The sequence below is a fragment of the Vigna umbellata genome, chromosome 5, assembly GCF_029865625.1.
Source record: "Vigna umbellata cultivar VRB3 chromosome 5, Vumbellata_1.0, whole genome shotgun sequence".
Classification (NCBI taxonomy): domain Eukaryota; kingdom Viridiplantae; phylum Streptophyta; class Magnoliopsida; order Fabales; family Fabaceae; genus Vigna; species Vigna umbellata.
The window spans coordinates 8,097,686-8,169,774 of record NC_142169.1 but is presented as its reverse complement, the minus strand read 5'-3'; the positions used below and the strand labels follow the sequence as shown (position 1 = coordinate 8,169,774).

At 34.7% G+C, this 72,089-nt stretch overlaps 4 protein-coding genes and 1 pseudogene across 4 annotated transcripts; 4 read left to right on the top strand and 1 right to left on the bottom strand.

The window, feature by feature from the left end:
• Positions 1-19,750: 19,750 nt before the first annotated feature.
• LOC124827812 (uncharacterized) lies at positions 19,751-21,125 on the top strand. Its single transcript, XM_047300960.2, has one exon. The coding sequence runs from the start codon at positions 19,968-19,970 to the stop codon at positions 20,613-20,615; it is 648 nt and encodes a 215-aa protein (XP_047156916.1). The 5' UTR covers positions 19,751-19,967; the 3' UTR covers positions 20,616-21,125.
• Positions 21,126-29,071: 7,946 nt separating this feature from the next.
• On the bottom strand, positions 29,072-31,981 carry LOC148197627 (uncharacterized). Its single transcript, XM_088115589.1, has one exon. It carries the CDS (start codon positions 31,979-31,981, stop codon positions 29,072-29,074), a length of 2,910 nt encoding a protein of 969 aa, XP_087971715.1.
• Positions 31,982-37,958: 5,977 nt separating this feature from the next.
• Positions 37,959-41,798, top strand: LOC124840526 (uncharacterized). Its single transcript, XM_047316589.2, has 7 exons — positions 37,959-39,658; positions 39,754-39,844; positions 39,955-40,112; positions 40,219-40,270; positions 40,391-40,470; positions 40,559-40,652; positions 40,733-41,798. Exons 1-7 carry the CDS (start codon positions 38,090-38,092, stop codon positions 41,521-41,523), a joined length of 2,835 nt encoding a protein of 944 aa, XP_047172545.2. The 5' UTR covers positions 37,959-38,089; the 3' UTR covers positions 41,524-41,798.
• A 2,311-nt stretch (positions 41,799-44,109) lies between these two features.
• LOC124840525 (protein kinase PVPK-1 pseudogene) lies at positions 44,110-45,102 on the top strand (annotated as a pseudogene).
• A 7,987-nt stretch (positions 45,103-53,089) lies between these two features.
• On the top strand, positions 53,090-56,609 carry LOC124840524 (peptide transporter family protein). Its single transcript, XM_047316588.2, has 5 exons — positions 53,090-53,771; positions 55,349-55,406; positions 55,483-55,600; positions 55,702-55,819; positions 56,444-56,609. The coding sequence occupies exons 1-5, from the start codon at positions 53,256-53,258 to the stop codon at positions 56,495-56,497; spliced, it is 864 nt and encodes a 287-aa protein (XP_047172544.1). The 5' UTR covers positions 53,090-53,255; the 3' UTR covers positions 56,498-56,609.
• The last annotated feature ends 15,480 nt before the right edge of the window (positions 56,610-72,089 follow it).

Here is a 72,089-nt window from a genome sequence, read left to right as displayed (position 1 = left end):
TATTTTTGTAATAAAATCTTTGTGTGATTTAACATGAACTTATTTGGAACTTCTCCATCTTGGAAGGGATAGTCATTTTTAGAATAACTTATCACTATTAGATGTATAAAGATATCAAATTTGCTCTAATTTTAATTTGTTGGCAATAAGTATTGAATTAAGTCCAAGAACAATTAAATAAATGTTTAAGGATGTGAATCACACAATTAAAATGAAGAGCTAACAATAAACACAAAGATAAAAAAAAATAACTTGTATATTATACGAGATAAGTGTTGCATCTCTTATATGTCTCTCATTTCTTCATATAATTCACATTTATAAAGAAGGCACAAAATAATTACAAGTTAGTTAAAACTAAAAAAAACCCTAACTAATAAACAATGTTTATACAAAGATTATTAGTTCATCAAATGATCTACCATTTTGTTCATTCCATTGTTTATTATTTGAAACCATTAAATAGCCTACTTTATAAATCTTGTTAGATAATCTAATCATTAAACATCATTAGATTGTCTTCAAAACCTCCACGACCAAACCATATGTCCTAAAATTGCACTAAGATCCACAAGTTCCACTATAAACAAAAAATGATAATCAAGTATATAATGTCACTCTTGACAAACATAAATGCATCAAATCACTCCAAGTTATCTTATTTTAATTTTTCTTTAAGATTAAAAAATCCAAGTATTCTTTGTTTCTACATCTATCTACACACAAGAAAGGTAGAAAGTGAAACACATGTAAAAACACAAGAAAAAAGGATTGAATTGTGTTTTAAAATCTTTTGAAACTTTTTCTGTAAAGCTTCATCTAGTAAGAGTTGGTTGATAAATTTTGTATTTGATGAATGATCAGTCAAGTAGTTTTCTTAAAGATATCATCTAACAAGTGTGACAAATATAGTGCGATCAACATTTTTCAAAAAACCTCTTTTTAGCAAGACTTACCTTTTTAAGTCAAATAAACATTAATTTACCCAAAGTATTTTTACACTAGTTGCTTTATAAATAATAGACAATATCTAGTTCTTAATCTTTGATCAAATTTCACTAAGCATATTAATATTATGAAGATACGAACAAGTATTATTTGAGCATACAACAACTCTAATCTAAAACCTCAAGTATTGTTTGGACCTTTGTTAGTCCTAATTAACCAATTGATTATTGTTTTTGGAATGCAGTTAGTCCTAGCAAAAACATTAAGTATTTAGTTCATTAGAAGTATTGTGGAAAACAATCATTCTTGGATAAAGGCTTGATAAAAGATGGGAGTGATATAAAAAGTCACAATGTTTTGCTTACTAGAGAGAGATAACATCTTACTACAAATACAATGTTTAATCACTCTATTAGTTGTTATTTGAACACAAATAATGTTTTCATAAAGATCTAGGCACTTAGAGCTTTTAACAACAAAATTGATAATGTTTTTGCAATCTTGATTACTTGTTCTCCCTTTCTTTAACTTGAAAGACTTATTTTAATACTAAGTTGAGAAAAGAGACATTGTAAGTTATTTTCTGGTTTTTGAGAGTCTTAACTTCAAATCTTCATCTTCACAACTTTGTATGTTCACACATGAACACAAAGATGTATGCTTCATGCAATGTTACGTTAAATGCTTATTTGTTCTTTAAACAATAACATGATACAACCAAATTAAAAAAAAAAAGTGTATGACCGTACGAGGTAGATAGTCCATCCAAAGTTGACATAAACACACCAAAATGTACCTTATGTGAAACAACTTGAGCACATCCTTCAAGATCTTTGACATTGACTTGGACTTTGTGAGAACTTTTGTTGCAACACATTAAGGTCATAAAACTTTTGTTAGACATAATGTTAACTTAAAACAATTATGTACTTGTCTTATAAGACATTTTCTCATCAATAAAGAAAATAGAGCATATGTGTTGTATGAATTGTCAAGTAAACACAACATTTTACTTATATGTTATATGAAATGTGCATATATTCATGCTTATATTTTGTTGTTTAATATTACTTAATCAAAATAAAAAATGCCTCATAGATTTTACTCTAACATATAACATAAGGAATTTGTCTCAGGATAGGATATGTATATAAAGACTAGGCAACTTCATAAAACCAAGGTTTCTCTAAAAAAATATAGACAAAAAAAACAATAAAGAATATAAGCTTTAAGATTAGAAAATAATGAAGTATTGTTAGTTCTTCACATGTCTTTGTTTTTATTTTATAGATGCTCAAAATGATCATTATAGAATGATCATCTTAATTTTTGTTGTTGTAATTCTGATATGGTATCTTTTCAATATTAATATGCAAAATTATTAAAATTAAGTGTGCAAGAGTGCTTCTATCTTCTTATAAAAAGTACTTATTTCATATACACTTGTCAATGTAAAAAGCGTATGAAAAATATAATAACATGTAATATATATTTTCCCTATAAATTACACATATTATATAAACAATCTATCCAATTAAGATATATTATTTCCACGTATATGTTAATAAAGTCATTACTAATGTTCATTCAAATATAAACAAATCACGAGTAAAAGGTTTACGCTTTAAAATGTTGTATATAAATAGAAAATTAATTAACTATATTATTACTATTATTTTAAAGGAATGATTTTAAGAGTAAAAATCGAATTGATCATATTACATTATTTCCCTTTTTAACTATGTCATAAGCGTTAGCCTGTTTGGTCATCTGTTATAATCATCTTCCATCTAATTAGGAATAATTAGATTAATATTTAGTTGAATTGATTATGATCAAAACTTTATATGTCAAGCTTGTCTAATGGTTCTAAATTGCTTAAAGACTTCTTTGATAACGTTATTATTTACCAATAATAATACCAAATTATTAAGCTTTTCGGTATTCCTTTCTTATGGTAGACTAGTTAACAACATACACTTCCTTAATCTCACTTTTTTTTTATGCATAAAGAGAGTAATTTACCCATGCATTACAAATTGAAATTATTTTTGTCAGTAAATTTCTAACGCCAAATTTAGTAAATAGCTCTTTATATAAAATTTTGAAAATCTTACTTATCAACAAAAAAAAAAACTTACAAAATATTTGACATAAAGATTAAGTACAGAAGAAAAATAAGAACAAGATCATAAAGAGGTTTTTATTTTACAATTATTTTCTCTTTTAAAACCTTATTATTCAGAAAATTGAATTCTCTGGCATTTTATATGAGCAAATTATTTAACCTTTTATATTACAATCCAAGTTAAACAATGATTAGCATTAAATAGTTCTTAAGCTATAACTTATTGCAATGGTTTGCATTAGGCTTAATTTTTTTCTCAGATATATATATATATATATATATATATATATATATATATATATATATATATATATATATATATATATATATATATATATATATATATATATATATATATAATATTTTGCTCTAATAAATTTATTTTTAAATTTGGGTTTTTGTAATTTTTTATTTTTATTTTTTGACATTTCTTATTTTAGATTAGTCCCTCGAAAATATTTATTTTTTATTTTTCCATTATAATATATAGATTTATTCATTCTAGTTTCTGTAAAATATTTTATTAGCCATTACAATAAACTTTCATTTTAATATAAGTATTTTATGACATACCTTTATACGGAAAGTAAACTAAAACTAAAATAAAATAAAAAGCGTAAAGAAACAAACAAATCACTATATTTTATAGACTTAAAATATATTTAAAAAAAATTGTGTGAAATGAAATCATTCATTCCTAATAATTATCTATTTACTATTAATAAAAATGGTTATTCGATTATATATAAAAAGAAAAAAAAAGATGCATCCAAGATCAATTTTTTATCCAGTTTAGGCCTATAGTTTAAACACGGATCTACAAATTGAAAGTCTATTTAAATGTTAATATATGTAAACGTAGGAGTGACAGCAGAGTAGTGTCTATCCCTAATGGTCTTGTAATAAAAAAAATTCATTTTGTTGTTTATCTTGTTACTATTAGTTGGGTATTTGTTTAAGAAACTAAATATTTAAAACAATATTTTATAGGTTTTTAAAATGAATTTCAAATAAGATTATAATGAAAAGATATATAAATTCAAGCTACAACCAAATAAAAGTAAAATATAAGTCTAAATTAATGGTACTTAAAACATATTTTCAAATAGAAGTAGTTTAAAAATAATTCTTATAAAATCACATTTTAATATTTATGTTACAATTTGACCATTTAATTTCGGATATAAATAAATTCATTAATAATCAATATAGTGATGTTATTAATAAAATTAGAATGAAATATTAAAAAAAATATTAATGTCATCGTCCATTATTTCTTCTACTATTATTTTAAGCTTCCTTCACGGTAAGAAACTTTTTCGTTACTGATGAAATTTTTTTCTTGAAAAAGAATTTATTTGTAAAATAGCAATTATTCACAATAAATAAAATAAAATTTATCGACTTTTAGAATTTTAATTATTAATATATATTTCTATTGTTAATAGATTCGTCAGTAAAGTTAGTTTAAAATTTTTATTACCAATCGATATTTTGGTCATAAATTATGTTAATGAAATGACATCAATATCACCATGTCGTACTAAAATTCGTTGATAATTTTTAAAATATTTTGACAAATTTTTTAGTACTTGTATGTCTTAAAACTCATTGATACTTTTGTTTGTAAATTCGTTAATTAAATGAACATCAATTTTCCTACCAAATCTAACCAAATGTGTTGCAAATTAAATGGAGATGGGTGATAAAAAATGAGAAAAAAGAGAATAAGAAGTAGGAAAAAGAGAAGGTGTTGATAACGACGACAACAACGACGGTGATAATTATAGTGGTAGTGATAAAGGAGAAAGAAGAGGAGTCAAAGCTAGTAGACATAGAGACGACAATGACAAGAGAGGGAAAAAGAAGAAAAAGGAAATAATAAGAAAACAAGAAAGATTAAGAATAGAAGGAAGAAGAAGAAAACCAAATTGCGATATTTACTAATAGAAAAAAGTAATTACCGACAGATATTTTTCGAAGGATTTTCTTTTGTTGGTAATTATCGACGAGCATTTTATCGATGAATTTTTTACTATCGATAAGTTTTTGGTAATTTTGTTTTAACGATGAAATTTTGTGCTTATTAAAAAAATTTGTTTATTAATAAATCCATTTTTTTATGGTGATCTTGTCCACTTTTAATTTTGAAGAATCTAAAAAGAAAAACTAATTTATTCATTGTAGCAACTAATTTGAATGAATATAAATAGATAAGCTTATACCCAAATCAATATTTCTTAGTGCAAAATTTCCCACCAAAAGTTTGTTTCCCATATGGCCTTCAACATCAACACTTCTCACACGTCTTCAAGATTGCTTGGTCCACAAACAACGGCTACTTGGAAGGCATAATACAAAAATTGAAAGGGAATTTCTTACTTTATTAGAAGACTACAAAGCCTTAAGGGCTCAAACACCTAAATACCAATCAAGTATTGTAAAAACTAGTCAAAACCAAAGAAGGGTTGAAATGACATATTTGTTGAATTAGAAAAGGAAAATCATAAGCTGAAATCGAAAGTTAGAAGCAACATTATAAGATAATGGAAAAAATGCATGAAATTAGAGTTATAAATAATTCAAAGAAGAAATGATGCATACTAATTTTGTGAAATAATTTGGTGAAAGAAGAGAGGATGCGAAGGGAGTAATAAAAATTGACTAAGTGTAGAAAGAAGCACTCATACACATAACCTAATTGGTTTTGGCTAAAATTGTAATTTGAAGTTTTAACTGGAGATATCCACGAGTACGAGTAGTATGATATTTTCCTTTGAAACTCTTAATAAACGAGTATTAAATTACTTGTTACCTACATGTACTTTTTTAATGTATAAACTTATTATCTATTGCAAATTTTATCTACAGATATTCATGGATATAGATAATTTTATCATCCATATAAATCAGTCTAAACAAACTTTTGTAACCAAACTTTCTTTCATACTTACACAAGATTATTGTAAAAAGTAAAATAAATAAACTTTAGTGAATGTTAGTGATACACTACATGAAAAACGCATTTTACTGACAGATATTAATTACTGACTGAATTGCCAATGAATACATGTGTTGCATTTACCAACAAAAATATCCATCGGTAAGTTGTATTTACTAACGGATTTACCAATGGATGTATTTGTTCCATTTACCAATGGATATGACGTCAAAAAGGTATTATTGATTTAATTTACTAATGGATGTTCTTCGATGAAATCAAGTCAAATTTTGGGATTTTTCTACCCCAAAATAACTCATTGTACGAAGTCTACTCTGATCGTCCATTTCTTTTTCACTCCAACCAACATCCATTGCTCTCTCATTCTTCTTTCACTTGTTCTGACACTCGTCGTCGAGATGTGAGGCTACTTGCTATGTTAACCATGGTGTTGCGTTTAAGGGATCTTGGTTGAGGGTTGGTGCTCTATTTGAGGGATCTTGGTTGAGTGATCTTAGTTGATGGTCCCTACTGTGTTTCTTGTCACTACCATGGTTTAGGGAGGCTGTTGTTGTCGAAGGAAGCTATCAATAGGCCTTGCCGTTGAGAGAAGGTTTGTGTTTGTAGAATGAACTATAAAAATTAAGCCTCTATTCTTCGTTATAGGGTATTAAAATTTTCAAATGATAGGCCTTAGCATTTGCTTGTAAAATTTGATTTCATAGGGTGTTAAAATTGAGGCCAACATTTTTGTCTTTTGTTAGTGGCAAAATTATTGAGAGCTTCCATCAAATTGTTCATATGTTGTGCACTATTAATTTCGTCTATTTTTGTGTATGTTCTTTCTTCTGAAGTTGTTTCCATTTTCTGAAGTTCTTGGCTAAGAATATGGACTTTGTGTTTAATGTTGTCAATGTCATGATAACATCTTCAATAATTATGGCTTTGTTCATCTAAATCCAAAATTAGAGTTTATAATCAGGTTACTTTGCATCCCTAAAATTGAATGAAGAATCAGATAAAGAAGAAAGATCATATAACAAAGTGAACCCTAAAATTGAATGAAGAATCAAATAAAGAAGAAAGATCATATAGCAAAGTGAAGAGTTTAGGTTGTTGCATTTCTAATGATAGGCACTATAGCATAACGCACCAAGAGTCTGCTACTGAGCTTCTCCCTCCTCCTTCTTTCCGTTTGTAGGTTGTTTAATTTGAACTCTTTGATGTGATCATAATAGTTCCTCTTCTAGCACATCCCTTGCTTGGTAGAACCATTTTCATTAGCAAGAGAAAACTCATCCATAAATAAGGCATAATAGCTAGCTAAAGATAAAGGCTAGAGAAAGTGAAGTTTCAGGAACATATAATTATAGAAATAGATAGGGGTGTTTCAAACTCTTAGCTTGAACTTGGCCCCGAGAACAAACAATGTTATACGAGAGGTTAAGTGCATACGAAATCATTCATGTGTAATATACATCTATAAGACATGCACACATGACACATGGGCCTATTACCGAAGCAACACATTACTAACATCATGAATATTATTTAATTTTATCTAACAAAAAATCAAAATTTACTTAATGAGTATTCTAAAGCATATTAATCTTAAAATACTATGAACTTATGAAATAAAACTACATGATGGGAATGAGAAGAGAGAAAACTATTAACTAACCTTCTCTAAGACGAAGAAGAAAATAGGGGAGGTTTTGGTCAATGGGGTCTCACATTGAACCTGATTTAATTTAAGCAAACAAGGCATAACAGTTAGTTATGGATACTCTTTTAATTAACTTCTTACTCTATAAAAATAGAATTTAACTAACTAAACCTAATTTACTAACTAAACTAAACTAAAATGATGTAACTTTGGTTAGTGACACAGGTGGCAGCAATTAAATGCACTTCACTAGTTACTTTTCCCTTCAACACTTCTCATGATATGTCTCTTAAGGTTTCCACATTCTAGAACTTGCATTCGAGGTTCAAAAGAAAAAGTCAACTATACATTCAAACTTGAACTCTTTAATTATTCTTCTTTGTAGTAGTTTGATACACTAATGTAAATTCCCCTTAATTATCCTTCAATCAACCATGTACAAGTGTATTTAATTGTCTTTAAAGGTTTACAACAAACTTGTGCATGGTTTTGAACCTCCAATGTGAAAGTCAACCCTAAGGTCAACTATGGAGATTTTTAGAAACTCCAAATTGTCTTCATTGCATTTATTACACCAAGTAGTTAATTTTAGGAGTAATCCTGCTTGCATACAATCATGAGTACCTTAGTTCAATTTTGTTTCATAAAATAGAAGTTTCCAAATTGGTTTAATTTGTAGGTCATGATTAGTTCATATTAGTTGGATTTAGATATAGTTTTTGGAATCGTGTGTCTCAATTAGTTTCAAGGTATAAATTTTGTTAAACCACATCATTTATAACTTGCTTGACTTGTTTTTTTGTTGTTTTGACTTATTGAATGTGGTTTATTGAGTTCTAGCCATATGTATGCAAATTGACAAATTTCTTCTTTTGTTGGAATTTGTGATTATTCCATCTTTAATCAGCCTTAGATTGAAATCATTGATTAGTACCATTGTCATAACATTGTCATAATATTCAACTTAGCACTGAATTGAGATTATCAATTCATTACATTTATTACACCAAGTAATTAATTTTAGGAGTAATCTTGCTTACATACAATCACGAGTACCTTAGTTCAATTTTGTTGCATAAAATAGAATTTCACATATTAGGTTTAATTTGTAGGTTATGATTAGTTTATAATAGCTGGTTTTAGATATAGTTTTTGGAATTGTGCATCTCAATTAGTTTCAAGGTATAAATTTTGTTAAATTGCATCATTTATAACTTGTTTGTTGTTTTGACTCATTAAACATGGTTCATTGAGTTCTAGCCAGTTGTCTTCTTTCTCTATTATCTGCACACCCCAACATCATCTTATATGGTTCCAATCACAACACTGCATTATGCATATGATCATTGTACCATTTGAAATCTATTTTCCATCCTAGTGTAGTGTTATCATGTATTTATCTTTTAGCATTTATCTACTTATACATTTTATAATCATATTATGCATAACATTAGCATTTATCAATTTGGGTTAGGTAAAAATAATTCATTTGAGTTTTGAATTCTGATTTTAAACTCTGCACTTAAACCCCATTTTTTAATAGCTGTTATTTTCTCTAGCTTAGGTTTTCATGCATGACTTTTATTTGTCGCATCTTTCTTTGCACTCTAAGTTCATAACTCATATTAATAGGCCATAGACTTGTTACTTATTGTGTGTGTCTATATATATATATATATATATATATATATATATATATATATATATATATATATATATAACTCCATATTCTCTTAAGGCACAAGAGTTGAGATGAGTTGTGCACGTTGATAAAGTATTTCAACAAATTCATCTTCGAAATGCATCTAGCCAGTTTGTTAATGAAGGTCTTAGAGGATACATATAAGCAAACACTTTTACTATTATTTGCTTTAAACTTTAAACTTTTTTTCTTATTTCTTTTACTCACATTCTGCAAAATGTTTAATAAGAAGAATTTTCAAGTAGACTCTCACAGGTTAGATCGGAGCAAGGGTCATGTCTTGATGCATCAGAAGACCATAATGATGATGATGACATCATTAGAACATAATGTTGGGTCGACGTCGTTAATGAAAGGAAAAAGGACGGATCTGTGAGACAGGACAACTTGCTTCAAATTACACTGCTAGAAGAGGCACCCTGAAGCACCAACCATATAGTTCTGACATGGCAAGGAATACAACGATTTGAGACAAGAGTTTGTGAGTTTCAAAGAACTAGTCATGTGATTGTTCCCTTCGCATTCACGAACTTTTATTCAACAACCTCAGTTCAACATCCCTTCGGTCCAACAACAACCCTCTCTAGTACAACCCACTCCAAACCACCCCTCACTAGTCCAGCCACCTTCACAATAACAAATACAAAACGATAAATAAGAACAAAATAATTGTAATGACTATGTAGATTATTAGATTTTTTTATCTTTATATACATATACTTTAAAACAAATGATGTTTGTGTGAATTACATTCATTAATATGTTTCTCGGGATATTAAGGTGATGTTCACTAGTACAAAATAGGCTTTTTAAGTCTGTGAATTTAAGTCTGTTCAGGAGAAAACAGACTTAAAAAATGCAGACTTAAAAAATGTGCGGTGGCAGTTTTGTAAATAAAAGTGATATTTTTATATCTGTTACTTTTCTAACAGACTTAAATTAGTAATTTTAATCTGTTACTTTTCTAACAGACTTAAATTAGTAATTTTAATCTGTTACTTTTTTAACAGACTTAAATTAGGATTTTTACATCTGTTACTTTTCTAACAGACTTAAAAATGTGTTATTTTTAAGTCTTTTACTTTTTTAACAGACTTAAAAATGTCTTTTCACCTACCTAAGTGTATTCACATTCTCACTTTCACTTGCTCATCCCGTAAAAAATATTCATTCTTTAACCTTTTCACTACTCCATCTAGCCTTAACCACCACCAGAAAGAACAACATTTTTCCAGCGACAACAATATTCTTCCAGCGACAACAATATTCTTCCAGCGACAACAATATTCTTCCGGCGACAACAGGATCCTTTCGGCAGCGGCAACAACAACAGGTACAATAAATCAGTTTCTTTACGAGTGATTATGTTGTTTTAAATGATATGTTTTCTTAGGAAAGAATGGTGGGTGTAGAAGTTGAGTAGATATAAAATGCTTAGAGTTGCAAGTTTGTATGCTTCTTTACTCACACAAAGAAAATATTGTGGTCGCCGGTAGAAGTTCCTTCGGCGTTAAACTCACCCAGATATTTCCCCGTCGCCATTGTACCACTGTTATTAAGAACCATTTCATCGTAGTGCTCTGAGTGTTTAAACTTGTTACGGTTACCTGCATATTGGCCACTTTTGATGGTTGCACCGCCGAAATCCTGGGGCCCGCTGGCATGGTTGTTGAATGAGTTTGAAGAACAACTGTTGTAGCCTTTGGTTGCTTGTCAACCTTAATCATTTCCATGATTCTTTGCATGAAGTCTACCATTCTTTTCTTTTAACTTGCTTGCAAGCAAGTAATCTAATTCTTTTCTCCTTTCTAGTTCCTCTTGATTCGTCTTCCTAATGTGCCAACACCTTCACGCCCCGATGTGTAGATATGGTTTCTTCTTTTCTCAGCTTAGCAAGAAAGTAGAAAGTAGAAACCAAAAAAAAAACTAAAACACTTTCCACCCCTGAAACGAGTTTCCAACTAAGACATATGAGAAGAGAAATATCTCTCTCCTAAAAAAGATTTAAATGGCCAAAACATAGCACTGGACCCACACTTTCTCTTTCACACAAAGAAAATCAATGCAAAAACACAAAATTCCTTCACTATGCCACTACATAACAACATTTTTTGTTTTAGGTGTTCAATGATCCATCACCAATATTGAAAGAGACCATTGTCGAAATAACACATGAATGGGCAAGTTGTCTTCTACAACGTGGAGATTAGATTTTGATTAGGTGTTGTTTAAGTTTTGATTTGGGTTATTTTTGTACTTAAAAAGTTTAGACATCTTGTTGTTTATTTTGATTTTGGAACTCTTTATTATGTATTAGACATGAATAATTGGAAATATATATTCTGTTCTAGAAAATTTGTTGTATTTCAGGTTTTGGTTTAATGATTAAACAAATAAAATAAAATAAAAATATAGCAAATTTAAGTCTCTTATGGTCACAACAGACTTAAATTCGTTGTCAATTTTTTTACAATTGTTCGAAGATCTAAGTCTGTTGGTCAACAACAAACTTAACATTTAAGTTTGTTGGTCAACAACAGACTTAAAATTTACGTCTGCCGAATCTAAGTCTGTTGTAAAACAGACTTAAAAAACCCAAAATAACAGACATAAAAAGCTTTTTTTGTACTAGTGATTGGATTTCATTATCTATGTGATTGACTGGTTAAACTTGTGTCTTGGTTTCAGTGTGTGGTAAAACAAGTATAGTCCACTACACTTAAATTTGTCACGTCATTTATCAATGAACTTTATCGAAAATAAATATGTCGGTAATATATGTTTGGGTTATGCAACTTGCAGATGGATACATTCCTCAATCATTATCGACGACAAATATTCGTTAGTAATCCTTGACCATTAGTAATCCTTGACCGTCAGTAATTCTTATGAAAACAATCATTACTAATAGATTTTTTCATTTTTTCATGAAGAAATATAGTTGGTAAATCTAGTTTTTTTATAGTGATAATATTTTTCTTTTTATTTTTCTATCCTTAAAAATATATAGAATCAAAACTCATTTGGTCACTTAAGGAAAACTTTAGACCTCTATTAATTATTTAAATGATTTTCTAATTTTATTTGTTGTCAAATTAAACGAGCTATGTGTAAAATTAGTATGATGCTAGCTAGGATTCCTAAATGGCATGAAATTGAATGCATTCTAGTTATCACTATTTGTTTAGTAGGTGCGTAGAGAAACCAAGTTTCAAGCATTATAGCTTTAAAAAAATGTGCTAACGTGTGTTAGAGCTTGGCCAAACTTTATATAAATTTGCAGCATAAATTTGAGTCAAAGTGGAGGGAGGGTTGGTGAAAAAAATTAACCTACAAATGAGATAATGGAGGCAAAATCATAAGCCATAACATGATTTGCAATGATGCTTAAAACCATGCGGTCGTGCCGGTGCTCTCCTTTTAATTAATGCAAGTTTCTACCATTACTAACAACTAATCACTCTACCACGATTAATTAGCCACCAAATCTGAAAACTTCAAATAACCAAATCATTATGTCAATTATTCTCCTTCTTTAGTTTATTAGATGAATTATGTTTTGTAGGTTAAAACACAATTAAAATTGTATAATTGTTGAAATTAGCTTATCTAAATTATATAATAACTTGAACGAACCAAATTGTTAAACTATATAGACATGTTATTTTAAACCATATATGTTGTAGAATATATAGTTTTAATTTTCAATTCAGTTTAATCTTTTTTTTTTCTCCGGTCAAGTTCAAATTTATATAAATAGTAAGAAATTGAAATAATTACATTGGTTAAACATGTTCTACATTTTTAGGCTTAATTAAGTTTGTGAGTATTTTTAATTATTACTTTTTATATTTTTTAATTGAATTATGATATTTAACTTTTTCATTAATTGTGTTCGTCTAAATATTATTTTATTATATTATTTTTTTTATTTGTTATTACTTATTAAAAAATGAGAAATTTTGTGATTAATATAAAATGATATTGTGGTGAATATATAACAACAATTGATTTTTATTGTTTTCATTAAAAACATGTTGAATATTAATGGTGGTCACGTGGTTTTTTTATTCACGGTAGATAATAATGTGAAAGTTATAAAAAAAATAAGTAAACCTCATCATCTATATCAATCATGGATACAATGACGATTCTTTGATTGTTGTAGATAATGACATGAAAGTCATCAAACATGTCGACCTCATTATCCAATACATTTTCAATAAAAGCATTATACAATAACTGTAAAATTTCACAATTCTTAACACCTAGAGGCAATTAAAAAAAACGATCAAAGAGAATTATAGTCACTATAGTGAAAGAATTAAGTGAGCGGAAGTGTCTTAAAAAATATAAAAAAAAGTTAGTTAATAAAAAAAAAGCATTTAATGAAATCGTAATTGGAAATGATTAAATCTATAAAGAACTTGATACTTAATTAATTGTACTTGCTTTTTACTCACCTAATGCAAAGAAAACACAAGAAGTGGTTAAATTGTGTAAGACGATGAAAACCATGCACTTTATTNGACTTAAAAAATGGCCGGTGGCAGTTTTGTAAATAAAAGTGATATTTTTATATCTGTTACTTTTCTAACAGACTTAAATTAGTAATTTTAATCTGTTACTTTTCTAACAGACTTAAATTAGTAATTTTAATCTGTTACTTTTTTAACAGACTTAAATTAGGATTTTTACATCTGTTACTTTTCTAACAGACTTAAAAATGTGTTATTTTTAAGTCTTTTACTTTTTTAACAGACTTAAAAATGTCTTTTCACCTACCTAAGTGTATTCACATTCTCACTTTCACTTGCTCATCCCGTAAAAAATATTCATTCTTTAACCTTTTCACTACTCCATCTAGCCTTAACCACCACCAGAAAGAACAACATTTTTCCAGCGACAACAATATTCTTCCAGCGACAACAATATTCTTCCAGCGACAACAATATTCTTCCGGCGACAACAGGATCCTTTCGGCAGCGGCAACAACAACAGGTACAATAAATCAGTTTCTTTACGAGTGATTATGTTGTTTTAAATGATATGTTTTCTTAGGAAAGAATGGTGGGTGTAGAAGTTGAGTAGATATAAAATGCTTAGAGTTGCAAGTTTGTATGCTTCTTTACTCACACAAAGAAAATATTGTGGTCGCCGGTAGAAGTTCCTTCGGCGTTAAACTCACCCAGATATTTCCCCGTCGCCATTGTACCACTGTTATTAAGAACCATTTCATCGTAGTGCTCTGAGTGTTTAAACTTGTTACGGTTACCTGCATATTGGCCACTTTTGATGGTTGCACCGCCGAAATCCTGGGGCCCGCTGGCATGGTTGTTGAATGAGTTTGAAGAACAACTGTTGTAGCCTTTGGTTGCTTGTCAACCTTAATCATTTCCATGATTCTTTGCATGAAGTCTACCATTCTTTTCTTTTAACTTGCTTGCAAGCAAGTAATCTAATTCTTTTCTCCTTTCTAGTTCCTCTTGATTCGTCTTCCTAATGTGCCAACACCTTCACGCCCCGATGTGTAGATATGGTTTCTTCTTTTCTCAGCTTAGCAAGAAAGTAGAAAGTAGAAACCAAAAAAAAAACTAAAACACTTTCCACCCCTGAAACGAGTTTCCAACTAAGACATATGAGAAGAGAAATATCTCTCTCCTAAAAAAGATTTAAATGGCCAAAACATAGCACTGGACCCACACTTTCTCTTTCACACAAAGAAAATCAATGCAAAAACACAAAATTCCTTCACTATGCCACTACATAACAACATTTTTTGTTTTAGGTGTTCAATGATCCATCACCAATATTGAAAGAGACCATTGTCGAAATAACACATGAATGGGCAAGTTGTCTTCTACAACGTGGAGATTAGATTTTGATTAGGTGTTGTTTAAGTTTTGATTTGGGTTATTTTTGTACTTAAAAAGTTTAGACATCTTGTTGTTTATTTTGATTTTGGAACTCTTTATTATGTATTAGACATGAATAATTGGAAATATATATTCTGTTCTAGAAAATTTGTTGTATTTCAGGTTTTGGTTTAATGATTAAACAAATAAAATAAAATAAAAATATAGCAAATTTAAGTCTCTTATGGTCACAACAGACTTAAATTCGTTGTCAATTTTTTTACAATTGTTCGAAGATCTAAGTCTGTTGGTCAACAACAAACTTAACATTTAAGTTTGTTGGTCAACAACAGACTTAAAATTTACGTCTGCCGAATCTAAGTCTGTTGTAAAACAGACTTAAAAAACCCAAAATAACAGACATAAAAAGCTTTTTTTGTACTAGTGATTGGATTTCATTATCTATGTGATTGACTGGTTAAACTTGTGTCTTGGTTTCAGTGTGTGGTAAAACAAGTATAGTCCACTACACTTAAATTTGTCACGTCATTTATCAATGAACTTTATCGAAAATAAATATGTCGGTAATATATGTTTGGGTTATGCAACTTGCAGATGGATACATTCCTCAATCATTATCGACGACAAATATTCGTTAGTAATCCTTGACCATTAGTAATCCTTGACCGTCAGTAATTCTTATGAAAACAATCATTACTAATAGATTTTTTCATTTTTTCATGAAGAAATATAGTTGGTAAATCTAGTTTTTTTATAGTGATAATATTTTTCTTTTTATTTTTCTATCCTTAAAAATATATAGAATCAAAACTCATTTGGTCACTTAAGGAAAACTTTAGACCTCTATTAATTATTTAAATGATTTTCTAATTTTATTTGTTGTCAAATTAAACGAGCTATGTGTAAAATTAGTATGATGCTAGCTAGGATTCCTAAATGGCATGAAATTGAATGCATTCTAGTTATCACTATTTGTTTAGTAGGTGCGTAGAGAAACCAAGTTTCAAGCATTATAGCTTTAAAAAAATGTGCTAACGTGTGTTAGAGCTTGGCCAAACTTTATATAAATTTGCAGCATAAATTTGAGTCAAAGTGGAGGGAGGGTTGGTGAAAAAAATTAACCTACAAATGAGATAATGGAGGCAAAATCATAAGCCATAACATGATTTGCAATGATGCTTAAAACCATGCGGTCGTGCCGGTGCTCTCCTTTTAATTAATGCAAGTTTCTACCATTACTAACAACTAATCACTCTACCACGATTAATTAGCCACCAAATCTGAAAACTTCAAATAACCAAATCATTATGTCAATTATTCTCCTTCTTTAGTTTATTAGATGAATTATGTTTTGTAGGTTAAAACACAATTAAAATTGTATAATTGTTGAAATTAGCTTATCTAAATTATATAATAACTTGAACGAACCAAATTGTTAAACTATATAGACATGTTATTTTAAACCATATATGTTGTAGAATATATAGTTTTAATTTTCAATTCAGTTTAATCTTTTTTTTTTCTCCGGTCAAGTTCAAATTTATATAAATAGTAAGAAATTGAAATAATTACATTGGTTAAACATGTTCTACATTTTTAGGCTTAATTAAGTTTGTGAGTATTTTTAATTATTACTTTTTATATTTTTTAATTGAATTATGATATTTAACTTTTTCATTAATTGTGTTCGTCTAAATATTATTTTATTATATTATTTTTTTTATTTGTTATTACTTATTAAAAAATGAGAAATTTTGTGATTAATATAAAATGATATTGTGGTGAATATATAACAACAATTGATTTTTATTGTTTTCATTAAAAACATGTTGAATATTAATGGTGGTCACGTGGTTTTTTTATTCACGGTAGATAATAATGTGAAAGTTATAAAAAAAATAAGTAAACCTCATCATCTATATCAATCATGGATACAATGACGATTCTTTGATTGTTGTAGATAATGACATGAAAGTCATCAAACATGTCGACCTCATTATCCAATACATTTTCAATAAAAGCATTATACAATAACTGTAAAATTTCACAATTCTTAACACCTAGAGGCAATTAAAAAAAACGATCAAAGAGAATTATAGTCACTATAGTGAAAGAATTAAGTGAGCGGAAGTGTCTTAAAAAATATAAAAAAAAGTTAGTTAATAAAAAAAAAGCATTTAATGAAATCGTAATTGGAAATGATTAAATCTATAAAGAACTTGATACTTAATTAATTGTACTTGCTTTTTACTCACCTAATGCAAAGAAAACACAAGAAGTGGTTAAATTGTGTAAGACGATGAAAACCATGCACTTTATTAGATGCATTTACGTTGGTTTTGGAGAGATTAAAAGAAATAAAATTAAGTATTTTAAATTTATGAGGTTGCGAAGGTAGCTACTGTTTATACGATGGTAGTTATATAGTATGTTAGGGGACAGCTATTCTAGCTTTGGAAGTTCACCAAATCTGAAATTGCTTCTATTTTGAGTGAAGGAATCCAAAGTCACCAATCCATGGATTAAGTAGAAGAATGGGGCACTATCGCTTTAAAACAAAGTAGAAAGCGACCACTATAATCACATTCACAACACTAACTACCTTCCAACTAAAACCATACAAAATGAAAAATCTTTCAGGTGAAAAACCACACGTAAGCCAAATTCTTCACTTGGGTAATCACTAAGATTTCTAATTAAGCTCCCTAATTACATTTTAATCACGGTATTTAATCTACAACACACGAACCTACGAGGGTGTCGTTGTTTTGTACCAGAAAAGAAAAAAAAAACGAATATGTTTATTAGGGATAGGAGAGGTCATTGACTTATAAAAAAATCCATTAATTTGGTTAGGTGATGTCATAGAGAGATGTTGAATTTTTAGTCACATGATGTGATCCATCCTTGGATACTTTAATGATTGTTAAATAATAAATAATCAACCACCTTCTTCCATCAATTTCCCTCGGCTTTTGTCAGTTTTGTGTTTGTTTTTATTTTCTTTATTCATACAAGTAAAGAACATGGCAGATAAAAATTATTAAAAACAAATTTAAAACTCGTTAAAAAACATAAACTCATGAAAAAGTAAAACGATCGAATCTAAGTATCCTTGGAAATTGAGCTGGGGTTCTGGAATGGTTATAGTTTTGCTTTTATGATTTTGCCATAAAATACAACACTTTGAAAAAGCCTATAAATGAATATAATGATGTAGACCTTCTATTAAAGTCAAATTTTGGGTGCCTTTATCTCTTCAACTATATTGCTTGCAAGTGAAACAAAGTATATCGTAGTTGTGATGATATATGAATCAAATATAGCAATAGATCTAAAGGGCATTCGTAACAGTTGCAGGGTTGTGACTGAATGGTCCCCAAAAAAGAGAATCACGTGCATAGATGCATTAAAGTTACTATATATCAGAAAAGCAAACCAAAGTTTCACATTATAGTGTTATATCTAATTCAAACCCAAGAGGACCGTAGAAACCTTAAGTGTGACTAGTTTTCTAACTCTTAGTTTCAAAAGAAAAATTAAAAAGATATTTGTGAGAAAGAGAAAACAAAGTGTTGCTAATTAATTCAAACAAGTTACGTATCAACAAAATCAAATTGCATTGAAAAAATATCATTGAAGTTGTCTTCAACCAAATAAGTCTTTTGTTAAATTGGAATGTGTTTGGCGAGGCTATTTAAATTCTTTCTATTCATTTAATCGAGTAATAAAAGTTTATTTAACTAAATTAGACTCTCTCTTTTTGCTGTTTTAGCAACGGTTGTTGAAATTCCCCATCAATATGGCGTTTAAAAATTGTTGTTTGCTCAATTTTCATTATCTTATCATCATGATCATGACCCTTCTTTTATACACTTTTATCCCATAGTTTAACAATTAGCTTTGCCAAATGTTTTAATTTGGTTCATCAGTTTTAAGCTTTCAACTTTGACCCAACTAACTTTTTAATTTTTAACTAACTTATTCCCTACTTTTGTCAAATACACCCTCAATTAGCAAAATCAATTTGTTTGACTCAAAAGAGCTATGGACCAAACTGAAATATGTATCATTGTAAGCTCTTTTGTGCGATTTTTTTAACGTCTAATTTTTTAAGCAAATTCTCAAATGATAAGTTACGTTACCCAAAAAAAATAGACACTATTATTAGAAAAGAAAAAGTCTTTTTATCATTGAATTATAATTCTGCTGACAAAGCTTTTATGTAACTAAAATCAAATCAGTCTATATCTATGATACTACAACACAAATTACATCAAATTTTACAGCAATACAGCATACTAATTAGTAGATACTGAATAGGTTATACAAGTAAATTGAAGGGCAATTTTAGCTATATACTATGATTTGTTTTTCTTTGTAGTCAACCCTTGTTTTATAATGAAGAGAGAGACATTTAGTACTTAATATTGAAAAATATAGTGAGAGAAAAAAGATGGTTACATAAATAATTTATTAAGTAGTGAGATGCTGACACGGTGATGAGTTGAAGAAGAGTAATGAGTTTGTACAAGTATCTTTATCCTTGAAGAATTGGTATAAGATCCGATGCATGTATTATAAAACTCTCAACGTTCACTCTTTGTGGGACACAAACCCAGATGGTAAGAGAAACACATCCCCAAAAGTGCATCCAAAGAAGCTAAAGAGAAATCATTAAATGAAAAGGAAGAGATTGTGATTTCATGATTATATTCCCACCATTGGATCTCTCTATAAACATCTCCTTAACCCCTTCTTTCTTATCTCTTCTTTCTTCTGTTCTTCTTCGTTGTTTTCTTCTCTTCATGCACTTCAAAAGGGAGCATCGGACACTCTTGAGAATGTCAAATCCAGAATTCCTCACCAAGGATGGCAAAGACAGCGATTTCCAGATCCTGAAGAGACCCACGTTGGAGTTCCAAAGTGAGAACATTGAAACCCTTTCAAGCAGTTATTCCAACTCTAGGTATTCACAAAGCATCAAAGGTAGAGATGAAGAGAAAGAAGAAAATCGACAGATCTGTAGAGTAACAGCTCCCAGACAAGACGATTCGGCATCAAGTACTACTCCATCATTAGAAGAAAAACTCAAAGAGGAGGAAGATGAAGAAAATGATGGTTTCAAAACTCCAACTTCTTTGGACCACAAGATTTTGGTGCCCTCTCAGTGCCCACCTGCACCAAGAAAAACCAAACCGTCTCTGAAAAGAAAAGCATCTTGTTTCGACCACTGCAACTGCAGACACCCACTCGATCTGTCAAAAGAGGTCTTCGAATTATTGTTCCCAACCCAACATTTTTCTGGCTCACAACAAAGCACCAAGAAAGTTCGAAGACAGGATCACGAATGATGCAATAATTTTGGTGCAAAACCCACATGCACCATACAGTTTTTAGGAACGATCGGTCTCTTAAATTGATTTATGTATCTCAAAAGATTAGTTTCTAACTCCAAGTCAAGGATACCCGGATTCAGCCACGAAAATGGAACACAGTTTCCATGTGCATAGCTCATAGCAGGTGCAAAATTTTGGTCAGCATCGTCGATTTTCGTTCTGGTATGGTCAATTGATTTGTCTTGGACCTTTTGTCTGTTCCTGTTGAGATCTCATAATTAGTATATAGATATATTCTAAGAGCGATTTGTTAAGGTGTAAGCCGAAAAGATAAAGGGATTTGAAAAGATTAATGTGAAGTTTGTGTGAATGGCAGTTGTAGAATTTCTAACTTTACCACGGTTCCGACCAGTTTGCTTTTGTTCCAGTTAAGTTGTTGGTGCTGCATGTTTTGCACCGGCCATGTTGTAAAGGAAGAGAATTGATTCTGATAAGGTTTGTTTTGAACACAAAAAACAAAATCAAGATTCATCTTAATTAGTTAAAGTGTTGAGTTTGGTTATCGTTTTCTTTCTGAGATTCTTCCTTCTGGATTACACTTGGAGAAGGTGTCTTCGGATTCCATAAAGATGAGCAGACACAGTTTCTATTGCTGGAAACATGAATAATTATGTTCTTGCACTGGCATGCAGTCAATTTTATTCTACATTTAAATTATTATATAATTGCTTTCTTTTATTTTTTCTTTTCATCAATAACAAAAAATTTAAAAAGTACCTACCTTGTTAAGTATCCTCCAAATGAACTAAACCTACTAATAGAATTATTAATAATTGGTCAATTGAAGGGTTTTTCCTTTCTTTTATTACCAATGAACCTCTTTTTTTTCTCCTTCTACACATAAATGTTTATATATTATGACAACAAGGTACACTTTCAAGAATTATTTATTATTATACTATAACTCATTAAAAATTTAGAGATTGAAGTTCATCAACTAGTTTTTTTTTTTCCCTTAAAACCTAGGTTTAAAAATAGACAGAATGTGAGGAGTGGAGCTTTGAGAGGATAGTTTTTAACCTAATTGCAATGGGTGGATATAAGAAAATAAGAAACATTAGTAGTTGGGTTTGATGGATCTCTAGCCATATGTACCAACTAAATCAATTAAACTACTTTAAGACAAACCTAACCAATTTATTACCATGTTCATCCTCAAATTCATAACATATCAAACACAATAATAATCAATCTCTGGTTAGGTTGAGAATTATCTTTACTGTCTTCACCTGTTCAGCTTATTCCTTCAACAACACTTGTACCAACACCAAATAGTGTAAATGCGTTTCAAATTCTACTTTTCTTTTTATTCATATTTGAAAATTAATAATTGTGTAAATGAAAATTTTCTTTTATTGAAATGGTCAATTCCAACCACCTTCTATATATTAGATTAACTTAATATGAACACTAATTTTCTTTTTAGCTCAATCAAACCCTGCAAGTCAAATTGGACAATCTTTAAAAATAAAACAAAATTCATTTTATTTCTTAACCAAAAAATTGGATATTTTATTTGAAATTACATAGTATTCATGAAAGTAATACTAAGCTTTTATGAATATCCACTTTGCAATGATTCGAAGATCTCCATGCTTGCATGTCTTGGATATGCACTTTTGCACGTTATAAAGATACACTGCGGTGCGGCCACATCATGACATGTGGCACTATATAACTGCTTGAATGTTAGGTCTTTTAGAAGAGGAAAATCTTTAAAAAATAATAAATTTAATTGTTTTATAAGTTTTAATTAATTTATATACAAATTAAAAAATTAAGAAATTATATGAGAGTGTAATTTGTACTTAAACTAATTTTAACGTGTAAAAGATATTTTCTTATTTTCTTATTTTATTCTTCTCATCTAAAAATCATTACGAAAAATTTGTCGACGCTTACACTTGTTAGAATATACCGTGAGTTACAGCCACGACCGCCCTATGCTTATAATAAGAAAAACACAGGGAGAAGGAAATTGCTTTTTACAATTCCATGTTTTTTTTTTCCATTAAGATATTTTAAAAGTTAAATATGATTTTAGCATATGAAATTTTTGATGCAAAATTAAAATTCACTATTAAAATTTTTAATACATTTTAGTTTTTAAATTTTTAAAAATAAGTGAATATATTTTTTTTAATTCTATTATAATAATTTTTTTGAGTGTTAAATACTTTTCATATTGATTTAAGTTTTTTTTATCTAGTTTGAAACTTTCTTATTTTAATATTAATTGAGAAACCTGTTTAACACCTTAAAAAAATTTAATGTAATTAAATTAAAAAAATATTATTTGAACAAAAGCTAAATTTAATTTTTTATCAAAATTTAGAAATTAAAAACATATTTAACCTTATTTTAAATTACATGATTATTATAATATAATTTTAGATTTAAAAATACACTTCAGATTTGCATGGTCTCATATTTTATAATATGTTTCTGTAGGGGTGTGGAGAACGAGATACGAACCTAACAAACTTGCTCTGCGCTGCCTCTTTGTGCTGCTTTCACTGTGTTACCTTTTTTCTGTCTCCTTTGAACAAGGTGGGCTGGGTACCTGCAAAGGTACTCCGACGCTCAAGTCAACAAGGGTGTTGTCTGAAAATAAGAATATCTATCTGAAAATAAGAATATCTTTCTTCTTAGGGGAAAAACGTACCTTTTTTCTCAGATGCTCTGTGTATTTAAAACAGTAATAATAAACCGTTACCTGGCAATCCGGTCAGTTACCGAAGCTGACTGCCTAGGAGTTGTAACTGCCAGATTGTGTATTGATACCGAGTCAACTACCTCCGTGATTCATGGTGTTGGTTAGCTAATTATGTGTAACATGTGTAACTGCTTATTTGTAGCTGCCCTCTATGACATTGCGTCCTGTATGTCGGACATACTGTGTGTCGACATGGCTAGGCGACATGTCGTGTGTCGTGTGATTGTTAATTGTCGCGATGTTGGTTGTCGAGGACCAAGCGGTCGACCATGCTCTGTGATTGACTGTCGTCGGGCTATTGGTCGACCTTTGGGGGATTAGGTGTCCCATAGTACAGTGATCGACTGTTGTCGGGCTATTGGTGACCGACTGTTGTCGGGCTGTTGATTGACCTGTGGGGAATTAAGTATCCTACAGTACATGCCCCCCAAGTCCGAGTAAATGGGGGACCGAGTTACGAAGGGCTTTTGAGTATTGTTGGAAGAATCGAGGTGACGTGGAGGAAACGAGGAGACGTGGAAGAAACGAGGAGACGTGGATGACAGCTGTGCGCGGCGTTACGAATTTTAGGGTTTTCCCGCTCCTTTAGGGAAAGGAGGGGACGCTAGCTAGGAGCCGTTAGATTAAAAATAATCCTACGGCATCTGATAATTAAACGGTTTGGCTTCTTCAACACGACTCAAAAGAGGTTTATTCACTTTGGCAGAAGAGCAAATACTGAGAGTGTATACTGCGAACGAGATTGTTTCTTCGTCAATTTCGTTGCCTTCGCTACTACGAGAAACAAACAGGTAACCCTAGAATCTCTTTTGTCTTAGTGTACTTACTATTGATAATGGAAAGAAAGGGTCAGGATACTGGTGGCGATATGCCGGGGCCGTCATCTACGGCGGGATATCCTGAGGTTACCACCATACCTCATGGGGAAGAGGCCTTTATATACGGAAATGTGTGCGGTGAGGGCCCCGGGGGTCGTGCAATATCTCTGATTAGCGGAGATGAGTACGCGTGGGCGGCGCGTGAGGTGAAAGAGCTTAGAAGTCAATTTAGGAGTAAGGCTATATTAACAAACTGGATTGAGGATAGTTGCCTGTTAAGAACCCTAGAGTATCAAACATGTATAAAGTTGAAAGCTTGTCGAGATGACGAAAGGGTATGCTATGGTAGGGAAAATGCCTCTGATGATTTCTTCTATTGTTATGCTGCCTTGTTTTACGATTTGTATGTGAGGTTGCCGTTTACCACATTCCAAATGGATGTTCTGCGTACCCTAAATGTTGCACCGAGTCAATTGCATCCTAATAGCTGGGGGTATATGCAGGCTTTTGCCGTAGTATGTCGGGCGTTAGACATTAGGCCCACTGTAGGCTTGTTTTTGTATTTCTTTAGATGTCGACCGTTGGCCACGAAAGGGTGGGTATCACTAATTTCTGACCCGGGTAACGCACTCCTAGAGCTGTACTTGCAATCCTATAGGGGTTTTAAGGAAAAGTTTTTCAAGGTGTCGATCAACGATGTGGGTCGACAATTCTTTTTCGATGGTGAGGGGAATCCCAGGTTTCCTTTATACTGGACCCAAGATCCTCTAAGATTTACATCGTGGTCGGAAGATAAGATGACGATCGAAGAGTTGGAGGCTTTGAGTGTGTTGACCTCGTTGCCACGCCCCTTCTCTTCTCGTCAGATTATTGAATGTCTCGAGTTCGATGACGCGGGGGCGAGGGTGTTTGGTATGTGTCTTTGCTTTTTACTTTTGAAAATTGCTATGTTGTTGCTGACCATTTTGTATGTGTTTCGGTGTTCGCAGAGATAATGGGGAGGAAAGGAAGCGGCCGCAACTGGTTTCAAGCCATTGACGACGAGAGGGATGAAAGCGCCTGCCCGGGGTCGTCTGTTGGGCAACAACGCCCCCAGGTGCCACCAGTTGGAGTACCTGCGGTTGTAGTGGCGTCAGCTGAGGAAACAACGCAAGTTGAGGTGTCCCTCGTGCGCAAAAGGAAGGCCAAGGCAGCCGACAATAAACGCGAGGCGTCAAAGAAAAGTAAGGAGGTGGAGGTGGGTGAGGACACCGAACGGCCCCTTCCGCTGGGAATATGGGATCGTGCCTTCATACCAGGTCATAGGGTGGACCTCAACCTGGATGCTTCGGAAAAGAAGGTGATCGAGAATATGAGCGAGCAACAAATTGCTGATGGCTTGCTAGAGATGAATACGCGAGCGCAAGCGTTGGCTTGGCATTTGGCGTATGCTTCGGATAGGGGTCAGATGCGGTCCGAGTTGGAAAAGGTGCGCGCCCAACTGAAAGAACTAGGCGAGGTCCATGCTGGCTGTGAGGCCAGGCAGAAGCGTATGGAAGAACGTTTGAAGGAGGGCGAGGTACGTTTGAAGGAAGCTGATGTGGCCTTCCAACAAGAACGCGAGCAGATGGCGCGGGACCTGGATCAAGCAAAGAATTCCATGCTGATAGTGGCCCGAGAGAGGAACGCGCTGAAGGTAGAAGTCTTTGAACATAAGGAGTTGATTGAGGAGCTGAAAGATGCGGTTATGGATGAACATAAGAAGGGCTTCAGGAAAGCCTTGAGGCAAGTCGGGCACTTGCTTCAAGTATCCACCAAAGGAGTTGAATTTGACGTCCGTAAGGACGTGCATGAAGGCCACCTGAAGCCTTTGAAAGAAATACCAGAGGATGCTGTCCTGGAGGGGGAAGAGGATGAAGAGGTGGCCGTCAACAACGAGCCCGAAGGAGCGATGGAAGTAGACGAGCCCGCCAAGGAGAATGCTGAGGCTGTTGAAGGCGACTCGTCTAAGATTGTAATAGATTAGGATGTAGGGAAGGTCTGTAGATACATACTTGAATATTTGGTTGACGACTATGAATGCTAAACTTTGATAATTTTATGAATGCTCGACTTGTATGTTTGGTGACTTTGCGGTTTGCTTTTTAACTTAGCTGATTCTGCAATGTATTTGCTGTAGTGATCGCTAAGTGTGAGTGTCGAGTGTGTTGATAGCATGTCGTGTGACAGTTGAGAATGATGGTTGAGTGAAGAAAATACTGGGTGTTCGAGGGTGAACCTCTACCAGATATTGGATGTTCAAGGATGAACATCGATTAATGGGAGTGTATTCCACGTGTGTGGGATGTTCAAGGGCGAACATCGATTAATGGGAGTGTATTCCACATGTGTTGGATGTTCAAGGGCGAACATCGAGTAATGGGAGTGTATTCCACGTGTGTTGGATGTTCAAGGGCGAACATCGATTAATGGGAGTGTATTCCACATGTGTTGGATGTTCAAGGGCGAACATCGATTAATGGGTCTGCTCTTAAATCCTTTGTAGGTGGAAGTGTCCTGTACAACAGCCTTGGGACTCGACATCATAACATTGATAAGCAGCCTTGGGACTCGACATCATAATATTGATAAATGAATCTAGACAATAAGCATGATGGAATGTAATCTTTATTTGATAACTGAACTTGATAGAGTTGTGAAAAGAAATGAACAATAAACGGATATTAGCTAAAATAATATTTAAGATGAGTGGCGTTCCAGGTATTGGGAACTGGTTGTCCATCAAGCTGTTGGAGGCGATATGCACCGTTCGACACGTCTTCTGTAACCCGAAAGGGTCCTTCCCAGTTAGCTGCAAGCTTGCCATGGGCTCGATTCTTCCGAGCCTCTCCCCGCTTTCGCCATACCAGATCGCCGCTTTTGAAGGCTCTGGGCTTGACTTTTGTGTTGTATCGTCGAGATAGTATGCGTTTCTGGGCCTCTGCGCGGATGGTGGCAACCTCTCGACGTTCAGGAAGTACGTCGAGGTTTGTCCGTAATTGCTCTTCATTAAGTGACATATCAGTGATTTGTCGTCTTAATGAGGGTTCGCCTATCTCGACCGGGAGCATGGCATCGGTGCCGTATGTTAAGTTGAATGGCGTGTCACCTGTAGATCCGTGGGGTGTGCATCTGTATGCCCACAGGACCTCTGGCAGCTCCTCTACCCATAAACTCTTGGCTTCGCCGAGACGCTTCTTTAATTCTGTCAGGATGGCTTTATTCGCGGCCTCGGCTTGGCCGTTTGTTTGAGGGTGTTCGACTGATGACGTGACATGCTTAATGCCCAAACTGCTGAGAAAATCCTCTAACTTGCGTTCAATAAATTGGCGACCGTTGTCGGTAATGATCTTTTTAGGGAGACCGAACCGACAGATCAGGCGCCAAATGAATTTCTGCACTCGTTGCGCACTGATGATGGATAATGGCTCCGCCTCGATCCATTTTGTGAAGTAGTCGACCGCCACGAGGAGAAATTTGTTTTGTGCTTTGGCGACTGGCAGTGGTCCCACTATGTCGAGACCCCACTGGGCGAATGGCCAAGGAGAGACAATATTGTGCAAGTCTTCGGGAGGTGCACGGATATCGTGGCCATGTGCTTGACAGGAGATGCATTTCTTGACGAATGTCTCACAGTCGTGGTCGAGAGTGGGCCAGTAATATCCAGCACGGAGAACACGGCCTCTCAAGGTCCGCTTGCCAGAGTGAAATCCACATATCCCGGTGTGGAGTTCACGTAGCACATAGTCTGCCTCTTCCGCGGATATACACTTCAACAGAGGATAGCTAAAACCACGACGGTATAGGTCGTCGCCTATACATACAAAACGCGCGATTCTCTTGGAGTCGGCTGCCGTAATGCTACCTCCTTTGTCCTGCTGCTCCATAAGATCTTTGACTTTCTGTCGCCAGTCGGTTACGGGCGCCGACACATCGGTGGCGAAAGTTTCCACCCCAGGATGGTCGAGGGTCATTCTAATAACAGATGATAGCTGTGCTCGCTCCTTAGAATGAGTTAACTTAGACAATAGATCGGCCCTTGCGTTTTGTTCCCTGGGTACATGGATGATATTAACTGTGACGAAGCCTTGTAGTAAGGTTTGAACCTTGTGGAAGTATCGCAGCAGTTGATTATCCTTGACTTGATAGGTGCCGTTGACGTGGCTGACTACTAACTTTGAGTCCATCCGACACTCTAAATGATCGACTGAGAATTCTCGGGCTAAAGATAAGCCTGCAACCAAGGCTTCGTATTCGGCTTGGTTGTTGCTGGCAGGGAATTTAAATATGATGGCTTGCTCTACGACCACACCGTCCGGGCCTTCTAGAACGATCCCGGCTCCACCTCCCCTCTTGTCGGAGGAACCATCGACACTGAGTAGCCATGTGGTAGGGGAGTCGGCCGGTGTAGATGTGAGGTCAGCTGCGAAATCTGCCAGATGCTGACCCTTGATGGATCCGCGTGGCTCGTAACGGAGTCCGAATTCGGATAGTTCCACGGACCAGGCAACCATTCTCCCTGCCAAATCCGGCTTGCGGAGGATCTTGGCTATGGGATGATCCGTACGGACTACCACCTGATGGCTCTGGAAGTACGGGCGAAGTCGTCGAGAGGCGTTGAGAAGGGCCAAGGCGAGCTTCTCGATTCGAGAATATCGTTCCTCCGCCCCCTGCAGTGTACGGCTGATGAAGTAGATCAACTTGAAGGAGGGTGCTTCTTGTATCAGGGCAGCACTGACAGCATGCTGGGAAGCTGAGATATATAGCTGTAAGTCGAACCCCTCGTCTGGTCGAGCCATAATTGGAGGACTAGTGAGGATGCGCTTGACAGTGTTGAATGCAGTCTCACAATCCTCGTCCTAGTGTTGAGTGGAACCCTTCTTCAAATTCTTCAGGATGGGTTTGATGTGTTCGGCCAGCTTCGGAATAAACCGTGACAGGGCGGTGAGGCGACCCACAAGACGCTGTACCTCTCTTAGGGTCTTCGGAGCCGTCATGTCGAGTACCGCCCTGCATTTGTCGGGGTTGGCTTCAATGCCTCGACGTGTAAGCAAGAATTCTAAGAATTTTCCGGCTGGGACGCCGAAAGTACATTTGGAAGGGTTGAGGCGCATGCTGTATCGTCTGAGTTGCCCTAAGACCTCCTTCAAATCTTGCAGGTGCTGGTCTATAGAATTGCTGCGAATTACCATGTCGTCCACATACACATCCATGCAACGCCCTATCTGATGATGGAAGACCTTATCCATGAGGCGTTGATAAGTGGCTCCGGCATTTTTTAACCCAAACGGCATTACTTCATAGCAGTAATTGGCGCGTTCAGTGATAAAGGCTGTCTTGCTTTGATCGGGGTGGTACATGGGGATCTGGTTATACCCCGAGTAAGCGTCCAGAAAACTTAAAATGACATGACCAGAAGCTCCATCTACAAGGCGGTCGATGCTGGGCAAGGGGTATGAGTCTTTGGGGCATGCCTTGTTGAGATCAGTGAAATCGACACACATCCGCCACTGACCGTTTGACTTCTTGACCATAACCACGTTCGACAGCCATGTGGTATATGTTAACTCTCTGATGAATCGGGCATTTATCAGCTTGTCGATCTCAACTTGAATGGCTTGACGCTTTTCTTCTCCGAACCTACGCTTCTTCTGGGCGACTGGTCGCGCCTCCCTGAAGATGGACAATTTGTGGGACATAACTCCTGGGTGAATTCCTGGCATGTCGGTGGCTGTCCATGCAAATAAGTCTGCATTGTTTCGCAGTATCTGACTTAGGGCCTGCTCCTCGTTTGAGGTGAGATCCTTGCCGATGCTGGTGGTTTTAGACGTGTCACTCGTCAGGGATAGGAGCTTGACTTCGCCTTGCGGATGAAGGCGCTCGTCCACATTGGTTCGGGGGTCTAGGTCGACTACTGCTGCCTCGACTACTTTTGTCCTCTTTGTTGGAATAAAGGGGGTGACCTTTAACCCCGCCACATAACACTGTCGGGCCGTTCGCTGGTCGGCCCTCACCGTACAAATAGTACCATGATTTGTTGGGAACTTCATGGCGAGGTGGGGAGTAGACACAATTGCTCCAAATGCGTTCAGACAGGGACGCCCTAGCAAGGCGTTGTATGATGCGTTCGCCTCGACCAGCAAGAATCGAACTCGAAGTTCAGGTGCCTCCCGACTGGTTCCGAGTCGAGTTCGCAAATCAAGGTATCCCCTGGTGTCTACTCGCTCTCCTGAGAATCCGACAATCTGCTCATTAAATGGGGCGATGAGATCCTCGGATAGGTCCATTTTCTGAAAAGTGGACCAATATAAAATGTTAACCGAGCTTCCTTGATCAACGAGGACCTTGCTGACATCATACCGAGCTATGTTAGCCGTGATGACCATAGGATCATCATGATCAGGGTCTGGAGCGTGGAAGTCAGCATTCGTGAACGTGATGTCCGAGATCGACCGAGCCTGTCGCTCGACCATATGGACCGAATTCAGCTGTCTCAAGTGTCGTTTCCTCGCTGAAGACGACACGCCTCCTCCAGCGAAACCACCAGATATAGTGTCGATGCGGCCCCGGACTGAGCGTTCCCTCTCTATGCGTCGAGGCGGACTGCGTGATCGCCTGCGGTGTCGATCATCTCTAGGGGGAGATCGCCGGGGACTTCGCCTGGGAGGGTCCCTTCGACGAGGAGTTGTTGCTCTTGTGGTAACTCTCTCCTTGATGTAACTCTGGAGATAACCCGCACGGATGAGCCGTTCTAACTCGTCTTTTACCGTATTGCACTCTTCCGTGTCGTGCCCCTGGTTCATGTGGAACCGACAAGATTTGTTCCTATCGGCGTTCTTTGGGGTGGTCTTTCGCCGCGCTGTGAGAAGTTCGGTGTGTAAGGCCTCTTCCAGTACCCTCGCCCTGGGGGCGTTGAGGGTCGTGTAGTGATCATATTTAGATATCCACCCCGACTCCTTCCGAGGTGCTCGGTCCGGTCTGTAGTCGTTGGGGGGTCGCTTCGTTTTTTTAGTTTCCTGGTTGGGGATATCTTGGTGGTGCTTCTTTCTGGCATTGGCATTACGGTGGTCTTCAATGCGAATGAATTTTGCCACAGTGGATTGCAATTCTTCCATGGATGATGGGGGATCAGCATATAACTGTTCCGAGAACTGCCCCGGCCTTAAGCAGGATGACAGATTGCTGATGATGAAAGTGGGAGTAATATCCGGCACTCGCCTGGCCGTTTCGATATATCGCTGCATAAAAGCTTTCAAAGTCTCATCCTTCTCCTGCCTGGTATGGACGAGCTCCGTAGCAGTCATTGCCGGCTTTTGATTGGCTGCGTACTGTTTTCGGAATAAGGATTCTATGGTTGCGAAGCAATCTACGGAATTGCGGGGAAGTTTATGGAACCATTCCAAAGCTTCACCCTTAAGGGATAAAGAGAAAGCTCTGCATATAACCGGATCGCTGTCTGTGTAGAATGCCATGGTATCGATAAAATTGCGCAGATGGTCATCAGGATCTTCAGATCCATTATAGCGTTCCAGAGTTGGGGGAGGCTTGTCCGGCATATTCGCTTGCATGATGGCTTCCGTGAATGGAAGCAGGTTGGTGAGGCGCGCAGGAGTAGGCCCCCTCCTTCCTCCACCAACCCGTTCGGAGGGTCCCCCATGATGGCTCGCTTCGTTATCCTCCTGCCTGTTTGAAGCAGATAACTCTGGTGTTGGGATTTGCGCTCTCAATGCCGCCATTTCCTCTGCATGCTTGCGCTGAATCTCCTGCATGGTTTGTGCCTGTGCCTCAACTTACGCTTGTAGTTGCCTGATCAAATCGTGCGTATCTGAATTTTCCATAGCTCCGGTGGTCGTTGTTGGGATAGTAATCTCGTGCCCCACGGTGGGCGCCAAAATGTTTCTGTAGGGGTGTGGAGAACGAGATACGAACCTAACAAACTTGCTCTGCGCTGCCTCTCTGTGCTGCTTTCACTGTGTTACCTTTTTTCTGTCTCCTTTGAACAAGGTGGGCTGGGTACCTGCAAAGGTACTCCGACGCTCAAGTCAACAAGGGTGTTGTCTGAAAATAAGAATATCTATCTGAAAATAAGAATATCTTTCTTCTTAGGGGAAAAACGTACCTTTTTTCTCAGATGCTCTGTGTATTTAAAACAGTAATAATAAACCGTTACCTGGCAATCCGGTCAGTTACCGAAGCTGACTGCCTAGGAGTTGTAACTGCCAGATTGTGTATTGATACCGAGTCAACTACCTCCGTGATTCATGGTGTTGGTTAGCTAATTATGTGTAACATGTGTAACTGCTTATTTGTAGCTGCCCTCTATGACATTGCGTCCTGTATGTCGGACATACTGTGTGTCGACATGGCTAGGCGACATGTCGTGTGTCGTGTGATTGTTAATTGTCGCGATGTTGGTTGTCGAGGACCAAGCGGTCGACCATGCTCTGTGATTGACTGTCGTCGGGCTATTGGTCGACCTTTGGGGGATTAGGTGTCCCATAGTACAGTGATCGACTGTTGTCGGGCTATTGGTGACCGACTGTTGTCGGGCTGTTGATTGACCTGTGGGGAATTAAGTATCCTACAGTACATAATACATTTATGAATTTATAGATATCGTAATATAGAAATGTATTCAAAATAATACATTCTCAAATACATTTTTTAAGATTTTAGACTATGTAATTTACAATTTATAATTTAGACATATATTGTTTGATTGTATAATTTGTAATGTATTTTTGGATTAAATATCTAGCAACATATTGCGTATTGTACAACTTCAAAATTATTTTTAGACGACAAAATTTTGAAATGCATTTTTTATTGTATAATTAATAATATGTCTTAAATTGTATAATTTTCAAATTTAAAAATATATTTTAAGTTGTATAATACTCTCTTAATTATATAGTTCAAAATGCATGTTTTAGTTTTGGATTTCATAATCTTAATAAATTTCTAGATTGTATATTTTAGAATATTTTAAATCCATAAATAATTTGAGTTTTCCTCATAACATTAGATATGCAAGAAGAAAAGTATGAAGTTATTTAAATAAAATACCTTCTAAACTGTTTAATATTGAACTAAGAGTGTTACTCCCTCCACCACCCATCTTCTCCCTCAACCTCTTCAATTTTTTCTAAAGGGTTAAATATGTTTTTCGTCCCTTAAATATCACACGAATTTGGTTTTAGTCCCTACTTGAAACTTTGATTGTTTTTAGTCCTCATAGTTTTGAAACTCTTACTATTAGTCCTTAAAATTGGACAGCGTTAACTTTAAGTAGATGTGGCAAATGGCGAGGTCATGTTTTATGCCAGCTGTCCTCTTCACTCTCTGCCACGTATGTTGTTTAAATTTTGAAATGAGATTAAGTATGTTAAGTGTGCATTTGGTTGAAGCGCACTTCGTCATCTCTTATAAATGAGATTTAAAGAAGTTGGGTTCTTCTTCGTCACTGCAGTTAGGGGCAAAGAAAGTTGAGGAGGTACATCTGAGGAGGTCACCGCCACAGAGCTAGTCGCCGCACCAACCTTTCTCTTCTTCGCGCGAGGTTCTTTATTCTCCCCGCTCCACATCTTCGCCCGCAAGAGGGAAGTGCCCTCGCCTTCTTGAACGAAGTTGGTCGCCACTTGCTAGAACCACTTGAAATAGGCCTTCTTCGCCAACATCGCAACACTCCACCATCTACTCCGGAAACAACCTCAGGGAGAACGATCTCCCTAGTCAACTTTCGATTCAACGCGGCTCGAAAGCAGGGGTCTCCCTTCTTCTCCTTCTCTTCCTCGAACTCGCAAACACAACCAACTACAACGATCGTGTCACCTCCTTTTAGAAACCACACTCACGCATCGACGAGGCCGCTACAATTACCTACCTCAGACACAAAAGCCTCGTCGGTGCTACTGCTCACTGTCGCGATACCGCCACACCACAACATTGTCGCCGCCTTCGGCGCCCCTAGTCGTCGCCCAAGGCCACCATTAAGAATGGAGCAGGTGTTGGCGACACCACCTTCCTTTCTTTCTTAACTCTGTTTTGATTATATATTGACAATGAAGATGGTGAGATTTGAGGCTTCCTTCTCTGTTTGATTGATGTATGTATTCTAATGTATGTGTGATGAACTTGAAGAGAGGATTTGATGCTTCAAGAATTTAGATGGATGAAGCCAAATGATAAATGTTTGCAGAGGTAAATAAGAAGGAGAGGTTCAGGTTTCCCATTGTGAGAGTTTGCCTTGGTGATTGAAAAAATGGTGAGAAATAGGTGATGAAGGTTGGAGTTTTTTCTGGATTGTCCCATTGGTAGGTAGCGGTATTGGGTGCCAGGAAAGCATAGCAAATGTGAGTGAAGAATGATGTGTTTTTGGTTGAAGGGTAAAATCAGTAGGTAGCGGATTGTGCGTGTGTGCGTGATGAAGAGATTGGTTTCGGATGGGGTGATTCTATTGAGTTGATAGAGAGGAGTGTGAGATTGAATGATGGAAAATGAGAGTGAGGGGAGTCGAGATCGGTGGCCAAATGAATCTTCAAATTTTCGCAGATGCCTCTTCCCAGTGCTCAAATTCCCTTTTCTCTTCTCTTAACCTATTTTCTTGTGTTTTTCTCCCCTCCCTCCAACCTTCAAATGTACCTCCTCAGCTTTCTTTGCCCCCAACTGTAGTGACGAAGAAGAACCCAACTTCTTAAAATCTCATTTATAAGAGATGACGAAGTGCACTTCAACCAAATGCACACTTAACATATTTAATCTCATTTCAAAACTTAAACAACCAACGTGGCAGAGAGTGAAGAGGACAATTGACATAAAACGTGGCTTCGCCGTTTGCCACATCTACTAAAAGTTAACGCCGTCCAATTTTAAGGACTAATAGTAAGAGTTTCAAAACTATAAGGACTAAAAACCATCAAAGTTTCGAGTAGGGACTAAAACCAAATTCGTGTGATACTTAAGGGACGAAAAACATATTTAACCCTTTTCTAAATTCCAATCTTACCATTTTTACTTTTACCTTAACATATTTTACTTTTTATTTTTTAAAACCCTAATCCCCTTTCTCTTTCACTCTTTCTCTCATAAGCAAGCCTCCTCCCCCCTTCCTCCCTCCACCCACTTTCACTTTCTCTCTTTCTTTTCAATTTTCATATCCGTTAACACCATTCTCCATTTTCGCCTTTTCTTCATTTTTTATTTTTGAAAGCTTAGTTACGTTATATTGTATATGGTTTGATCACTTTTGTCATATTTTTTAAAAATTAATGAAAAGAAGTTGACAGTTTGAACAACAAATTTCATTTGGTAATTCATCAACATATGCGGATGTGAGGATTTCTAAATGTGGTGTATATTCAATAAACTAGTTCTGATATTCAAAGTCACAGGGTGTGATATATGGTGGTGATGTAGAGAAGGTGAAGGAGACTCATGACACTATTGGCGAAGAAGATTGTAGAGATTAATTAGATTAGGTGTTAACGGATGTATAAATTGAAAAGAAAAAGAGAAAGTGAAAATGGGTGGAGGGGGAGGGGGGGGTGGGGGCTTGCCAATGAGAGAAAGAGTGAAAGCGAAAGGGGATTGGGATTTTAAAAAATAAAAAGTAAACTAGATAAAGATAAAAGTAAAAAAGGGTAAGATTGGAATTTAGAAAAAAATTGGAGAGGTGGAGGAAGAAGATGGAGTGGTAGAGGGAGTAACACTCTTTAACTAAAACCTGAGCCCAATATATAATTAAGTTGGGCCATAATTTCGCCCTTCCTACGATTATTCTTGTGAGACTTTTTCTCTCTGCAACTCAAACTCAATAATATCTTCGCAACTCCTGTAAGTTTAAAATCACCACTTTATCCTTTGTCAAAGGGATTTCAAGGTTACTTGTCTTGGAAATTTTTCAGAACAGACTTTTTGGAACTTCTGGAATCTAATTTCTGAAACAGGAAATTTGGAATGCAAGAATTATATTTTTGAATAAGTTTTCTAAAACTAGATTTTCAGAACAAACTTTTTGAAACATGTATAATAATATCTTTCGGAACAAATCTTTTAAAATGAGATTTCAAAATAAATTATTTGGAAACGTTATGGAAAAAGATTTTTAGAATATATAAAATATGTTCCGGAAAAAACTTTTGATCAAAACATGTGAAATGCATTCTTGAAATAATCTTTCAGAATGAACATTTTCTCACAATGTATAACACTGACCTCTATCGAAAAAAAATAACACAAACAATAATGACTGAAAAATAACATGATTGACTTGAACTTGGAAAAACATTTGTCAATATAATAAATAAGAAAAGTGTTATCTTATTAATGACATGTGAGCTTATGATGTTTCGGCCAAAGTGAAATTAATAATATATAATTTTTGTCTTTCATTCATTCTATACCGGGGTTAGTATTTTTGTATTTTGTTTTAGAATTATGAAGTTTTACAAACCAATGTGTGATTAATTCTTTTCTTGAACATATTCCATATTTAAGAAAAGATTACATTAGAAATTATCATTAAGCACAGTGCATATTATAAGGAATATAGTAATATTTTACATTCATTAAACAATGCATTTCTTTTTACAAATAGAAAATATTCTTTAATATATTTACACTAATTTTAAGTATCAATAAATATGGAACATAGGTAGTACAAAATTAAACCGCATTTGTTTAGGTTTTTTGCCTTGTTAAGAAAATGAATTATGATAAAAAAAAACGTAAAAATAGAATTAAATCACGAAAGAAACCATGTTTCCAAAGCATCAACTTCGTCCAAAAATTGGTATTAAAAGGATTGCTATAGATTATTAAAATTGCAGCTTTGGAATCTGAATTTAGTTGTGAAATGAGTTATGTAGGAAAATCTGCCATGGTTAAATTTGATATCCCTATATACAGGAATATGAGTATAACTGGAGAAATTGTTGAGGTTTTGGTTTGTTCATATCCCATTAGTATATGTTTGCCCATCGTGTTAACAATTCTAAAGAAAAAAAAGTCACGAATCGTAATACCTTATGATTGCTTCAATATTAATGTATTAAAGATCATCAATTATAAAATCTCCTTAACCTCGTATGTCAATAATGTTATTCGGAGACTTGGAATTTCATTTTTTACATTTTCTTGGACTTGAGATGCAGTTCTTTGTCTGCCAAGTAAAGTTATCTTGGTATCATTCCAAATCCAATCATTCTTCCGTCACTACCACTCACTCCATTTTACTTCTTGATTTTGCATCTCTTCTTTACCATCTCAACTTCCTTCCAATCAATTTTTCAAGTCAACTCAAGAAACAAAGAAATAAAAGAAAAAATAACAAAATAATGATAAAACCGACCGACCATTTTTGAAGCATAAAATCCCGAAACGTGGCCACCACTTACGAATGAAATCACGTTCACAGGTAAAGCAAAGCATGCACCAAACGCAGCATAAATTACAAAATGAAATCCAACGGCTATAAAAGAGTCCTCTGTGAAGGTGTATGATTTCGTGATGCAGTAAATACTTTTTCCTTTCTTTACGTAAGAAGCAAAACATGTTTGCATTGTACAAATGGATATACGTTGACCGTTTCTTAGCCTCCAAATTCCATAACGGTAACCGACCTCTCTTTATTTATTCCTTCACTTCCTCCCAAACCTCTCAACCAACAAAAACATTTTTTTCAAAAAATAGCATAGCACTAGTACTAGTAATTAATTAATTAATAAAAATATAATTTATATGTTTTATTACTAGTACTAGTAATAGTAATAAATAACAAAAATAATAAAAAAATAACAAACCTTACATTCTCTTTAATTGTACGATTTCCTTAATTTCCATTCCTTTTCTCCACTCCATTCCAACCACGTCTCTCGCCGATGGCCACCATGGAGCGCCGTAAAACGTTGACCATGAACTGGGACGGCCTCGGCGACGACGATGACGACGACCACTTTTTCGAGACCTACAACCGCCTCTCCACCGCCGTGCCTCGTGATTTGATCGACGACGACGACGAGGAGATAGACGGTTTCGAGGAAAGCCGTCTCTCCTTCTCCTCCACCATGTCTTCCGTGCAGTCCATCAATCCCCGAATGTCAAACTTCACCGCAAACTTCACCGGAAAACCCAACTACGACGTCTGGATGGCCGCGCCGGGATCCATCACCGAACGCCGAAGAAAGCTCCTTGGCAGCATGGGCCTCGACGAGAACAAGGAACTCCTCAAAGCCACCAGCGCCGCCATCGCCCGTGCCATCACCAAAAAATTCGAGAACAACCACGCCCACAACGACACCGTCGTCCATAATAACAACTACGCCGTCAAATCAACAATTCGCGTCGAGAAACAGAAAACAACTAGACAAAAAACAACGAAGCACAGAACAAGTCCCTCGCAGCCCGTTTTCGTCCTCGTCCGGTCACGTTCCGAGAACGACATTGACAGCTTCTCGATGGAGAAATCGCGAAAGCACGAATTCATCGGAAAGGTGTCGAAGCAGCGCTTGACCAGAACCGCTACAGAGATTACTCGGCGGCGGTATGCCGTCGCCGACAAGACTCGCCTCATAGTGAAGGAGGGAGGCGCAGATTCCAATACGGCCGGGAGTCGCCATGTGTCAACTCCGTCGATAGGAATGTCAGGAGTGGGGGCATTTTTCTTGATAAAGAATCTCGACACGGGGAAGGAGTTTATCGTTAAGGAATACGGAGAAGATGGGACGTGGAACAGGCTAAGCGATTTGCAAACGGGTAAGCAGTTGACGATGGAGGAGTTTGAGCGCACGGTGGGGCATTCTGAGGTGGTGAAGGAGGCTATGCGGCGAGCGAAGGGGCGCAGCAGTAAGAAGATGTTGTCGAACTCCATTTCGAAGAGTCTGAAGTTGAGCAAGAGGCGAGGGGCATCGTTGTTGAAGAACATAAAGGGCGTGGCGAGCGGGTTCGTGGGAGAGCGTGAGCGAGAGGCGCCGTCTCCGGTTACGGCTGTGGTGGAGGCAACGACGAAGAACGAATGGGTGCGAGTGCGGCAGACCGGGAAGTCGCAGAAAGAGCTATCGGCGCTGCACATGTGCCAGGAGTTTCAGGCACACGAGGGGTGCGTGTGGACATTGAAGTTCAGTTTGGACGGGAGGTATCTGGCGAGCGCCGGAGAGGACAAGATGATACACGTGTGGGAGGTGCAGGAGTGCGACGTCATGTCCATGAGGCCCGAGGAGGGAAACTTGACGCCGATTCATCCCTCGCTGCATTCTTCCGTCGAGCGCACGGAGTCGCCGCCATTGTCGGCGGATAAGAAGAAGAAAGGGAAGAATGGAAGCAAGAGGGGGGGCGCTATTCCGGACTACGTCCATGTTCCGGAAACCGTGTTCTCGCTCTCAGAAAGACCCTATTGTTCTTTCAATGGCCATTTGGATGAGGTCTTGGACTTGTCCTGGTCCAAATCTCAGGTTCCTTTCATTTCATTTCATTTCAGCCGGAATATCAACTTTTGTAGGAAAAAACTAATTTTACAGAAGAGTTCTAATGTGGATTCTCCTTGCAGTTACTTCTTTCATCTTCCATGGATAAAACAGTGAGATTGTGGGACTTGGAAACTAAGTCGTGCCTGAAATTCTTTGCACATAATGACTATGGTGAGATCTTCTATCTTTCTTTTGTTTTCTCTTGAGATATACGTAACGTGACACATTACTTAACTGGGTTGTTTTGCTTTTTGGTATTCGTTGTTGGATTGGTGTGGCAGTAACCTGCGTGCAGTTCAACCCAATTGACGAAGATTATTTCATCAGTGGATCTCTTGATGCCAAGATCAGAATGTGGAACATCCCTGCACGTCTCGTTGTGGATTGGACTGATATACATGAAATGGTTACTGCTGTTTCTTACACCCCTGACGGCCAGGTATGTTTTTCCTCCTCTATATGCATTCTTGCCTCACAATGCTTCATGATTTATACAAATTTTTAATTCATAAATTTAATGATTTTTCCCTTTCTAACTGTTACAGGGTGTTCTAGTGGGTACACAGAAAGGGAGCTGTCGAAGTTACACCATAGAAGGTAGTGTTAATGACTTCACTAGTCCATTCTTTTCTTTTGTGTGTATATCTCATCCTCAACTATTTTTCAATTTAACAATTTCTGCTATGTTATCAATTCTCATTTATATATGTCTACCAGATTACAAGTTGACTCAATCCAACACAATCGAGCTTCGAAACAAAAAGAAAAATCTACTGAAAAAGGTTACGGGTTTCCAGGTAAATTCTTCTATCTGTATTAATATAGTTCTCATGGATGTTTTTATCTCATGAGTGAAAATTAACTGGCTTTTCATCTTCTTCACAGTTTTCCCCGGGTGACCCATCACAAGTGCTTATAACTTCAGGCGATTGCAGGACAAGAATTGTGGAGGGCACACAAGTTGTGCAAAAGTTTATAGGTGATGATGCATTATATTGTCAATTGAAGAATTACTATGCCTAAATCAATTATGAGGCATTAACATGTTGGTGAAAGCAGGTTTTCGAAATGCAAGTAGCCAAATTTCAGCTTCGTTCAGTCCAAATGGAAGGTACATCATAAGTGCAAGTGAAGACTCACAAGTGTATGTGTGGAAGCATGAAGAGATGCACTGTAATGGAAAAGCCAGGAATGTGATTGCTAACCAAGCTCACGAACATTTCCCATGTAAAGATGTTTCAGTAGCAATACCCTGGCCTTGCAACGTTAAGGGTGATCTACCACCATCATTGACAGCACAAAACCCCAAGAAGAACTCAACCCCTGCTGCCCCTGCTGCAAACAACAAGAAAAATTTGCCACCTCTCCCAAAGAAAAGTAACAACCAAGCCACAGAAAGTAGCCCAGGGTCCCCAGAGAAAGACCCTGCAGCAGTATCACGCACAGAATCTGGACTTGGAGAAACAGTTGGGGGCAGCAAGAGAATGGTACCTCCTAAGAAAAGTAACAACCAAGCAATGGAAGGTGACTACACTCCCATAGAAGAAGAACTCGAAGCAATTACTCGGTCAGATAATGGATTAGGCGATTCTATTGCTTCAGGCTCTTCATCAGGTAGACATGGTGGTGATTCGGCTTCTATATCTGCTGCAGCTACTCCATCAGGTTCATCTTGGTCTTCCAATTACTCATCAAGTGATGGTTCCAATGGTGCCTCGTCCACGAACCCTTCAGCATGGGGAATGGTAATTGTGACAGCTGGTTTTGGAGGTGAAATTAGGTGTTATCAGAATTTTGGGCTACCTAGGAGGATGAGACAGAACACTCTCTTCATGGGCCCTACATTATAATTAATAACATAGTATTAACATCTTTTTCCATTGCAAAATTAACGTAGTGGCTGTTTCGCTCTTGAAAAATTGGAAGGAAGGAGTGGAGTGTAACAACTGTAGTAAATCTTTTAAGCAATTTTGTTTCTGTTTACTTGACTTGTAATAGCCTCAATCAGGTAACTGCTAGAGAAAGTGTTAAGGGGTTTAGGTAAAATGCATGAGGTCATATTCTAACCTCAATGCAACAATTGTACACAAAAATTTAGTAGCCTGAGTCTCCTCTTTAGTTATCATTGCCCTGTAGAGTGATTCACTGCTTAACTGTTAGATTACTCTGCTAACAACAAATTAATAATATTTGACAAACAAGAGCATCCTATTGTTCTATCAAGCATCAAAAACTAGTATGTACATGGTTTGAAAGATATCCAATAATAGTTTAAGAGTGTTCAAAGCATATATAGGTTTTGAAAATCATAATATCAATTCTAATTTGGGAGTCTTCTTTGTGAAAAGTTTCTTAATTCATAATTCAAGGTACTTTTTTTTTTTACTATAGTGTTAATTGTATTTTCTGGACAATCTTAGGCAATCTAATGTGGTAAATGAGATTCAATTAAGCAAAGTATCCAACTATTGTTTTTTCATCTTTGATGTCTTTATTAATCTTCTTCGTCTTAGGTATTCACATTCCTATCAAGACAACTTCATAATTACTTTTCTATAGGAAATAATCTTATATTTGTTTCTATCAATACAAGGCTTTTGTAATGAGCTTTGAGTTAATGCTTAATTATGAAATTATAAGGTCATAATTAATGTGTAATATATTTCCTTATCTTAAATTATTACTTATAGACTTTATGATGAGATTTTGATTAAGATCATTCTAATTATGGTCCAAACATAACTAATGGTGATTTAACCATATAGAATGATTTTGGAGTTAATATATGTTAACTCTTCCATTGATTTTCATAGTTTTTAAACCATTGGGTCTAATAGGATTGATCATCAAGTTGATAATTGACCTAACAGTTCACATTATTAAATATTTATGGTTTTCATTTTATTAATATTTTTATTTATGAATAATAAATAATTTGACCATAAATTGTTAATAATATCAATTTATTTTCTTTTAAAGGTGAACAACAATCATATTTTATTAAGTGTCATGACTATATTTTATTAATTGTCTCCATATGGCTACATTTGCCATTTAAAAATATAATAATTTTTCCTTTTCCTTTCATCTTTTAAAAGTACTCTTTTTTTTATTCCTGAGAATTTCTTCTTTCTAATTTTGAAATCTCGTAAATTTTTAAGAAGTTGGTGTAATACTATATAGAGGACTTGTGAGAGACATGTGTTTTGTGTGGAGAGTTTGACTCCTCATGTGTATGTGGATATCAAACAGCTGAAACATAAGAGTGTAGACTCACTTCATCAAAGTTACCAAAGCACCACAATACAACATGCAAATCACACAATATGAATCTGCATATTTGTGCCTGATAATATTTCTATTTATAGGTATCTTGAATAAGACTTGTAAATGCATGTACATTATTGTCTTTGTTTAAGATTGAAGTTTAAAGACATGAATTCATTGTAACTATAATAATAATAATAATAAAAACTTACTCAAATTAACATAATGACCACTAAAGAACTTAAATAAAGGTGTATACGATCTATTCCTAAGTACAAAAGGCTTATTTAGAAACGTGTGTTTCTAAAAGCCTGAAAATCACTACTGTTTAAACGTGGAAAAATTTAGTTCAACTCGACATCTTGATCATAATAAATATTTAGAATGATAATAAGTGAATAAATTATAAGACATTCATAATCTTATACAAATAAATCTCTCAAAATTTATGTACGAAGATATACTTAGAGAATAAACTAATTTATGTACGAACATATGTACCTAATTCAAATGTAATAAAAAGTTACTTTTTACCAAACAATGTTCTTAGAATGTAACGTAATATGCATATATCTTTCTTTCTCTTAAGTGTTTAGTTAACCCATGCATGCTCTTTTCAGCTCTTATAATACAAATTAGATTTTGTTTTCTCTCTCTTTTGTATACCTGAAATAGAATCATCTTAAAATATTTTTATGGTTTAAACCCTCCGTTGGTCCTCATTTTTGTATATGAAAATCTCAGTTCGATCCTCTTTTTTTCATCTGTCTCAATTGAGTTATATTTTTCGTAAAAATGAACATATTTTACCCTAACCGTTAACTGGTCTCAGACGGCGTTAAATTTAGCTTAGCTGTATTTTATGTTTTGATGATGTGGCATTGTGCATTAAATTGAATTGGTGATATGTTTTATAATCATCAAATCCACGTGGTGGCAACGGTGCTTCTTCTTCCCTCCAACCACTGATCACCTTTCACCGTCCAAACTGCTTCCTTCCAACTTCCACCCTCAAACCCTCACTCTCCCAATCCGAAACCCATTAGGGTTTTTCGCCTCTCCCACCAGACCAATTGGTCTCTGCATCCTTCACTTGAAACCAAAAGAGAACAGAGGAACCCTAGAAGCGCTCATCTCCTCCATTTATGTGCATCTCTTTGGTGGAGACCATGGTGAGGCGGCTGCCAACGTCTTCGTGGACACTGCAACTCAGAAACCCCACACTTAGACAAACTCAGAAGCACGCCGCGAGGCGTGAGCCAGGATGCCACCAGCGCCACTGGTCGCCGCCAAGCTCGCCGTCGGTCACCGTGTCAACATCACCAACGCTGACTCCTCCTATTTTGGTATATTATCTTCTATTATCTTGAACTTTGACAATGATGTATGATGTATCTTGATTTATTTGTCTGAATAATTCAATAAATGTACTATCACTTGTTAAATTAATAAAATTGATTTTTAGGTTTTATGTGGCAAAAGTTCTCCTTGCTTTGGAGTACTTGCACATGCTAGGGATCATCTACAGAGACTTGAAACCTGAGAATGTGTTGGTGAGAGAAGATGGTTACATAATGCTTTCAGACTTTGATCTCTCTCTAAGGTGCACTGTCAGTCCAACTCTAGTGAAGTCATAAAAAAACTTGGAGACCAAAAGCTTAGGATACTACATTCAACCTTCCTGCATCGAGCCGACATGCGTGATGCAGCCGAACTACATCTGGCTGTCGTGCTTCACACTACTCTTTCTATCCAGAAAATCCAAGAAAGACAAAAAGTTTAAACCAAAGAATGATGTGCACAACCAGGTGACCCCTCTTCCTAAGCTAATTGCGGAGCCAACAAATGCAAGATCAATGTCCTTTGTTGGAACAAACGAGTACTTGGCCCCAGAGATCATCAACGGTGAAGGGCATGGAAGTGTTGTGGACTGGTGGACATTTGGGATATTCCTGTATCAGCTTCTGTTTGGTAGAACACCATTCAAAGGTCCTGCAAACCGTGCAACTCTGTTCAATGTAATTGGTGAGCCTCTAAGGTTTCCAGAATCTCCAACTGTTAGCTTTGCTGCTAGAGATTTGATCAGAGGGTTGCTTGTGAAGGAGCCCTAGCATCGTCTCGCCTATGAACGTGGCACCACAGATTAAAAAGAAAAACTTTGAGAGAAATTTCAGGGTTTTTTATCATAAAGAAATCTGAAGTTTTTCCCTTTGATTGGCAAGTTGAGCTAAAATTGTGAAATTTCAGTCTTGATCTAACTGCCATTCTCGCGCCTCTGTAGTTTCCAAATCCATTCAATTCCAATTTCAATTTTTCTCAAAGATAACAATGTTTTTTATGTCTCGTGAATTTTGGGTTTTAATTGGGTTTTGTTGTTTTGATATCAAAATGGTTTTTGTTGCAGTGTGGTGTCATTGCAGAATGGAAAACAATGGAGAAGGACCGGAAAAGTTGGAAGATGAAGTAGAAGAGGAAAAAACAAAGAAAGATTGCAGCTTTTGAGCGTTGGAAGAGATGGGAGAGAGAGAAAGTGGTGAGACAGAAGAAGAAGTTGATTTGAGATGTGACGTGAACAATTTTAAAACACATCAGCCATTCAATTTTAATGAACAATGCCACACCGTCAAAATATAAAATATAGCTCAGGTAAACTTAACGCCGTCTGAAAGCATTTAACGGTTAGGGTAAAATTGACTCATTTTTAAAAAAAAAATATGACCCAATTGAGACCGAAAAAAAAACGATGACCCATCTGAGATTCCCATATAAATACGAGGACCATCCAAGGGTTTAAACTTATTTTTATCATACAACATTCACAAGTATTTATCAATTATATGCATTAATTTATCGTTAAAAGATGTTTAAGTTATGGATTATGCATTAATTTATCGTTAAAAGATGTTTAAGTTATGGATTATTCCGAATAAAACGCTGATTTTTTGGAAAAATGAATTCAACAAAGATTGACCTCGCTTTTACATATTTTTATTTACGATGGAAAATCAGGGATTACGTAATTCTAACAAATTCATCATTTTGAAATGTATATATTTTTTAGGGTTAAATATGTTTTTAGTCCCTAAACTATTGACCGTTTCTGGTTTTCGTCCCTCTTCCAAAGTAAGGTACAATTTAGTCCTCAATCTTTAAAAAACGTTCGTTTTAGTCGAAAAAACGAACGTTTTGAGGACTAAAATGAGGACTAAAAACAAAATTTTGAGGACTAAAACGAACGTTTTTCTAAAGAATGAGGACCAAATTGTACCTTACTTTGGAAGAGGGACGAAAACCAGAAACGGCCAATAGTTTAGGGACTAAAAACATATTTAACCCTATTTTTTATTTTTACGGATTTTATGATTTTTTTAATTTTTGAATTTATTTAAAAAAGAAATAGTCACATATATTTCTTTTGTAATTTTGACATGATTGAGAAAAGAAAAAATTTAAAGTATTAAATACTAAAACAAAGAAAACGATCACATAAATACTTATATTTATTTAAAAAAATACTATAAAACTATTTTTCATTTTTTTTATTTGAGTATCAAACAAATTTAAGACTTGACATGATAATCAATAATATTTTTAAATTATTATAAAAAATTCAACTATCAAGCAAATACTTGACATGACAATCAATAGTTTTAATATTACAAAAAATTTAATTATCAAACAAATACGAGACTTGACATGACAATCAATAATATTTTTAAATTATTACGAAAACTTTAATTATCAAGCAAATATGAAACTTAACATGATAATAGATAATATTCTTAATGTTTATTTAAAACTTGGAAAAATTTTATAAGTAAAAATATAGAATCAAAGATAGGAAAACTAATATGAGAATGCAAAACTCAAATAAAACAAACCATCATAGCATAATTCAAACTAAACGAAAGAAGGTGAACAAATATGAATATGGATGAAGGAAGTAAGGATAGCCCAACTGAGATGTAATTGAAAATAAAGGTTTAAAAGATGAAAATGGTGATATAATTGTGTAGGGTATTGTGGTAGTGATCGATGATAGTTTGGTATGGAGAAAGAAAATGAAGAATGATGATAGTATGGTAGAAGTGATGAGATTAGGAAGATAATGGAAATTAGTGGTGTGGGAAAGAATGGATGTGTGTGTAAAATGAGTGAAGAATAAGTGAATATTTATAGAGTTATAGATAATAAAAGTGGTGGATAAAATATAATTAAAAAAATGAGTGAAAAAAAATAGAAAAAGTTAATGTGGAAAAATAAGTGAAAGAAATAATATAAAAAAGTGATAGAGAAATAAAATATAATAAAGAAAAGTGAATGTAAAAAGTTAGTGTGAGAAATAAGTGAAAGAATTAATATAAAAAATGAGTGGAGAAATTCGGTGAAATAAAATATAATTTTAAAAAATGAATAGAAATAGTTAATATGAAAAATAAGTAAAAAAAAAATATAAAAAGTGAGTGAAGAAATTAAATGACATAAAATATAATTAAAAAAAAGTGAATAAAAAAAGTTAGTGTGAAAAATAAGTGAAATAATTAGTATTAAAAGTGGGTAGAAAAATTAAGTGAAAAAAATATAATTTAAAAAAGTAGATAGAAAAAGTTAATGTGAAAAATAAGTGAAAGAATTAATATAAAAAGTAAGTGGAGAAATAAAATATAATTTTAAAAAATGAATAGGAAAAGTTAGTGCGGAAAATAAGTGAAAGAAATAATATAAAAAGTGAGTGGGGGAAATTAAGTGAAATAAAATATAGTTTTAAAAAATGAATAGAAAAAATTAATGTAGAAAATAAGTGAAAGAGTTAATATAAAAAGTCAGTGGAGAAATTAGATAAAGAAAGTGGATTAAGGAAATAATAAAAAAAGGTTGGTAGAGAAAGTAGATGGATAAAATATAATTTGAAAAAGTAAATGGAATAATTAGAAAAATTAGTATGAAAAAATTAATATAAAAATGAGGTGGAAAGTGTAGATAAAAAAAAAAAGTAGGTGATGTGGGTGGTGAATTGTGAGAATAAAAAAATGAAGGTGAGGAAGTAAAAATGTGTTGGGTGGATTAGTCCATTGGAATGAGGGGGTATGTTACCAATGAGAAGCATTGGTATCTTGAAGATAATGATTTTGATGATGTTACAAAGTGAACAATAAGAAGACTTCTGTTGTATGAGAGTTTAAAAGCATTTATGCACAAGAGAAGACATTAAGCACCAAACGATAGACTTCATGACCAAGACCAAGCAGTGGAAGGCATGACCGTGACGGAATGGTCGTATCAAGTTGAAGGCTTGGTAGTGTATAGCAGTTCAAGATCGAACGTGGTTGAACATTGGCAAAACTCAGTTGAATACCGAATGATCACTAACAGACTAAACATGTGATGACAGTGATTAAACAAGGCATGACCAAATGATTTAAGACTTGACTGAGACCAAGTAGTTCGGACCGAGTAGTAGCGAGGCTTGATCAAGACTAAGTAGTTTGGACCGAGCGATAGCGAGGAATGACTTAGACCGAGCAACTAGCACCGAACGTTGGAAAGATATAAGTAACCAAGACCGAACGGCAGGAGGCTATGACAAATCAAACTGAGCGGCAGAAGATGAAGAACTTGAGCCAATCGGTTGAAGAGTTAAAAATCCAAACTGTTCCAAGTCTCGCATATAATCGATTATCAATTACAATAATCGATTATCACTGGCAGTTGTAATGCGTCTTTTCAGTTTCAAACCTGTAGGCGTTATATACCTTCGCGAAACACTTTAGAAAATAACTCTGAGCTTTTTAAGAATACAGTGTAACTGAGGAAGTTCTAAAAAGCTAGTTCATTGCATTGCCTAGTCTCATGAATAGGAGAAGCTCGCGCTTTGTGGGTCAAAGGTCGGAGCGGTTCTCTTCGAGTTGGCAACGCTGTTGTTCTTCCAGTTTGGTGGTGGAAGGAAGATTCTGACTACACTGTTCCGGTTTGTTGGTCGAAGGAAAGTGTGGTTGCTTGCTTCCGGTTCGTTGGTCGAAGGAAGCACCCTTCTGGTTCGTTCGTCGAAGGAAGGTTTTATCTTACTGTTTCATTCACTCTATTGTAAATCTGTGAAACTGATTTTAGTAAAAACGTTAATCACTTTTTATAGTAATTAACAACTGGACGTAGAATCTTTTGATTCGAACTAGGATACAAATTCTATGTTGAATTTTTCTACTCCTTACATTCTTTACATTTTCCGCACATCAACTGTTTGATAAATTTTTTCTAAGAAAACTAATTTTATAAAAACGAACCATCTTAACTTAAGTTGTGACCGAACACGCTTTCCGCTTAATTTTATTCCGCTACGCGACTCTACGACACCGGTTGTCCTGATACCGACAGGGTAAAGATGAAAAATTAAAAGATAGGGTTTTGAAATAGTTAAATTGGAGGTGCAAATAGTAAAATAAATAATCTTTTTCTTTATAAATTTTATTCACTCGAACAAAATTAGGTGTTGACATCTATCGCTCTATACTTAGACTTTACTAGATAATATGAGAATTTGACATTTTCATAATTAGGTGTTGACATATATTGCATTTTTTAATTTATTTTTGCATCAAAGGTGGCTTTTAGGCTGGATTATGAAATGTCCTCTAGGAGATAGGAAGCCTTAATTGTTTTCAGGTCATTATTCATCTATGACAAGGCTCGCTTTGGTGTTAAAGGTCAGGAATAGTGAGTTGTTGAAAAAAAAGGAGAATAGAAACAATGTTGAAAGGCTTCCTCTATCCTATTTGGGAAATATAACTCTAATGAGAGCTATAAAGAAGAATGAAAGGTTTACATGGATGTGTTGGCTCTAATGATATATGGGGTGGTCTTATTTCCTAGATGTGATGAGTTTATAGACATTGCGACGATAAAAGCATTTATGGCCTATAAGCACAAAAGGGAAAGGCCAGTCGTTGTTGTTCTAGCAAATGTTCTTATACATTAAATATCTATTATGGTAAAAAAATGAAAAATTGTTTTGTTTTACTAATATTATTTGTCTGGTTGATTATCCATGTCTTTAAGCAAAATGATGGGGTTGAATGTCTTATTGAAGATTTTAAAGCTCATATCATCAAGAGTAGTTTGGATTGGTCATCTCATTTGTCTAACATGGGTAAAAGTAAGGGTAAATGGTGCCAAAAGTGAAGTAACTTAACTAAGATGATTTGACAATGTGGGGATTTCCTTAATGTACCTCTTATGCGAACTAGAGCATATATAAATTACAATTCTATAATAGGGATGAGGTAACATGGGTAATAGGGATGAGGTAGCATGGGTATGCTATTCGAGGGCCACCTTCTAAAGAGATCACAACTCCTTTTTTGGTGCCAAAATTGAGAAATGAAGAGATGTTAAATAGGGTGTGACGAGCTTAAGAGGAAGTTGGTAGAAAAAATCGAAGGATTAAGTGAAAGAAGACATTAGAGGTGATTATAACATGTGGTTGAAGGAAAGGGTTTATGCAGTGGGGTTGCCAAATTAATGAGGAAAGACTCAAAGAGCTTGAGCAAAATGAAGAGTTGTTGAAATTAAGGGAGGCTTTAAAGGAAGCAAATGAAAGAAAGAAAAAGCTTGAAAAAAGATTGCAATACCAAAGTCAACCTCCTTATTTGGCTAATACAATGTATGTTCACCAAGCAAGATTGCAACAATAAGGATTTTATCAACATGTCTCAAATGAGGCTTGGAAGACTAGCGCCAACATCAAACTCAATCCGAATTCAAGTCCCAACATTCACCCTAAGAGGAATCAAGAAAGAAGCTTTGTTCATTTCACTCCCATCCTTATGACTTATACATAATTGTTGCTTTATCTTATCAAAAGGGGTCTAATTGTTATTTGTCTTATGAAGCCCATGCAACCTCCATACCTCAAAAATTATGATGCAAATGTCAAATGCAGTTATCATGAGGGAGGCATTAGTCACTCAACTAAGAAGTGTATTTTTCTTATATACAAGGTACATGATTTAATTGATTCTGGGTGACTAAAGTTTTAAGAAGATAAACCTAGTGTTGAAGTCAACCCTCTTTATGGGCATAAGAATGCTTTGACAAATGCTATAGAGGTTAAGGAACACAAACTGACAAGCAACGTGAGTGAAATTCGGAGTTCTAGAAAGTTCATTTTTGAGACATTGCTGAAAATGGGTTTGTTAAAGGGTGAATATGACCTGAGAGAAGCATGTGATTTCCATCCTTGTGCTGAACATTATGTTGATAAATGCACCAGATTTGAAAATATTCTACAAGATCTGATTGACAGAAACTTTGTCCAAGTATGTTGTGAGGAAGAAGTATTTGCATAAATTGGTGGACAATCTAATATAACTTTTCCAGAGCCATTAGTGATCCATTTCACTAAAACTCCTCTTGCACCAGTAATTCAAGGAAGACCATTTGTCATCATCCAAATACCTTGTCCTTCTCCTTATAAGCCAGCCTTCTGATGGCGAGCCAAATGTTGAAAATATATCGAGAATTGGTGGAATGACAATAGGTGGACGAATATTTTCGCCACCGATTCTAACAAAGGAAATAGTTAATACTGACGATGCGATGGTGACCAAAAATGATAATGGGAAGGTCGTGCAAATCGTCGAAAGTCATGAAAAAGAGAACAAGAATGAAATATCCGATGAAAAGGCTTACGAGTTTTTGAAGTTCGTACAACAAAGTGAGCATAAAGTAGTAGAACGGCTGAATCGCATGCCTGCTCGAATCTTTCACTTAGAGTTGCTCATGCCTTCAACATCCCATGGAAAAATGTTAATGAAGATACTTGGTGAGGCTCATGTGGAACATAATATTTCCCTTGACATGTTCGATGGAATTGTTAGCAACATCACTATTAAAAATTTCCTCACATTTACTGATGAGGAGATACCTTTTGAATGAAGAGGGCACAACAAGGCCCTTCATGTTTTTGTAAAATGTTTAGATCATGTCATAACATGTGTTTTAGTGGATAATGACTCCTCCCTAAATGTAATGTCGAAAGAAACATTAGAGGAGCTACCATGTGACCTAATTCACATGAAACTGAGTACTATGATTGTGACAACTTTCGGTGGAAGTAGGACGAAAGTAATGAGAGAAATAAAATTGCCAATTCAAGTTAGCCCATGTGTTTTCCAAATAACCTTTCAAGTCATGGTTATTCTTACAACCTATAGTTATTTGTTGGGTTGGCCTTGAATCCACTATGCAGGAGTGGTGCCCTTCACACTACACCAGAAGTTGAAGAACATCATAGATGATAAACTGATAATAGCCTCAAGAGAAGATGATCTCTTCATGTGTGAGCCCTTATTCATTCGCTATATTGAGGCAACATAAGAAGTTCATGAGACAATCTTGCAATTGTTATAAATTAAGGAAAATGCCTATGTGAAATCATTTACAATAAACTCATACCTACTAGGAGTCATGCTAAAAAAAGGTTATAAATACAAAATGTGTCTAGAGAAATACAAGTAAGGGTAGACATTCCCACTAAAAGTCATTGAAAACAAGAAAAGATACAACTTGGAGTAAAAGCCTACTAAAGAGGATAAAAGGAAGTTGGTAGAAGAAAGGAGCTACAATTGTCCGTTTTTTTGAAGATTTTTAGTGATATTGAGAGATGAAGATTTGAAACTGACGAAATGTTAACGTAGGCAAAGAAGAAATGATAAAAGAGGTTTTGTGAAAAAGATTTCAAAAAATTTGTGAAAAAATGTGGAAGAAAATGAAATTTTTTTGGGATTCACTAGAAAACCTTTTATACTTATGAGAGGTTTAAAATATCTTCATTATCGTATGAGGTTTAAAAATATGCATAACAACTTAAAAATAAATCTAAAAAATATAAGAAAAATATAAATATATAAACTTACAAAATACAGTAAAAAAGAATTGATAGTTAAGAAGTTTCTTATTTATAATTTTGTAATTTGTGCTTATTTTTAAAATAAGCGATTGTTTTAATAAATTAGATATATATATTTGTTAATTATTTGTCTAGCATGTTTATTTTAGTATTTAATAATAAACAATTTTGTTATAAATAAATCTTATCAATTCCTCAAAATAAGTACGACGCCGTTTCCTCTTTCTCACCTCCAATTCCCGCCTGCTACCTTCCCCTGTTTAAAACATTTCCTATTCTTTCAGATATTTGAAAATGGATCTTTACCTTCTTCGTTTCGATTCCAACTTCCCAAATATGAAACTCAGAGAGAAAATCTAGCTCAAATCCGTTTTCCATCTTTACACAATTCAAAACCCTAACACTCCAAAAATGTCATCACCGTTAACCTACCCTGTGGTGGTCGACGACAAGGACCTCGACGACGCCGCACTGTGGGCCATGATCGACTCCGCCTCCGCCTCGCACTCCTCTTCCAAGAGAAAGACCCTCGTCGCCTCCAAACCCCCACAACGCCAGCCCCCTTCCCCGATCTCCAACCCGTCGCCACCACTGTCTAACTTTCGGAAGGTTCTCCGGGACTCCGGCGACAGCGGCGAGGTGGTGCAAGACCGATGGCCCTACCGCCCGCCGCGGAAGGCCCCGAGGTTGTGTGCCTCCGAAGAGAGCAGCCCGCTCGCGCTGATCAGGAGCGTGCAAAGGACGCCGCCGCCGAAGGACTTCTCGTCTCCTGATGCGCTGGAGCTAAGCTGCTACACGGAGGTCTCACCAAGGCGGTGCTTCGTGAGGAACGAGGCAGAGGAGAAGGAGAGCGGCATTGGACATAGCTTGCTTGGAATGTTTCCTTCGGTTTCGTTGTTTAAGGAGTACCAGAATGCTGCTATGGCGGTGATTATCTTGATAACTTTGTTTCAGTATTCGGATTTCAGTTTTGTGGGAACTTAGATGTAGGGGATGTTTCCTCTGTTCAGAATTGAAGTTTTTGTTTTAAAGTGAAAATCTAATTCTGATCACAAAACAATACAATCAATAACTGCATGTAACTTTTTTCTTTCGAGTGAAAGAAAGATTTGAACCTTGGAACTTGTGGTTTAGGGGAGTGGAATGAATGATACTTTTTATCCTTTGTTTGAAGAATTTAATCTGAGTGTGTTCACAGTTCAGTCTTTCATTCAATTATGGATAGTAGGTAATGAGAACCATGTAAAGAAACATTGTGTGGTGTGTCGAAGGAAGTAGATAGTGTAATTATCAGTGTTTGTAGAGTTCCATTAGATGTGATTTTATTTTGTTTATTTGATTGTTTGTTTATTAGGTTAAATGATGGAAAATAGGCTTCGTCATGTGTTTTTTGATGGATCTCTTCTCTCATATTATTAGGAGATACTTTATAGGAGGATATAACATAATATTCTCACAGTACGTTAACGTTAGGACATGTCTTGACTTCTATTTCTTACTATGTTCTGAAAATTAACCATTAAATGAGCAGTTTCTCTAAATTTGGTTTGGTCATTAAATTTAACACTTGGGAATACAATTTTTTCTAAATCAACGAATAACATGAATCGTTTATTTTAAGGTTTCCTTTAGTTTTATTATTTCAGGAGTATCAGTGGGTCTGTGGCTACGACCTTGGTAGTGGTTTTCAGCTTGAACCTATACATACCTATAATATGCTGTTTAAAATGGAAAACTTTTACCTTTTATTTGTAGTGAAGAAGTGGATTTGCTTATTTAGTTTTTTTATTACTAGATTAGCTTTTGTTGAATGCGAATTTTGTGTATGAAAACATTGAAAAACACTTTTGAGAACTTATGACGTGCACTGTTCAATTAGTGTATGAGTATCAATGCATTGAGAATTTTATTATTTATTGGGTAAGTTATTGGTATCTCTTTTTGTTATGTTCAGTATTTTGAGGTATTTCATTGCCCAGATTGCTTAGTATGAATCATATTAGATTTTAGAGAAGGAGTTTGCCCATACTTTATCTCTTTTGCCTGCCATGAACAAATCATGATAGTATTTTGATGGTTGATTCCTATTTTTCACACTTTTTAACACCCTGTGGTTATCCTGAACAAATCAAATCATTGCATGATATTAACGACTTTCCTTTTCTGGATTTCCCAGTCCTAGCCGCTGAGGAACATGTTTTCATGACTTCCATAACTTATTGGGAGGTGGTATATGGATAACTTCAAGGATAATCTTTGACATTCTCTCTATCTTTTTTACCTGATGCCCCAAGTTTGAGTTTTGCTTTTAGGGGGTGTAATAAGTTTCATAGTTTTGTATATAGCAACACAATAGTATCTCTATTCTCCACTTGGATATCATAACATGATAGTAAATTTATACAAATATATGAAAATGTGAGAGTTGCTTGAGATGCTGCTGTTTTTTTTTCTTCATTCAGGAAGGATTTACCTAATCAATTCTTGTTGTCTTCGATGTTCAGATTTTGGAAAAAACTGATTACACTTTGATTTCGGGGAATCCTTTCATTAAGAAGTCAGGTAAACATAGTTTTCCTTCTCTCAAAAGTGAAAATTATTCAACTGATGCAACATGGCAGGGCATGTCTTTTTTTAGGTTGGAGAAAGATATCTTGTTACTTCAATATTTCTTATGAAATCAGGGACAGAAATATTGAGTTTGATGAGAATCGCAATGTTCAGCGTGCTGAGTTTGTGATTCGTGCGCACATGCAGTATGTGTCTCGTTTGGTTGTTTCAATTGAATTCATTTATCTTCCAAATTATGTCTGTTCTCACCAGTTTCTACTGTCTCTGTTGATTTTCATTACATCAGGGGCGGCAGGTTCTCCGATGGATGGGGCTCTTGTGATCGACGTGAAAAAAGATTCCAGAAGCCAAATCATGATATTCCTAGCACAGCAGAGACTAGAGCAAAAAATAAAGCTTGTCAAGTAAGTCACTTCTATCATGTTATATCTTTCTGTTTATGCTGCCACATTTGGTGTGAATTTAGCTGTTAAAGCGGAGACTAAGGTTTTATTTAAATGACATTTCCATTAATTGCCTTGAGCGGAAACTTAATAAAACCTCACACCGATGCTATATAAAGAGATTTAGGACAGATTTTTTCATAAAATTTATAAGAATGAAAAGAGAAATAATGAAATCGTTCTTTCGTTAGTTAAAATTAGTTTATCCACAAGTTAGTTTGTAGAAGATTTTTTGTGAATTTTTCTAAAATTTGATATTTGGCTTAGAAAGGAGTTGATTTCATTTTCTTTTTCTAGATTTTTTTGGAGAAATTTCTTCCAAACAAGTACTAAAATTATCCATGTCAATCTGAAATTAGCAAAGCTATTAGAATCACATCACTGTGTAGAATCACATTACTATAAAAAGGATAAGAGAAAAGAATGAGAGAACTAACAAGTTTTAAGAGAAAATACTGAATAATAAGTTGAAAATATAAAAAGTGGTGAATAAAATTTCTGTGTTGCTCCTTAGGATTGTTGAAATGAGGAGTTTGTTTTTCAAACTTAAACTAATCATTTTGTCCATTTGCTACAATTTTACAGGACTTGCTAGGAATTGGAGAATACCGACCTAGTGTAAGTAATCAATTGCATTGATGTTATACTTTTGCAACAATTTAACTTGCCCTGATATTTGTTGATGGGTAAATGTTTTCTTAATGTATCTTATTCATGAAAAATGATAGCAAATCCTCGGAGGTGTTCTTCATTGTACAGGACTCCAATAGAGTAACAATTGCTATTCACCATGAATAGCCTGTTATTAATTTGACAAATTTTAACTAAACACATAAATTCCAACACGATCACGTATTTGAAAATTGTTTCAAACTCTACTACTTTCACAATTAATTCATCAAAAACTTATTCTAAATTTTCAATCAAAGTTAAAATCAACTAATGAAACTCTACATAAATTCTTTCCACATTAAAGTTAAAAAACAAACAAACTATAACATAAAAAATATTATTTTCTTCTGTTCTTAAATTATTTTATTGTTCTTCTAAAAATTCTACCAAGTTTCTTAATTCTTAAGAAACATAAACAAAACTTTTTTTATTATTAAAATACACCACTTTTTATGATTTTAAAGAACATTTTAAAATTAAAAAAAAATCTATTTGAGTTTAAACCAATCTCTGAAAACACACTGTAACCAAAATATTTATTTTAAAATATTAACGTTGTTTAAAATTTCATTGATTGCCAAAATGTATAATTAGTCGTTGTCTATCATGTATGCTAGACTAATCGGTCCTTAAAAGTTTGAAGTAAAATATTTTCATTTGATGGCAACATGGAAGCATTTGGAGTAGTTTGTAGGCAAGGGTGGTATACAAATTGAAAATTGAAATAGTCAATACATTGAAAGACATATCAATAAAAGAATTATTTGTACCTTAGTCTTGACTAAATAAGCAATATGGTATTCAATTTTAGTCATAAATATGTTTTTGAATCAATACTAGTGTTAAGGATACTAATTTGGTCATTTAAATGGGTCTTAGGTGTAACTAAATTAAAATTTAGGTGCAACTAAATTAAAATTCAAAGTTTGTTGTTTTTTGGTATAGGGCTGAGCAATAGTCTAGAAATGTTAAGCGCTAGATAAGAATGATACTTAGTGACGTAGAAGTATGGCGTTCAACAACACAAAAGTAGTGCTCAAGCGCTAATTTTGCGAGAAGAATGACCCTCAACACTTGTCGCTTAGTATTAGAAGCCTTTGCCAAACTTCTTATTTTGCAAATCTTCTTACTTATATGATCTTTCAATATTTGATTTAGCACATAAGTTTATAGTAAAAGATCTAGATACACCAAAAAGTGGGGATTAATGATGAGAATCTTGTCGCACCACCGTTAACTTCTCAAATATCGTTCCTATGTTTCTGTCACCGAATCTCCTCAACAATGCCTCTATCAACGCCCTTCAAGAAGGGTTCTTGGTCTTCTTGGGCCAGAATAAAAACCAATAGCTCGCTCCTCCCTCCATGCATATATATGCAAGCTCCATCTTCTCCCTCTCCGAGACATTTTTTAGATTGAAGAACTTCTTAGCCTTTGTGATCCAACCATTGGGTTTGTACCTTCTAGCATGGGTAACTCCACGCTTTTCATCCAACTGCGTTGAACTTCTCCCCAACCATCCTCCATTTCATCCTTTGAACTATCTTTTCGCCTTTCCCAACCTTCGTTTACCGAGTCTCGACTTCCTTCCGAGCTTCTTTCCTGGTTCCTTGTTTGCCTCCCAAGAAGGCGCCTAAGTTCTTGGGTTATCCCCTTATCTTTGCCTTGAACTCCTCCATCGTCGTTTCTATCACATCAAGTCGTCCCTTCAACGCCTTTGCCTTGCCCTCCATCACACGCCTCTACCTTGATGAACCAAAAGGTCAGACCAAACTTGATAGACTTCTTTGATCAATAAGTATATCAACACACTCTTCCTACACAAACACACAAGAAAGACAACAAAAGAATGTATATTATTGCTGTAAGAATGAATTAACGAATCAGAAACTACACCAAGGAAGCCTATCTCCCTCACCAGAACAATGATCTAGTTTAAACCTTACAAGTAAAAAACTAAACCCCTGTACAACTAACTCCCTTATTTATAGTATCCCCCTTCTATACAAACTTCCTTAACTGCCAACAACCTTTCCCATTATTTTCTCTTTTTTCCTTTCGTAAACCTTTAATACTTTATCACACCCACATTTACCTCTTCCTCCATATCCTCTATGTGTCCTGCCTTTGCCTTTTCCCCAACACTAATAAACTTAGTCACCTGTGCCTCACTAGGAACAACTTCCACATATATTTCAACCTCTTCCTCATCCGCCTCTATGTAGTTAGCCAAGTTTAATGCTTCTTTGTCATCACTTAGTATTATGAGATTGTTTAGTAGTCTTTGTTTGGACCCTACCACCATAGTTTGAAATCTCCATCATATTTGAAATCCTTAACAATTTTCACTACTTCAAAGTAGGACCACTAATTGGGATTAGCTGCTTTAATTACGTGTACCTCTAATCCCTTGTTTTTAACGAACTTGCCCGTGTGATGCAAAGACACTTCAAAAACCATTTCTAAACCTACATTGTAACATCAACAACATTAAATCAAATAACAACACCCTAATCGAAAATGAAAACGAAAACGAAAAAATGAACTTGCTTACGCGTTTCTTCCAATAACGATGTCGTTGAAGACGTCTTTCACCGCACCACACCAAGCATCGCAACCACCCCCGATTTGACGAAAGTAATAACCCTAATAGCGATTTCGTTAATTGGATTGAAGTTATCGCAAATATTCTTCGTAAGGAATCCTAATTCTCGTTGTAGTGAATAACACCTAATCTAAGGTTAAAGTGTACGTACATGTCATCAAACGTGGCACATCGTTAGCCAAATCACTAAAAAATTAATGTCGTTGGTATTCTAGGACTAAATCCGAGAGTTTCATTAAGTAGAGGGATAAAAATGAAGCAAACTTTGGAAGAATGACTAAAACCAAAAACGCTTGATAGTTAAGGGACTAAAAACATATTTAAATCTTTATATTATGAATGTGATATTATTGTTTTAAAATGTATAAATGTTATTTTGGTACTTTAGCTTGCCCTTCTGTTTTTGTCTGTTTAAGTGTGTGTGTTTGTTTTTTATTTTACAATGATCACTGCTGAGGTATATATATCTCGTGCATGAGACTCGACATTAATGGGTGGTCTGATAGCGGCCTAATAGCGGATGAAACAATATGTCCAACAAACAACAAATATCGCTAGGATAGCCTCTGACATAACTTTGATACCATGTTGAATATAGTGAAAAACTATCTATGAAATTAATCTCCCTTGTGTTGAATATACTCATAAGATACTCTATTTATAATAGAAGAAATATAGGCTAAGCCCAAAAATACAAATAAGAAATAATAACAAACTAACTAAAGATAAAAGATAAAAATAAGATAAAGATAATATATCTAACACTTATCTCAAGCCGGTGCATACAAATCGTATGTACCAAGCTTGTTATTAATATAATCAATAATGACTTAGTGAAAATATCTGCTTTTGCACTCAAGTAACACCAAATTGTTAATAATTTTGCGAAGACGATATAGAAGACGAAATATCAACCCAGAAAACTCCCTTAAGCAAAACATTTGGGAGGTTGCTCCATATAAATCTCTTCCTGCAAATTGCCATTAAGGAATGCATTCTTGACATCTAGTGGATAAAGAGGTCATTATGGAAGAGCCACAACGATTATAAATAAACTAACAAAAACCATATTTTCCACACGAGAAAAAGCATATATATGTACGGGTCATCGCAGTGGTGACAAAAGGGAGGTCAAAAGAGACAACAAGGGAAGAAGCCATGGATGAACAAGAGAGATAAACCTTAAAAATCTAAGATTCTTCAATCAAGGCACGTGAAAAAGGAAAGAAAAGCAACCTTGATGATGTGAATAGTTGTTTGAGAGGAGACAAAACATGCGACCACATACAACAAACCTAGAAGAGGAAAAAGAGCGATCTCAATACTCTAAATCGCTACCTAAGAGGAGATGAGATATGCCACCATGCACGACGAAAAAAAGAGCATATCCATAACTTCAAAAGGCACTAAAAGCGCGTAGAAGCTTTGATGAAGGTGTCGTTGATGACACGGTGGTTGCCTGGCCAAGACGATCAAAACCTTGTGATCGTTGGTTGAAACTGGAACTCCGGTAGTGACAACGGTAGACGATGGTGGTAGACAACAACGAAGGCGCCAAGCGTTGCTGGCAACAGGTAGATGGCGTCGTTGCCAGCAGGTGTAATGGCAGAGGCAACAAAAAGAATTTCCTCAAAAGAAATTGGTTCTGATACCATGTTCAAAAGTTCACTTTAAGATTAACTTCACATAATCAACTTGTAAGATGAGGTTTGCACCGACATATATACTACAGAGTGATGTTATATCTAGTCGATGTCAGACTTCCAACAGATCCCCTTCATGTCAAGGTATATACATCTCGAGCATGTGACTAGACATTAATGTGTGGTCCGATAAAGGTCCTATAGTAGGTGAAATGATATGTCCAACATATACAAATCTCTCTAGGATAGACTTTTAACCCATGAGTCTGATACCATGTTAAGAAGTGAACTTTAAGCCTAATTCAACCTCACAAAACCGACTTGTAAGGTAAGGTTTGCACCCATTTATATATTTTAAATTGGCTTTATCTCTAGTCTCACGCTCGTTATGTATATGCTTCGGCGGGAGGGGTGTGTGTTGTGTGAGCCTAAGAGGAGTCTCTCTGATAAATAAGAGCTAGCTAATGGCGGAACTAAAGCTTAGAGAAGGACGTTTTGTCATAAAATCTATATTACGTTTTTGGTTCAGTGTAGTATATCTCTTTCTACTGTAGAACAATGTAAATATATATTTTGCTATTATATTTTCTTTAAGGTAATGATTTTATAATATTAAAAATGTGATATATCGTATTATAGTTGAACATTATGAAAATTAAAATATTGAAAGGGTCGTACAAATGGAGAATTGAAATAGTTAATACATTGAGAGACAGATAAATAAAAAGTATATGCGTTTTACAAGGAAGTGAAAAAAATTGTGCAAATTTCTTTTGATGCTGTCAATAAACAATCGAGAAACTTTGGAACCCTCCAAACAAAAAACCAACTTAAGCAATATATTTTTTTTATGTCTGTGCATTTAACCTTATTTTTTAGCATTTATTAGAGATTAATACATTTGTGAATGTATGGATTTGGAGACCTAGAGCTGCATCAAGTTAATATCATCTTTTTAATTTATATGATATAATCAATAGTAAGTTGAAGTTAAATTAATGTTTTAAGTAGTTACATAAAGTTAAAGCATTAAGCCTGGTTTATCGTCCGATACACTTCCGTGGCGACTAAGCTACGTTCTTTTGTGTGTCCCGATTAATTGGACATGAACAACTATAAACTATATCCTATGTTTTTGCTTGATTAATAAATATTGATATTTTTTTACCCATATGAACCTTATTCATGGGATCTCCAATCACAAAGGTTAGATAACCATCACTTGTTTGTTTGCAAGTGGCTTAAGTCCCATTCCCCTCGATGTTTCTAATATCATTTGTCTTCCCAGGGTTTTTGTTAGAGGATATGCTAGATTCCGTTCTAACTTCATATAATCAATGGAAATAGTTCCACTCTTTAGCAACTGTTTCACCAAAGTGTGCCTCAATTGTATATGTCTATTCTTTCCATTATAATTCTTGTTTTTAGCTATAACTATTGTTGATTGGCAATCACAATGTATACATATCGATGGGGTTAGTTTTATTCCTAGTGGAATGTTCACTAAGAAGTTTTTCAACCACTCAACCTCATTTCTAGCCATCTCAAGACCAACAAACTCAGATTTCATTTTTGATCTTGCGATAATTGTTTCCCTGACTGATCTTCATGTAATCGCACCATCCCTAAGTGTGAATACATAACCACTAATGGATTTTGTCTCATCTGAATCAGAGATCCATTTAGCATCACTATACCCTTCTAATACAGCGGGAAATTCATTATATTCAATGGCATAATCCATTGAACCTCTTAAGTATCTCATAAGCCTAGCAAGTGCATCCCAATGTTCCTGATTTGGACTTTGAGTGTACCTACTCAGTCTACCTACTGCATAAGCAATATCAGGTCTAGAAAAGCTCATCAACTGCAGTAAGCTCCCAATAATCTGGGCATACTGAGGCTGAGATAATAATTCTTCTATATTTTTCCTTAATTTAGAATTAACATCATAAGGGGTACGCATTAGTTTCAGGTCATAAAACTCAAACTTCTTAAGAAGTTTCTCAATGTATTGTTCTTGAGATAGTAATATACTATCTCCCTTCCTTATTATTCTAATACCTAAAATCACATTGGCTTCATCCATGTCTTTCATTTCAAACTTTGATCCTAGAAAGAATTTAGTTTTAGTGACAATCTCATTGCATGTACCAAAGATTAACATGTCATCCACATACAAGCATATAATGACATAATCACCTTTTTCAGATTTAGAGTACACACATTTATCAACGTCATTAGGTGAAAACCCATCACTAAACAACACATTATCAAGTTTTTCATGCCATTGTTTGGTGCTTGTTTCAACCCATACAAGGATTATAAGAGTTTACATACTTTATCCTGTTGACCAGGTACAACAGGCACTTCAGGTTGAGCCATATAAATTTCTTCCTCTAAATCAGCATTCAAAAAGGTTGTTTTAACATCCATCTGATGTATCACTAGTTTATGGATAGCAGCTAGAGCTAACAACACTCAAATATAGGAAATCCTAGTCACAGGAGCAAAAGTATCAAAGTAATCTATGTTGGGTTTTTGAGTAAAACTTTTTGCTACTAATCTTGCCTTATACTTCTCTATGGATCCCTTAGGGTGATACTTTTTCTTAAAGATCCACTTACAACCAATGAGTTTTCCTCCTTTAAGCAAATCTACTAAAGTCCAAGTATTGTTTTTCTGAATTGATTCAATTTCAGTTCTAATGGCTTTATCCCACAGTTTTGCATCAAGAGCAATAATAGCTTCTACAAAGCTTATTGGATCATTATCAACAAGATAAGTATAAAAATCATCTCCATTATATAATTTCTCTCAAGTATGTTACTTTTAACAACTAGAAATCTATATGCAGCACTATGTTCAACATAACCTAAGAACATAGAATCAGAAGTTTTAAAGCCTATTTTCCTTTTCTTAGGATCGGGTAGCATCACCTTAGCTAAGCATCCCCACACTCTTAGATATTTAAGGTTAGGTTGGTAACCTTTCCACAAATCATAAGGAGTTTTACCAGTTTTCTTATGGGATATTCTATTTTGTAAAAAACATGCAGTAAGCAAGGCTTCTCCCCAAAGTTTATCAGGTGCACCAGAACTAACAAGCATATCATTCATCATTTTCTTAAGGGTTCTATTTTTCTCTCAGCTACTCCATTAGACTCAGGTGAAAATGGTGGAGTCACTTCATGAATAATACCTTCTTTAACACAAAATTCATTAAACAATACATACTGACCACCTCTATCTGATCTAATTCTCTTAATCTTCTTATTCAATTGATTTTGTACTTCTGCTTTATAGGTTAAAAACACATCTATAAAGGTCACAAAAATAATGTTTACCTCCTCTAGACAGGGTTTGTTTCAGATCAGCTAGATCAGTATGAATTAACCCTAAGAGATCAGTTTGACGTTCTACAGAAAAACATGTTTTCTTTGTTTTTTAGATTCTACACATATACCACACTTACTACTTTGTTTATCATGCATATTAATCAATCACAATCGTTGTAATTTTGAAACATACGAGGAATTCACATGTTCTAATCTAGCATGCCATATATCATACGAGTCAACAATATAAGGAGAAGAACTTGATTCATTAATATTTTCAGAAACATTTAGAATGAGGGGTCCTTGATCACAATATCCCTTCCCTACAAAAAAAATTATTTTTTGTCATAATGATCTCGTCAGACTCAAATGACACCTTAACCCCCACCTTTCCCAATAGTGCTACAAAGATTAAATTAACTCTGATTGATGACACATGTAGCACATCACTCAAGGCCAAAGTCTTTCTAGATGTGCGTTTGAGAAAAACTTTTTCTTTTCCCAGAACAGGAGTGGTTATGGAATCACCAAGGTAAACATGTTCTTCTCCATCCCCTATACTAGTATAAGAGGTAAAGGCAGTTCTGTTTGCACATATATGTCTGGTAGCACCAGAGTCTACCACTCACTTGCTCACATTGGTCATTAGGTTTACTTGAGAAACGACTGCAACAATAATGTCATTAGGTTTACTATGGTGCATGATGGCCCGACTTCCCACATACGAAGCAATTTCCTTTCTTCTTAAAGGTGGGTTTAGATTCATTGGGACGAGATTTAAGAAAATTATTTTTCTTTTTGTGATTAGGTTTGTATTCGTACCTTTTGGGAGCATGTTTTACTTCTACCATATTTTCTTTTACAGATAAAGCTTTGGCCCTTGCAGTAGCAGACTCCTTCCTGTTGGTATCTTCAATTATTATGTATGTAATGAGTTCTGGTAGTGACATCTATTTGTATCTGTGTTTCAACTATTGTTTGTAATCTGTTCAGGATTGCACAATTTTTCGATTAGAAGTTCTGAAACAAATTCATCTGGTAGAAGAATATTTTTTGCTTTGATATCTTCGAGCAGTTTGTGATATTCATTGATTTGAATTTTGATGTCCTTGTCTTAAATAATCTACCAATAGTAGTAGTTCCCTATGACGAATCTTTGTCTGACGACATCTTCGGCGATGTATTTGAGAATCAACTCATCCCAAATGTCTTTTGCTTCCTTGTAGGAACAGTACACATCGAACAAATCATTAGAAAGTACACTAAGTAAAGTGTGTCGGCATACCTTGTTCGCATAAGTCCACTCTTCAACTAGTTTTGAGTTTGAAGGAATAATGGAGTCCAACTTCTGAGATGAAAGAGCAGCAACAACTCCATACATGTCTAAAAGGGTGGACACACGTTCGTGCCAACACCGGAAGTTCTGTCCAGAGAAAACCTCAATTTTTGACACGTCCGAAAGTCATTTTGCGAAGACCGTCTGGGTTCCGGAAACAATCGTTTGGCTCTCCAAAAGCATGTTGTTAATGTCAGCCATAAGTCCTTAAGATTGTTGTAGAAAAGATGACAAAACAGTATTTCCTGAGGCGTGTAGAGTCACTGTCCTTAAGGACTTATCCACGGTCTATTGCGCAAGTCCCCAGATGCAACAAAAACTTATCAAAATTTCTGAGGATCTCAGAACTAGCAAGAATCTCTAAAAAGTGTATAAAAATAATCCAAAATATTTTTTGGAAGAGGAAAAGAGAAAAAAACTAAGAAGAGAGGAGAATGAAAAAGACTGAATTTTTATGTGTTTTGGGATGGGAATAATCCTCTATTTATAGAGCTAGTAAAAAATAAAATAAATAAAAGAAATTAAAACTAATGATTTTAAAGTTGGAGCATTAACATTTTTTATCATACATATTTTTGAAGGTTGCAATCATAAAATTTCTCAACGTTCGTTGTTTTGCAATAATTATAATATATTATAACAATGTCAACATTACTCAAGCGTGTCTATGTAAGTGTGACTCGATTAGCCAATTTTGACATTTTCACATCCAATGCTTTTTGTTACCCTTCTTGAAGTCGTCCATATCAGCCTTCATTCTTTTAATTTCACTTTTTTTGTTTGATTGTTTTTATATTCCTCTCTACTCAAAACATAGAAAATAAATACAACCAAATACAAAATTTAATTCTTTTTTGAAAAAATAAAAATAAATAAAAATTTATGGAACTTTAGTTTTTGACTTTAGTTTTTGACCATCTTCTCATAAACTAGTCATAAATTTCAAATGCTCGGTTCGGTTCTGCGTGACGGTCTTCCGATAGACTAGTCATAAATTTCAAATCCTCTTCAATTCAGTGAATAAAAATCTTGTTTAAGAAAGTCAAATTTGAAATTTATTTTTCAAATTCAATGTGTTCTATGACTGAGCTGCTGGAATGTGATTCTAAATATATGGTGAAATAATTTTTAAATCTTGAAAACAATTAAAGTTGGTAAAAAGAAAAAAAAAATTGAGGAAAAAAATAAAAGAAAAGTGTGAGAGAGTGAAAACCTCATAATATTTTTTTATTAAAAATGGACATAAACTCTATGCTCTCTTTTTTTAATTAAAGACAGAAAATATACATAGGTTTCTGTCTTTATTTATTTTTTAAAATTTTAATTTTGAATGATGATAATAATAAAAAAAAACGTTCGTGATCATGAATTCAAAATAAAAACCTGATTTTGATTTATAAGTATCCCATCTCATTCTTTAACTGTGTTTATATATAAATTTATTTGTTTAACATTTTGAGAGAAAAATGCGTTATTTTAAAATTTTGAAAAATAATTTTTATGATAGTTTTTTGTATTATAATTTTTAATTTATATTAATATTTTATATAATATTAAATCAAATATGGGTAAAGATTAATAAAATGGATAATTAATATTAATAGAATAATATTAATAGAATAATACACAAATATTTTATTAAAAAAAGACTAAACTTTAATTAAATTTAGTTAATTTTTCTTAAAACTTTCTTATTTTTGTAGAAACTATTTCTTTCAATATTTTTGTGTCTTTTTTCTATGAAATCTAATTTTGCAACTTTCTTATCTTTCTATAAACTATTTCTTTCAATCTTTTTGTCTTTTCTTTAATAAATCTAACTCATCATTAATGTGTTTTTCGATCAAAAGTCATCCCAGAAATATGAAGAAACATTAAAGTGAAGAAGAGTGTGAATTGTTTCACCTAATAATTATTTTTTGCACTCATACAATTTCAATTTTGTAGCCAAACTGAGTTTCAATTTCTACAAAAAGAAAACTTGAAATGATTCTTTATTGAAAAATCCAAGTACAAGAAATTTCCTATTAAAGTGGCAAAATAAAAATATCCTAATATGAAACACATAAGCAACATCAAGTACATATAAATCATGCTCTTACATACTCTTTGAGATTGTGAAAAAAATATAAAACTAAAAATGCGTATCTATTTACGTGTCACTTGGTTAACCTTTTAAGTGTCCATATATGTGTTTTAAGAACAAAGTCTTTCTCCATCCCTTTAATTTCTTTTATGTCTGTTTTCTACCTTATATTTCCCTCTTTGTTCTTTCATCTGAAAACACACAAAATAAATACAACCAAATAAAACAATTTAATTCTTTTTTTAAAATAAAAATAACTAAAATATTACTAGATTTTAGTGTCTGTAAGATTCGAGAAAATAAGATTTTAAAAATAAAGTAGTTTTGAAACTTTGAATTTTTGTTTGGAAATTAGTGTTCTTGAGTGTATTTTTTTGTTAGACCATAATTATTATGTTATTTCTTTATTTTTATATTTTTGTCTAGGGGGGCAAAAGAGTCTTTTACCTTTATTTAATTGGTGTAAATTAATTTATGGGAGGTTTGGTGTTTAGAAACCCTAGAAACTCTAAATCAAAGAAAGAAAACAGAGGAAAAGAGGAGATTGACATTTTGGGAGAAGAAGAGAGAGATGGGAAACTCTTAGTGTAAAGGGAGATTGGTGGTGTTTTAGGGTTGTAGATAAAACCTTATGATTGACCAAGGTATGAGGAAGCTTACCTTTGTTTGTTTATGGTTGTATGTTATATGTGTTCTTGATTATCTTGATTGGTAATCCTTGTTTTTATACATGTGTATATGATTATGAATATCTATGGTTATTGTTGGGTAAAAGTTTTGGTATGAATGAGCATTGGATTTATGTAATATTTGTGATGAGTTTTCCCTATGAATGTATTATGTATGTTTTGTTGGGTTATCCCAACAAAGGGTTTGATGCTAAGGGAGAACAAAATTATGATGCTTAAGGGTTTCCATGCAAATATATGTTGTAAGTGTTGGGTTATATGGCTCCCTTTTTATGTGGAGAATAGGCCAAATAATGTTGACCATTATGTCTCACTTTCTTTTAGTAGAGATGAGTTAGGCCTAATTAGAGTCATTTGAAGTGAGTTCTAGAGGTATGGTTCTTCATTCTGACCGTTTAGATCGTCAATTAAAGGTGTAGTTTGGGAGAAAACAATCGCACATCAACAACTCTATTTTGGAGAATTTTCATCTTTTAGGTTATGATGTGTAAGCATTATGCTTAATTAGTTTAGCGGATTGAAAACCCTCTTTGGTGTTTTTATCAGAGACTCTTTTGTAGCCTACTATTGGGGGTATAACATGTCAATGATTGGATCTAGATGATTCAAGTGTTGTGTTATATACGTTTGAGTATGTTTACGTGGGTATGTGATGCTTCAATGTATGTATGATGTGTTAACTATGTTTCCACGTGACCTAGGGTTGATGTTTGTATGTTTGAATGCTTGAATCATGTGTAGGATGTGTTTCGATTCAACAATAATCTATTATCATTAGTAATAATTGATTATCTATGCATTGGTTTTGAGTGTGGTTTCAGGAATAATCGATTATCTGGAGCGATAATCGATTATCCCTTCTTGTTGTACCTCGTACATTTTGGTTTTATTTGAGGATATGTGTTTCCTTTTGCCTTGTGTGCATTAAAAGGAGATGATCTATATGGGAGGCTACATATGTCTTGTAGGGGAGGCTACAAGTGGGTTGTAGGAGCAATTATAGTCAATGAGGTAGGGTACATAAGTGAGATGGACTCTTTCCACTTTGATATTATGGTACGGTGATGCTCATGGTGTTGTTCATGATTGAGATAGTCATGATGGTGGTGTATCTATGATGATGATCATAATACTTGAGATGCTCTAGGTTATGTTATGTTGATAGTGGTATTACTATAATAGTTATAGTAAGTAGTTAGCATGTGTGTTAATGAGTGGATAGACTAAGGGTCTATGTGTGAGATGTCAGTGATGATATAAAGGGTTAGAGATCAAGGATTGATAAAGTTCAAGGATCAAAGATGGGGATCGAGTAATTCAATATGATTGAATTGTTTATGTTGGAGGATTAAGAATCTTATTGTTATTACTACTATTTATGGGATGTTTGATTATTGTTGATATAATCAGAAAATATGTATCTTGTTGTGTGTTTGATTATGATTGGTATAATCAAAATATATGTATTTTGTTGTGTGTTTGTTTATGGTTGATATAATCAGTATGTATGTATCTTATTATTATGATTTTTTTATCGGTAGCTTACCCCATACATGTTTGTGTTTGTGAATGAAATTATCGACGATGATCGTATAATATGTCATACGTGAGTAGATAATGTTACAAATGTTCTAAAGACGTGATGGACTCGAGAGAGGATGAGAAATAACCTTGGGATTCATCAAAGCTATTTTGTTTTACAAGTTAAGACAATATAATTGGAGTACTTCCTTTATTATTTTATTACTCGAAATAATGTAATTGGATAAGGTTTTCTTTAACTATGTTTCTGCGCTATGATAAATTTTGAATTTTACCGATTTTAATAACTCGTGACATCTTAGAAATGGGGTGTTACATTGATCGTCTTCTCACATAGATGTCATAAAATTCAAATGCTCTAATATGAGCACTTCAATTTTATCAGTAAGCACCTTGTTCAATAGAGTGAAACTCGAAATTTCTCGTTTAAGTTTCATGTGTTCTCCTGTTATGGGGTGGTTGAATTGTTGTAGCATGGTTTAAAAATTAATATTTGTTCAAAGAATTTTTAGATCTTAAACAACAATTAAAGTTCTGGCGTGAGAGTGAAAAACAATCCACTTTTTGTCACCCCACCTTCTTTTGAAGGGCTCATCTTTAAGTCAAAGAGCATTTTCCACGACGCTGTTCTTCTTTAAAAAGAAATTGGAGAGAAAGTTAAAGAAAAGATAAAAAACACTTTACATGGTGTCCAAGAGTGAGAAAACTCACAAGTGAGGTTGCACTTTTTTGGCGCTGCCTAAGAAACGCCCGCAGTCGAGCGAGTGGTGGCGCTACTAAAACTACACTCCATATGTTGGTGTATAGGAGAGAGTTTTTATGTCTTGAGTTGCTTTTAGGGCACCCGTTGCTATAGAAAGAGATTTTTGAAAAATATTTTCATAAAAATTTATAAGAATGAAAAGAGAAAAAATGAAATCGGTTATTTCATTAGTTAAAATTAGTTTATTCGCAAGTTAATTTGTAGAAGTTGTTTTTTTGTTAATTTTTCTAAAATCTGATATTTAGCTTACAAAGGAGTTGATTTCATTTTCTTTTTCTAAAATTTTTTGTAAAGAAAATTGTTCAAAACAAGTACTAATATTATCCATGTTAAACTAGAATTAGCATAGCTATGTAGAATCACATCACTGTGTAGAATCAAAACACTATAAGAAAGAGAAGAGAGAAGAATGAGAGAACTAACAAGTTTGAAACGTAAGACCACAAATATGGTACTAAAGTCCTTTAATGAGGCACCAAAGTTACTAGATTGCAATGTAACGAGACACCCGAGTTATTAGATTGTAACATAAACACAATTCAATGAATTTGGCACTTAAACTATTTAGATAACAACTTGCATCTAAAAGACCTTCATACGAGGTAAGACATCAACTCACTGAAGGAGATACCTAGTTAAAATAGATATCTCAAAGCATTAGACCAAAAATAAGCACGACATTCTAGTGCTCGAGCATCAATTCGACATGTATCCGAGTACGAAGTACAAAATAAGCCCAACATTATAGTACCCGAGCACAAAGGCAAATTTGGCATGTACCCGAGCACAAAAGTAAAATGACATACTAGTACGAAGTTCAAATGAATTTAGCAATCCATTAGCTTTGTACAAAAATGCATTGGAATCCTAGTTCTAAAACACAACAAGTGATCCAACGACCAAAAATTTGGAGCAACTCGACATTTCAGTATATGAGCAATTTCACCCGAGTACAAAAATAAAACAAAAGCCCAATATAACAATATGTAGCACGAGAGTAACTTGGAAGTCCAGTACCTAAATACAAAGGTAACTCTACAAGACAAGACTCGAGTACATGAGTTAACTAAGAGAGCTAGATTAAAATTAATGCATGATACAAAAGAGGATACCTCAATAGGAAAGGACAATAGAAGAATGTTAGAAAATAGGGAAGCTCAAGTAGTAGAGGAGTAGCTCAACATATCGGCAATAGAAGAGAAACTCAACAAGCCCAAGCAGCACAAGAAAAAGCCTAACAAACTCGGAGAAAGATTTTCAAGGCGGCCTATTTCTGTACCATCAGCATAGGTCACTAGCCAGCCAGCCTTCCAAGTGACACTGCTCAACCTGGAAACCAACATCAGCCTCAAGGCTAACAAACCTTTTTAAGATGAATCACCTTCCCTTGAAGAGCCTCGACTCTCGACTCGGCCAGCTCAACCTTTACTGTCAAGGTTGTCCTTATATCCAATACCAAATAGAGCACTCATAAAATAAATTAATCTAACCAACAACTTATAATATTATAAACAACTTCAAAACGTATTTTAAATGATAGCTATTAGTTTAAACAAGG

Coding starts and splice junctions, on each gene's coding strand:
- LOC124827812 (XM_047300960.2), top strand. CDS start 19,968: ATGATTATATTCCCACCATTGGATCTCTCTATAAACATCTCCTTAACC.
- LOC148197627 (XM_088115589.1), bottom strand. CDS start 31,981: ATGCAGGAGATTCAGCGCAAGCATGCAGAGGAAATGGCGGCATTGAGA.
- LOC124840526 (XM_047316589.2), top strand. CDS start 38,090: ATGGCCACCATGGAGCGCCGTAAAACGTTGACCATGAACTGGGACGGC. Junction 40,113..40,218: donor CTTACACCCCTGACGGCCAG/GTATGTTTTTCC, acceptor TAACTGTTACAG/GGTGTTCTAGTGGGTACACA. Junction 40,471..40,558: donor AAAAGGTTACGGGTTTCCAG/GTAAATTCTTCT, acceptor TCTTCTTCACAG/TTTTCCCCGGGTGACCCATC.
- LOC124840524 (XM_047316588.2), top strand. CDS start 53,256: ATGTCATCACCGTTAACCTACCCTGTGGTGGTCGACGACAAGGACCTC. Junction 53,772..55,348: donor ACCAGAATGCTGCTATGGCG/GTGATTATCTTG, acceptor TTCGATGTTCAG/ATTTTGGAAAAAACTGATTA. Junction 55,407..55,482: donor TCCTTTCATTAAGAAGTCAG/GTAAACATAGTT, acceptor GTCTTTTTTTAG/GTTGGAGAAAGATATCTTGT.